Below are 72,089 nucleotides of genomic sequence, written 5' to 3'. Positions count from 1 at the left end.
CTGCACCCTTCCATGCATGCCTAGCTGAAGCACTGGTGTTGAACTTTACAGTGTTCACATTTAACTTTGCCTCCCTAGCAAAAGGTCAAGTCAAAATTGTACTTTCATCACTCATCATGCTTTTGTCAAGCCCACTTGCAGAAAGCTTGATAGAGCAATCCCAATTTGTATGTGTATGTAATAAATCGTCAGCACTTGGCTGTATGTTTTTTTTTTATTTGCTGAAAGTTTTCATTATTAGAGGACGACGTCGTCCCTATCTCAAATGTCAAGGTCACATTCATAGCTGAAAGGTTAAATTAGTTCATCTGACATTTGTCCAATATGCAAGTTGTCATTTATCATGCAATTTTCACGTGACTGTCAGTTGCATTTATAGCTCGACTATTATATATGAAATATATATAGTGGAGCTATCCTACTCAACCCGGCGTAGGCGTTTCCCTTTCGGTGTCATTTCCGTTTCCGTGCAAATGTTAAAGTTTTCGTACTACCCCAATTATTTCCTTTATCCTTTGACATATTGCGTTTATATTTTGCATACTTGTTTACCAACATGACCGCAACCTATAAACAAGAGCAGACCACTGTATCAAGCATTTTGACATAATTATGGCCCCTTTATTTAGATATAGATTAGATATAGATAATTGAACATTTTGCTTAAATTGCCATAACTTCTTTATTTATGATCACATTTTATTATTACTTTGACAAGACAACACTAACCTGAATACAACAATGGATTCCACCCAAACAATACCCCACGCCCCTACCCAGAATCCCTTCCCCCCCCAAACCTCCCCCCCCCCAATTTTTTTTTAAACATCATCTAATAAATTACCACAACCCACATTATACCCCCCTCTCACCCCTCCCAAAACCTCCCCCCCCCAATTTTTTTTTAACATCATCTAATAAATTGCCCTACCCCACATTATACCCCCTCTCACCTCCCCTACCCCCCCCAACCCCCCCCCCAATTTTTTTTTTTTTTTTAACATCATCTTATAAATTACCCCACCCCACATAATACCGCCCTCTCACATCCTCCCCCCCCCCCCCCTACCCCCCTACTCCCCCCCTACCCCCCCCCCACCCCCCCAAAAAAAAATAATTTTTTTTTCCTTTTTTTATTTTTGAAAGATCGTGTAATAAATGACCACACCCCACATTATACCCCCTCTCAACCCCCCCTTCTCCAAAAAAAAAATAAACAAAAATTTCCTTTTTTTTATTTTTGAAAGATTGTCTAATAAATTATTGAATATGAACAATTTCCCCGTGATGGCTTACGTTATACTGTCAAGCACTCGAATAGTCGAGCACACTGTCCTGTTACAGCTCTTGTTTAAAGTGCACTGGAAAATTCAATACTGCATGTTTTATGTGATCAATATGGTGCTTGCTTTAAGGTCAATGTCACATATCTGAAATATATGAAAGTGCTTACATGTATGTTAGGACATCAATCAAAGCGCTGAAGGCACTGAAGTTGTTTGCTGTTGTCGTCCTTGATTAGCTTGTGCAATGCTAATCAGTGTGCACAGGCTAATCTTATTTGACGTGATTAAGCCACGTTTTCCCTGAAAGCAGCCAATATGTACAGATTTAAATGATAAACACTAGACTGGCCAATGTCGTCTTACAAGCTGGTATATACACTCACTGCTAGAGCAGAATCATTTGTCGTCTGCTGCAGACAGGCAGCGGTAATCGTCCCTAGCAGAGTGATTTGCGGTTCTTACCATTGCTAAGGCTTCTAAGCACATACTGATTTGCAAAATATACTCTTTAAAATAACACACCAAGAATTATGATCATTTTTTAGCAACAATGCTTTGTGGAAGATAAAATAATTGTGATACACCCTTTGTTTATGTCCAAAGATATGGATGGATTATCTTTGGTCATGAATTTGTTATTAATACTTGTGTTGTTGATTTTATTATGTTTTTCAATTCAAAGCATATGATTTCTTTGCTCATTGCAGGAAAAACGTTTATGCAGTATGTCCTGAGGGCTCCTCTGTAATTGGACAGCTAGCTGATAATTATGCTAATAATGGCTATTGAAGGTATTATTAGTAGCAACAGTTTGTTTGATTAGTTGTTAAAACATGTTTTATTTAATCTTAATTAGACAAAGTTCGGTTATTAGGTCAAGGTTACAATTTAATGTCAATTTTATGCAAATTGTACTTTAAAATGTCCCATGCATTAGTTTGTCCAGCATGGATGAAATTTCAAATGAGAAGTGATCAGCAAAATGAGACCGAATGTCATTCACATAAACCAGGTCCAAGTTCAAGGTCACTAGTGTGAAACAATATACCAGATGGGTTATCTTTTTGAACTGGCACTCTTGTGTGATGATATTCTGTAATATTTTATCCAGAAATATATTTCTTTTTGTTTAAACTATAAATCTTATCTCTTAATGGATATTGGACATATAGTCACGTACCTTTATTACATTGAAATGCGCCAGATCTGATTTCTTTGTTGGTTGGGCGCTTGACTACAAATAAGAAGATCACTTGTTCACTCCTCATCTTGACAACATATATTATATGGGTCATGAAATATTTTCTTAAGCCATTCTCCGGTCCCGTTTATCTCTGATTTAATTAGGGCAGTAACTGACATAAGTATGGGCACTTAGTATTAGTAATCCAGATATCCCTTGAAGAGTGTGAGTCGGTAAACTGTCTCCTGTATTATTACAATTTTAATACTTTTATACCCTTTCTTTATGTTCTCTGGTTTTGTATTTACTCTTTGCTACAGTACTTTGTAAGTCTTTATAGTGATAATTGTTTTGTTTGGTTTTTATAATTTTCATTTTTTAAAAGGTTGCTTAAATGTTCTTCAAATTACTTTATTTCAGTGTTCCTGGAGTCATGTGCTGTGGTTCAAGAGAATCCATTAGGATGTTGCAAATGATCTGTACACCAAATAAATGAATAACTGAATTCATTACGTTATGTTTTTATTTATGTTGTCCATGTGCATTTTAAATTGTCCTTTGTTAATAATTACAAAAGTGATGTCCCCTTTTTATACGCCCGTTTTAAAAAAACGGGACGTATTATAGTTTCACCTTGGCGGCAGGTGGGCAGGCGGGCGGCGTCCACAGCAGTTTCCGCTCTCTAATTCAAATAGTTTTTATCCGATCTTCACCAAACTTGGTCAGAAGTTGTATCTAGACAATATCTAGGTCAAATACGAATATGGATCATGCCGGGTCAAAAACTAGGTCACAGGGTCACTTAGTACATTTCAAGCATTTAGCATGGTGTCCGCTCTCTAGTTGAAGTAGTTTTCATCCGATCTTCACCAAATTTGGTCAGAAATTGTGTCTAGACAATATCTGCATGTAGGTCAAGTTCAAATATGGGTCATGCCAGGTTTAAAACTAGGTCACGGGGTCACTTAGTGCATTTCAAGCATTTAGCATGGTGTCAGCTCTCTAATTGAAGTAGTTTTTATCCAATCTTCACCAACTTTGGTCAGAAGTTGTGTCTAGATGATATGTAGGTCAAGTTCAAATATGGGTCATGGTAAAGTTATCAAGTTGTCCAAAGCCTTAAAACGGGCGTATCTTGTGACAGTTTGGCACTCTTGTTAATTTTAACATTTATAACAGCGTGCTACATATTAGTGAATGCGTCATGGGGCGGGGGGGGGGGGTATTCTTTGTCGTTAGTGATGATGAAATGAAAAGAGCTAATGCTATGAAGTTAACAAAATATCATACTTACAACCAATTATCCATGTTGTGTATACATGTATACTAAAAAACTAAAAAATAACATATATGTATACGTCCATATCATTGACACCTCTACAGGACTGTAAGTAAACCTCATCTTTGTCTGTTTAAGGAGGGGTCTTAAAAAGAAAGGCTTTCAATTGTTCACGTATTTGCTTGATATTGAGCGAGTTGATAATTAATAATGACATTACTGCTGTTTATTCTGTGTAACTATGGATTTTCATTGACTTACGTCATAGCTTTAGGGTTGTAATTAAGGTGGTAATATAAAGGTCATGATAAACATTAATTAATTTGAATACCTAAAATATCCTATAATATATAAACTGTTGTTACATGTGCTTGTATCAAAATTGACGACTTTCCCCGCCTTGGTGGCCCATGTTGTCGTTCTGAAGCAAGTTGTAGTAATCGTGGTAACGAATGTTAAGACAATCCACATGCACAACTTCATGAAGGCGCAATTTTAAATGTGCGTTGAAAACTTTGGCATACTTAGATGTTCTATATGAAATACCAAAATTCAACTAACTTTCGGAAGACTTTATGTTAAAGAGCTAAGAAATCAAGTTCACAATCCTTTGAAGTACGTTTGAGAATAACGCACACAAGAAATGTATGTGCGTAGTGTAATGCATGGAATAGTCATTGTGTACACACCGGTCTTTCTGACCTGTGTACTAACGCGAAAGGAATTGTGGGTAGCACTTCTTTTACGAATGAAAAGTGAAAGCGAAAGAAGGTCTGGTAATCATGCTTCTGATAATCGCTATCAGGCTTTATAGAGATTCAAAATCACATTTAAACATAATTAAATAACATTTCTTTAAACAAAATTCCGTTTTAAACACACAATAAAAACGATTTTTCTTTCAATATTAACAGTTTCATTCCTACGCAGAACTACTTTGGCGAAAGCATAATTCCCCAAACCATGGGAATGTGATGCGTCTAAGTATAGAGGTGACAATAACGTAGTGACGTCACCATCTTGTATAGAATGATGGAATAGTTTGTAATTGACATAATAACTGTAATATACAAAACTTTTATTCACCATTGGATTCAACTTTCACAAACACACACATGCTTACTTTGCCTTTTGATCGACCATTAGAGATTAGGTTGGCGAAAGGTCGTATTCATTAATAATGTATGAGGCATCTTATTAGATCCGTGTCCAATTCCGTGTGCATTATCTATGATTTATGTAATACGATTTGGTATTGATTTAATTATAAACAAATGCGCTTCTTGATTAACGCACAGCAATCGCATCGAAGATTAGTATAAGTCGCTCACGGAAGTTACACATGTTCTGTTCTGAAATCGACATCTATTTGTTGAAATTCTCGGAAAACCGTGTATGTCTCTTTTAATCAAACACAATCAAATGCTGTAAATGATCATGTGATATACAACTGGAATTGCATTCATTTCATTAGAAGGTCAATGCATGTTGTTTGATTGGCAAGAACAATACTAATATATATTTTATAGGTTGAAGCGGAAATCGGGAATTCTTTGAGTTCGTCATCGCCTCCAAATGTACTAGTAGTTGGAATACGGAAAATAGCTAGACACATAAGACGCCATGTTCTAAAAAAAAAAACTTTGGTATGTTAGCGCCCATACGAATGCATCTCATACACTGCACTTTGGATGAACGTCTCATGACAACGATTAGCTTAGGTTTAGAGGGCTATATAACCTGATACCATTGAGCCCCTGGTTGCCACTAGATAACGGATGCTTTACGAAATAAATAAGTAAGTCACCACATTTATTGCAGTGATTAACACACAGTTTTGGTGACACATTGTTTAAACTTGAAGGCATACATAATTATTTTTATGTTGGTAGGTGTCTAAATTACGCAAAATAAACTTTTCAATTAAAGCGCTATTCACTCCTTTTACATAAGGTCAATTAGTCCATACAGAAACGTACGGATTGTATTCATCTTTATATGAAATATCTTTTTACATTACCTGTACTATGTTATTTCTGTACATTCTGTTGAGTGGCCAAAGTCTGCATAAGCCATGATGCTTATCAGATGCTAGTCATACGCTTATTTACATTTAATGTATCTGTATTATATATATGTATATTTGATTCGTGAACATTGGTCAGCATTTGAAAGATTTTAGCGAATTGATTTCTTGAAACAATAACGATATAATTTATATATTTGTAAGTTATTCCTCCATGTTAACCGTAGCATTATATGTCTCATAATCCTAACCAAGTTTTATTAGTAGAACTGGAACAATAGGAATGGCTTATCTGAATGGTTATTATATTGAAAGCGGTAAGGTATACCTGTTTAATTTTCCAAACACATGTGTTTTACGCTATGCGAGTTTGTATTCAACAACAATAAAGTGATTCAAATTAAAACTGGTTTGTTTCGACAGTTCTGATTATTACTTTTGACTTTATATCTCTACCGTTATGTACTGTTTTGTGCGATACCATTTATGTTTATTATGGTAGGCTAGTATGGATGTTATCTTACTGGTTCATGAAACTACTGAACCAAAAATGAAAGTTATATGTAAGTTATATAAAGAGCTAGAAATAGTTTCAAATTATTATCACTGCAAAACAGCAAACATCGATTGCTCTAGAAAGTATATGCGAATGCTAAGTATTCAAAGATGAAGGTTAATATAAACTACGTTTTACTGTGCAATTTTAGTCTCATTACCTGCATATTATACGCTAGTATGAGGGACACTTATCTCGAACCGTACATATCGACAACAAAGCTATCGTAATTTGGTTTAAAAGCACATAGATTGAAACCCGACAAAGATATAAATGTGTCCGTTTAAGGCGTGTTTATTGCGCCTAAAGTAGGACATTTCTTCATTTTAAACAAAGTAACAGTGTTGCTTATGGCATAAACAGTCGTCATTGTATTCAAACTAGGCCTTGACGTCATTGAAATCGTTACAGCGGATAAATCTGCTTAAAGATGAGCAATTATGGTCAATCCCTGTTCGCAATTATGTCATTGTTGGTTTTGTTTCGGCTGAAACTTCTTGATGTTATGTAATTTAAATATTAGATTCAATTCCTCTATTATGTTTTTTGTCTTTTAAAGCAGATTAGAGTTTGGAAAATGTTGCATTGAATACCTCTCAGATGTCAGTTCAATTGAGCAACCCGAGTTTTATGTATCAAAGGCCTCGGATATGCACAGAGCACAACAACAAATATTCCGCGTCGGTTAACTATCATCTTAGCATTTTATTATTTTCCATCATTTGTATTAACAAATACGAAATATTTTTCTAGCAATAAGGTGGTTTTGAGTTCACCATAAAGTCGATGCGCGCGAGACCATTGGACATTGGATAAGCCTCCATATTATGCACACTTAGGAGGAATATAGCTTACACGCTGTGATTCATTTCAGCAAGAATAGTTATCATAACTAAACCCGTTTTAAAGTTTAATGGCATTGTATGCAACTTAAAAAAAATACAATTTATTATTAATATAATATGACAATCAATCGTAAAGGGAAGGCATACGTGTTTCTTTGTTAATAAAATTGTATGTATCGTTGTTAATACCGTTTTCTGTTCGATGAAAAAAGCTGAAATAACAAACAGTTATTCAACAAAAAGGCAACTATCTTAACAAGAAACGTATTAAAAAAAAACACAAACCAATAACGTTCATATGTGACTTATAACAAAACCAGACCTTTGTATGGGGATATCCCTATCAAAACTACGTGAAAGTAAGTTGAAACGCAGTTTCATATCAGTTACTAACACAGAAACAATCGCTCATGTTTATTGATATTAAGAAAAAAATTCGTTTTGTAGGTAAAAATACTATGCTTCCTCTTTAAGAAGTATTACGAATGGAAGCGGCACTGCCGCAGACGGCATATACCAACAAGAGAGCAGGGTTCTGAATGGCGTCGTTTATCTTTGAATTAACCTGATTCGATTCAGCCTTCCCAGTTTTGCATTTACTTGCAAAATGTTCACAATTGTTGGTCAGAAGATCATAATTTCCCCACTTAGTAGGGTTGGCAACCAAATCCTCCGCGTTTTTAGCAACTGTTTCCGGTGGAAGACAATGTCCAGGTGGGTATTGTATTCGGAAAAGACGCCTCTGACCTTTATTTGTGAACTGCATTATGTCTTCGAGTCTCGGCTTTGCGTCCTGTTTGTTCTCGCCTCCAAAATCGGCGACGCCTTTTTCATAGCCAATGAATATGCCGTGGTGAGAGTATTCAACACCGCTTTTATCGCCAGAAACTGCAATATGGTCACCGCTGCTCAAAACCCTGAATAAAACGCAATATATTTTGTTTAATGACTGTATGATTGACAAATCTACAAGGAAGGCACATGAAAGGAGTTGCACAATTGCTCTTTACTTTATGTTTTGTATTTCTATCACATTATACATGAATGAAAGCTCAGCAATCCAATTGAATTGATTGGAACATTATGTTTTTTCCACAATTTGTATACATTATAGGTATACATTTCAAATGAAATAACTTATTAGCTATCCAATGATGCTGTAGTGAAAGATTAAAATAACAACAACACACAAAAAAGATGTATCTCAATAGATGTTTGGAATATTCTTTTTTAATTTCAAGTTTGTTCTATATGTTTTTCGTCCTGATAAATCAAAAATTAAAAATGGTCTTAAAGTAATGTACGTATTGAATTGGGACATAAACTAATCCGCATAATTATTAATATGACATGTAAGAATGTAAATATCATAAATGGCTTTCTACATTATAATGAAACAGGCTACATAGTGTTAAAAGAATAGAAAGCGAAAGTAAGTGTCAAGATTGTGAAATTTAAAATATGCTGTTTACTGCGTTTATTAAAATATTGATAAGCAAAGCCGGATATATTTTAAATCTACATCTGAAAAACACTCATGCACTGCATGTGTATCAATAAACGTTTTTTGTGTAAATAACCTGTACTCGTTGATTTCCTCTACTTTGGCTGAACAGACCCCAAATCCTGAGTTAGCCATGAACATCCTATGATATTATGTTTTTATAAACAACTATTTGGTACCAATAAAACGTTTGTTTATAGTAATACGGTGAAAATTATAATGCACAGATCAGTTGAGTAGCACGAACTTAAAGACACTAACTCCACTTATTTTTACTACGTGAGATATCTATAGGTATATAAACAATAGGCACTATAAGTCCCAAAGACGCTCACCTTAGATACAAACGAACTGACCTGTTTTGTGCAGCCAAATATATCATTAGAACAAATGGTCTGACCAAGTTTCATGACGATTGAGCTAATAATGTGGCTTTTAGAGTATTAATAAGGTTTTACTATAGCAATATAAGAATGAATTGCCCGCCCCCTGGCGGCCATGTTGTTAAACAGACCGAAACCATTTTTGGAAATCATCCAATATATCATTAAAATAAATGTTCTGACCAAATAAAGATTGAACAATAAATGGGTGCTCTAGAGTGTTAACAAGGTTTTACTATAGCCACATAAGTGTCCCGCCTCCTTGTGGCCATGTTTTTCAACCAACTAGAACCATTTTCGAACTCGTCCTAGATATCATTAGGACAAATCCTCTGACCAAGTTTCATGATGATTGGACACTATGTATTCGGGGTGCCGTATCAACAGGGTTTTCATGGGCTTACACACGGGCTGGACAATATGGAAACAAAACGTTACAAACGTTAGTTTTGCAAATATCTCAAGTTATTGAAATACATTTGCATAAATCTTTAGTGCATAAAAGACAGTTGTTTGTGCAGTTTGTGCCGATATTTTAAGGTAGAAGTTCCGCACTGTTTACTTTCTAGGTTTGGTCGAGAGTCCGGTTGACACTCAAGTGCGCTCCATGATATTTACACCGCGTTGATAACAAAAGTTTAATACCGCTGTATACCCACGGACTCTAGATAGTCATTAATATACGCTCCTTGGTATACCGTAATTACTCAACGTTTTCAGACACTTAAAATATAACAGTTTTATTTTTCGAAAATGTAGATACGTAAAAAAACTAAAACAGTGCATGTTTTCAAAAATTTGGAGACACAAATTCAGGTGTCCAAAATTATAGTTCATTGAAATAAAAGCTTGAAATCAACTTGCAATAATTCTCTTGTGATTACATTTTCATTTTCTGCTTTCAAAATAATAATTACAACTTGACAGCTTTGCTAACTCTTGTCGGAAATGGTATAGAACACAAAAGTAAAAAAAGAAAACAGTCTGCTTCCTAAATAGGACGACACTGTTTCAAATGCTGTTTTGTGAATCCATGATTTTCTACCGGTATACATGGTTATGCACCCAATTATGCAAATTTGATGGTCCATTGCCCTCAGGCATGCATCTGACAGGTTTTATTCCCTTAATCCAGTTGTAAAATATCCATGATCGAAGTGGCACGAGATAAGCAAAAACCGGGCCGAAGTCTGTAGAATAGCGCGGTTAAATATACTGTCCAAACATTAAGAGACATTCATAAAAACGAAAATCCTTATTTCCAAAACTTTTTGAGTCACGAAAAATAACTTATTTTTGCTAAAAAATAGGGTGTCCGATAACTTAGAGGAATTGATATTGTGTACTATAATACGTATAGTTCAGATAAAACAAGTTTTTAAAGCGCCCTCCTATCAATAAGTTCATTTGAATTGTAACAGCAGTCCGACTCTACGACAAATCATTTATTTTTCCGTGATTGCAAATACCTTTATTTCATATTAACTGGTTCTTACAAAACAGTTTTCTTCATGTGTTCTATTAATGCTTTGCTTACTGAAATGTGCACAAACATTGTCGACATTAGCGTTGCGACGATACCAGCACGTTTTCTCCTATTTATTGCAGAACCCCAAGTGGTTCGTATGAACAAATCTGCTCAAAACTAATTTAATTAGTTGGTACTGTGGTTCCACTTCTCAGCCAAGATTTTAGTTTTGTATCCATCAATCTTTTATCCGTTTTAAATGTATGTTAGTAAGATCTTATATGTTCTTTTAAAGTGAGCAGCTCTGGCGACAAAGATATGCAACTGGTTGGAACGATTTTAACAGCTTTGAAAGACGTTCACCGTACGAGATGCGTTCTGGGAAAACAGCTTTATGCATGTGCGCACAGGCTTATGATGGGCGCAGCTTACTGCCTAGACAGGATTTTTGTTAATAAATAACTTACGTTTAACTGCAGAGGTTAATTAATGTTTATTTTACTATTTTTATCAACAATTCGGTATAATTAAAGAGCAAACTGTTACGAAATGTATTGGTCTACATGTAACAATTGTCGGCACTCACTGTAACAGGAACATTTGCAAATCTTCCCCGTTGCAAATCGTAATAAATCAAGGTCTACACCAAACTCATATGAATACGTCGATAAAATATTATGGTCGTGGTCAAATTTAGTGTGTTTGTGGTATCATTTATCCCGTCAAAATGGTCAACGAACTAAGTGTTCTCTTTGTTTATGCGACTATGAAATCAATTTTTCAAAAATAGCATAGTTTAATAAATGTTAAAATGACTGTAATACAAGTGTTATGTTATATGTACAACGTACAAAACACATGAATACAGAAAATTGCCTGTTGAGCATAGGTGTGTAAATACTATTATTATCAAGAATGCAGACACATTATTTGTTGAGCAAAACGCTCGATTATTTGATGTAACGCAAGTGATGCTTAAATAGCGGTACTTGAACAGACATAACTTTGGCCTATCGTCTGATAACAAGGTTTATCTACGGTTTAATCTTGTGACAAAGTTTTAAGACGCACATGATCAATAATCAAACTCAGAGTTTGGATATATATTATCATAAAGATGCTGACCAAGTTTAATCAAAACGTTATCATAAATGTGACTTCTAATGTGGTTAGATGGGTCTTAGATTTTACCAGGTGACTTAGTTCTTGTGATGCACGTGCCCCAGATTTAAACTTGGCCGAGATATCGCAAAGAGAAACATTCTAACCAAGTTTCATTTAGATTGAGCAACACACGAGACCTCTGTTCATGGATTACAAGATTTCAAACGATTTGACCTCGTGATCTGTTTTTGAATACATGTGACAAAGATTCGAACTCGGCCATTATAAGGTCTAGATAAACAGAATTCGGAACAAATTACACCAAGATTTGAAGAAAAATAGTTCCTCTAGTGTGATAATAAGTTATTAGTTGACGACTTTTGACCCACGAAGACGAAAGAAGTACATAAGGTGACCACATTAGCTCATAATGAGAACTTTGAGCTTGAGTGAGCTAAAATAAATGCTAGATATCATGCTCCCGCTAAAGTCAATCGTATCTTGAATGGAAAACAAATGGTTTGTTGTTGCCGTTTTCATCCATGTTTTTCATATTGTCAATCGATATTACACAATTGATCTGGCGTATAAAACGCTGGAACATATTTTGGGTAAACAGTTTAAAACCTGAACAACTGAAATTTGCTTGTCCTCTCTTTTATTTTCTATAAATATGTTGTACAATGTTATTGAAGCATTAATGTCAGTATAAATGTTTAAAATAAAGGAATAGTTCTGCAGTTACAAATCCTATTATCAATCTAATGTTACACATTTCGGAAAAAGACAACTAGTGAGATCAAGCTCTGCACATTCTCTATTTAACAGTGTTAAGATATCATTTAAGGTCCCCAAAAAATTTTTTTTTACCTTCTGGTTTTCAGATGATGCGTGAAATTGTGTTATTATTTAATAATATTTGCTAAATGCTGTCAAAATCCATGTATGTGTATTGTATATTGTGTATTGTATTATGTGGCTTGCAAAACATAGTTAGGACTTGTTTTGCTATGTCTTATATTTATGTTTAACAACTAAAAGTTAGTTTACTACATTTTATATCATGCAAACAGTATGTACATGTAAACAAGATTTGAATAACCTAATCTTCATAATATTTTGAGGAATTCTTTACCAAATATAATTAATTTTAACAAAATTGCAAACGCAGTTGATATATGTTAACAGAAAACTCAAACATTTGTATTGAGTTTAAATGTGTAAGAAAATAATTAATTTATGGTTACCGACACTTGAAACTAGGAAGCAAACAACCTATTTCACTATAAATGTCAGATAAATATCAACATCATAGATAGTCCACACATGTTCATTAATTAAAATGATTAATAAATACTGGTTTGTTGCTGTTTATCCCATGTATTTTAAATTTAATACTACGAGAACACAATAAACCGCATATATATGTACAAACAATTCATTAATTGAATTGAATAACTAGTTAACAATACAAAATAATTTAAAATTCATATAGTAGAGTAAATACGCAAAACACATTTGCATTGAATTGAATAACTAGTTAACAATACAAAATAATTGATAATACATGTAGAAGAGTAAATTCACAAAACACATTTGCATATTTCAGCATATTCTTTGTGAAATGTCCTACATAATAATCAAATAGTTAGGTAGCAATCGTGCATGACCAACCGAAAATACCTTTAGAAACCCCTTAACGGGCAAATCTAGTCAATTTGTTGGAAAAAAGTATGGTGCAATCACAATATCACGCCGATCATCAGTGCTTAAACGTTGATGTACAGTCCAACACAGAATACCATGATCCATATTCTTCCCCCGACGTGTTGTTCATTTTCTTCTTTGACTTTCATAGCCATGATTTCTCTGCACTTGCTGACTTGTGACATGTTAAGGATATAATGATACTGTTAAAAAATGGATTTTACTTGCCAGGATGAGCATTGCCCTGGGGAAAAAAGGGGGGGTTGATGTATGTGCGTAAAGTGTATTCCCAGATTAGCCTGTGCAGTATCAGGGCGATGCTTTCTGCCTAGAAAACGACGAATATAAGTGGAAAATGTCAGCCCTGATTGGCTTGTACAGACTGCACAGGCTACCCTGGGGCCATACTTAACTCATATGCATTACGCCTCCTTTCTCCAAGATCGAGGACATTATTGGTGTAGATCTATCTACAATATACCCAAAATATACTATTCACAACAAAACTTTCACTCAACTCCACATGACATCAAATACAAACATTTTAGAGTTACCGGTTGTTGATAAAACATAACAGGTGTTAAGAAACACATCTTTTAAATTAATAAAAAATATATATTTATATTAGCTTTTGTATTATAATTCTCATCTAAACTGTCCCCAGCCAATTTTAAGTGTGTGAACATGACAATGGTAACAATATATTTATAATGCAGGTAACGTATTACAGGCAGTGGTTGATACAAATTCTTGATATGTCATTTGCATAAAACACTTAGCCTGTAATTTGTTTACTTGTCAAAGATCTATTATCACGAGTTTAAAAGTGAAAACATCAATACATCAATTACTTCCCTTTACAAATTGTTGAAATAAAGTAGAGCAGAGATGTTTTGTATAAGTTTTTATAGTAATTTACTCACTCAAAAATAAGGTTTAAACAAATGCTTTAAAAAAAATATAACTTGCAAGAGACTTGTTGGCACATTGTTGATAGTGCTTGTGGTTATTTTACAAGCTGAATTATGCACAGGTTGGACATTGGGTCTTTAAATGTTAAATTACCCTATGCTAAAGAGGTGACATACTTTCTTCACATGGTGAACATGAGTGGCATGGCATTTCGTAAAAAACACTAGGAATGGTGAAGTCACAGTCTGGATAAGTTATTTTATTATCAATTTTAATATTTGACCTGTTCTTGTGGCATCTTTGAGGTAATTAAATGTTTTTGCAGTTGACAAACGGTCTCATCATCATGACTATTGGAGGTAAGTTAATTGTTTTAATTGCTTTATTATGGATGGGCTAACAGTCTAGAGAAGCTGTTTTATGGCCTAATTTTACATTTGACCTCTAAGTGTGATATTGACCTTTGAGATAAGGCAACAGATGTTACACATGACATGCTGTCTCCGCGTGTTGAACATTTGTGCTTAGTTATTTTTTTAATAATACTGAATTACAAGCAGTTGTTTTGCCATATTTGACATTTGACTTTAAATTGTAACCTTGTCCTTTGACAGTGGCGTAGCCAGACCCAAATTTTAGCCAATGCAGTATATTCGGTCATTCCAGGGGTGTACGGAATTTTTTTTTATACATAGAAACAAAGAACGTCTCTAGTGCATTTTAAAGACCATTTAACCCACATTTTATACCTAAATAATCTGAATCTTGGACGCTACATATGACCGTTTAGTATCAATAAAGTTAACAAAAAAAATTGCTACAAGTTTATTGTTAATTTAAGATTATGTAACCATAAACAGTGTTTAAAGTGACAATGGTGTAAAAGGCTTTACTACAGAAAAATAGTCATATAATTCACTTGAAGTCAGATAGAAAAAAAAATTATACACCCGATTCTAGCTCGGTACGTTCCGATGTCCAATATGATTACAGCATCGAAGTGTACAGTGCGATGCATTGTTTAATATACGGATTTTCCAAATCATTTTGCTGAGCCAATTTGGCATCAATTGAAGTTATTAAATTGAAATAATTACCTGCCTCAACATGAACCATTTTACACAATGAATATATTTTTTGTGAATATCATAGTGCTTAAAATTCATTAAATTGCCTAAATTTCTAATATTGATTTATTTTTATTCTTTGACAAAAAAAATTCTGTTTTTCCTTGTAATCTCAACAATGCTCTGCAAATTTTAGCCCAGTCAACTGCCTTAACTTGCCTGAGCGTGGCTACCACGCTGTTTGAGAGCAAAAGATGTAACATCTGAGAACTCTTTTTTTAAATGTGAACATTTCTGGCTAACTAGTATATAAAAATTGCGAATGACTGACAAGTTTCAGTCCAGACGAGAAATTTTATGGCAAAAAATTTTATATTTGACCTCAGAAAGTGACCTTGACTTTAGAGGTAGGGAGACCGATTTTAAGTTTACACACTCTCTCCAGAAGGTTATTTGGGGTAGGTTATTTTAAAATTTCATGATGAATACCCTGTAATATCATAAAATAAGAGCCCCCAATAAGCCTCTTTTTACACATTTTACCTTCGACCTTCGAAGTATGACGTTGACCTTTGAGGCTTGAATTTTATGTTCGGTGTTATTGATGTCTCTTGCTGGTGAACTTATGTGGTAAGATATTTCAAAATTGCAAAATGAATTATACATTTACAAGCTCGGACGCACACACGCAACTGTGCATGCAAAAAAACTTGACTTTTGAGTTGCTATATTGAGCTTTCAGTATGCAGACTCGCAAACATGAAAAAAGCATAATGTTGTTTAAGTCCATTATATAATAACACTTGTTTAGCGTTGAAATGATTTTTTCCCTCTGACAGACTGATTCAACCATCTTTAGGCTTCTTCATTTAATTCAATTTAGAATGACACGCATACTAACTTGGATGCATATATGTAAAAGCTTTAAAAAGAAACAAACAATAACATTTTTTTGATGGCATGGTATCCTTAACTTTTGCCCTACAAACCATAAGTTGTCTCCATTTCTTCACAGAGGTATTTAGCATATCAAAAATAATGATGTCAAAGTATTCCCTATATATCATTCAGACAATGAAATGGTCTACTATTACCGGCCAGCTAACCATTCAAACAGGGCAGGAAACAATCCAGCAAAAACTTTAAATACATATTAATTTTGTGTGTGGTAGGTGGCTGTCAGAAGGATGACCTGAAATATACTGATACAAAAGGATACATTGATGAACTTAGATCCTGTAACTGAAAGAGAAAAGAAAAGTGATATTATGGGCATTTTTCGCTGATGAATTGAGCTGAAAAGAATTAACAGGTCAAAAGAGTTAGTTAAAATGTGGTTACTGACCAATTATCTGCAACTCATCTGGCTACCAGTTGTTTATAAAAATGCATATTATATTCAATATTTTACGTGACTCACCCAGTCATCTAAGCCGAAATGATCCGTAAAACAAAATAGTGTCTTTGTGTCGTATGAACGAATCTGCACTAAAACTACATTTAGATTCACATCGAATAATTGCTGTCGTCAGCTGTCAAAACCAAAGTACGGTTGATATTCAAATGCATTATGTTTCTCTTGACGGGATATTGTTTTAGTAGGTTGATGCTGTATTAACAAATTTAAGTGTATATTAAGTGAAAACACCAAAAATAACCAACGGCTTCGATATACACCTATAAACAGTTAGATGCCCATAATATCACTTTAACTACATGTATTAGCTAGCTAGATGAATGTGGGCAACATGTCTAGCCCAGTGTTATGCTTCATGAACAAGCTGTTTAATATAATCTTCAATGATACCATGTGACTTGACATTTGAGTGAACATGACATTAAATTGGCACTTCATTTATGTTGTCACTCATGTTTCACTATTTTCCAGTGATAACCTATTGTTTTCACAAGCACAGATTTCACATAGAACCTTTATATTGTATTCATTGGACATTCAACCCATTTCGACTACTTCACTTATGTGCTTTCATTGACTTCAGTATGACACTGTTTACACATATGCAATTTCTCCCTATGAGGAACAACCTATACACACAAAATATAATTACAGCATCTTTACAGACTAAGTGTATCAAAATGGAATTACTTTCATCACATGCAACTAGCTTGGGGCATGTGATCAAAGTGTCGTACCAGATTAGCCAGTATGTGCAAACAGGCTATTCTGGGGAGACACTTTATGAAAATGCATTAAGCCATATTTTCCCAGAGGGAGTCTCAGTTACTTTCATTGAAATCATGTGATAATTTTGTCTAAAATAGAACAGTTTGATATTTTTCTGGCATTCAAAATCGTATATTCTGGCTATTGATATTAAAATCCTCTGTTTCAAAAAAAGTATGGTCAATACCTTTCCTATCATCTGGCTGATGTTTTCATAATGCCTTACTCTGGCCTCCTCTGATGCCATCCTGCAATCACAACCATTTAATGTTAAACCATCAGTAATCTTAAACTGTTATGACAAACGTTTTATATCAATTAACTTGTAGCCTTAATTCAAACAAAGTAAATACATGTAAATATATTTCCAACCACAATACTAATTTTCAACACACAATCATAATGTAACAATGCAATTTTGCTGATAATTTTGTCATTACAAATATGTTTTGCTGAATTCTTTGCTTTTAATTTGAGACAATACGGATATGTGGGCTTATAGATACTTAGACGTAAGATTTTTTCAAAAAAAACAACTTTAATACCCCTGCACTAGAAGATTATTCAACAAGCTCATTGTAACTAGCCTACATTTTTATACATTTACAATATATAACTCACATTCTTAATAATTCAGATTTATAGAAATTGGTTTCATTTTAAGTCCATTAATGCAAATTTACAGAATATTGTACAATATAATCAATATCTATGTTTATAGTTTTTATAGGCATATGCATGTAGCAAGTCAGAGAAATCAATGATTTGGAAAGTGAATAAAAATATCACACCACCAAATACGTTGAAGTCTACCGAAAAGGCATTAATACATTTTACACAACACAAAGGTTTGTTATATAATTTAGAATCAAACAAGTGAAATCACACACGCAACTGGAGTGTGGATCTTAAGTATACCAAACTGAGAATTGTGTTTTTTCAGAAAAAGCAAATAATATAAGTAAATGTGAATACACTAAAGCCAGCAATATTGTGATGTCAAACTGATTTTGATCTTTTTTGTTTTAGGTACTTGAAGTAATATTACACAAAAAGATAAGTTTTTAAAATTAAAACACACCAAACTAGTGTGTTAACAACGCAAATGTTGATGCCGCATGACACAAAATGCACGATGCTCAATGGTCAAAAGGTCATCACAAAAGCTCATCATGAGCATATTGTGCTCAAGTGGGATAAAAACAGCTTAAAATGCTTTGTTGTGATTAAATTATTTATTTTAATTCAATTTCAGAAGGAAAAAAATCCAATAGCATTATGTGACAGTCTTCCTATTAAAAAGAGGGCCTGAAAGGCCCAAAGTTGCTCACCTGAGATACAAAGGAACTGACCTGTTCTGTGCAGCCCAAAATATCATAAGAACAAATGTTCTGACCAAGTTTCATGAAGATTTGACTATAAATGTGACATAAAAGAATGTTAACAAAGTTTGACTATAGCCAAAGATGGACAAATGCCCTGCCCCCTGGCGGCCCTCCTTTTCAACAGACCCGAACCAATTTTTAAACTCTTCCAAGATACCATTGTGACAAATCTTCTGACCATGTTTCGTGACTATAATACAATAAATGTGGCCTCTAGAGTGTTAATATGGTTTTACAGCCTTATAAGGAAAAATGCCCCGCCGCCTGGTGGCCATGTTTTTTCGACCAACCGGAACCATTTTCTAACTCATCAAACATATAATTGGGACAAATGTTCTTACTAAATTTCATGACCATCAGACAATAAATGTGGGCTCTAGAGTGTTAACAAGGTTTTACGAAAGCCAAATAAGAAAAAATGCCACGCCCCCGATGACAATGCGTATCCATATATATATTGAGAGTCTCAAATAACTTTAAAGATACATGTCGAAATGTGAAGTCGCTGCTAGCTTAAGAAGAAACACTGATTGTGAAATTAGCTATCCAGAAATTATTCAGTTTGTGCCATCATTCATTCATTGACAGTTGAAAGTAGATAAACCTTCTTGGCATCCTTTTTGCTCTGTTTTTTTTAAACGTTTTATTTTATATCTATCATTTCCAGAAATAAAAAAAATCATAGGGAGAACTCTGGTTATAATTCAAAACAACAATATGATGTGAGTCAACTTTCTCACTTGGGAATAATATGATTGATAGTTCCCTTTTCAAATGTACACAACCCGTTTACACAGTTTCAAAACATGCGGATGTCTTCATAAAATGACTGGGTCTTCCAAAAGTATGTGATCTATAACATATAAGCATTAATAGATGAAAGTGAAATACTCAAAGTCTATGTAAGCTTAAAAGCATATTACTTATAGTTACCTGTCTTTGAAACCCTTTTCACTGATAAAGCAAGGAAATAATATAGTTTTTATAAGACATTTATTTTACTGACAATTGATATTTGTTAACATAACTAGTACAAACTACAATGTACACAATGTGTTTGGCACTTCACAATCTGAATTAGTAATCTTGGATTTTTTTAAATAAGCATCGTAAATGTACCCCTGGAAAAGATTCAAGGACTGTTAATGAACAGGTTGTAAACTGTTTGTGAACATCATGCACAGTACATGAACTCACAACATTGTATGTCATTTTCAAGAAATGAATTATGGACTCAAGTTTATGAACAGTTCATGCACTCACAACGTTTGGATGTCATGTTCATGAAGCAAATTATGAACTTAAGGTAATGAATCAAATAACAATCAGATTCCTTCTTAAGTAATATTACAATAATTCATGTTTCAAATTAAAAAGACATTTTACTTTTTGCTTTCAGTAAACAGCCCATGTTTCCTTCCTTTCAAAAGTGGACACTTAGTTTAAAACTACGTTTGAATGGGCCACACTCTTGAATAACTCAATGAATGTGCATAGTGTCATCCCAGATTAGCCAGTGCAGTACATGCAGACTAATCTGGGATAACACTTTCTGTCTCAAACTAATTTTTTCTTCCTTTATGCTTAAAATACCATAAAAGCAGAAAGTGACATCCCTGATTAGCCTGTGCGTAGAAAACAGGCTAATCTAGGAATACACTTTACGCAAATGCATGAGGCCGTGGTTTCCCACAGCAAGGCTAAAATTAATTTAGAATCAGTAATTAATCTTGATTATTTTCAAGAGCCAGTACTCGCTTACTTTGAAAAGATCCAGAAATCATGAGTTGGGATCAAATACCAATACAGAAACGACCTAAAACGTTCATAGTAAAGAAAAGAATAAAGAATTTTCTTTATTCTTTATTCTTAAGTAAGAATTGTTGGTGAATACCCGCCCTGGTCACAAGGAAGTCCACTTTGCAACTGGACAGCCCAAGTTTTCAGAGACAAGGCACCATACAACAAGAGATGTCTACACAAAATATATGCCCCTCTCCCCGTCACAAACACACACACAAACTACTTCATGACTTTTGTATGAAGTAAATCCCTTGTAGTTATAATTCAGGCAGCAATTAAAATTATAATATGTTTAATAAAACTACCTAGAATATGTTTGTTGAAAAGAACATGTTAAAATTTAATGCTTAAACGCATTAATTTATGGCAGCACCATTATGTATTACGATGTTCAGATGGTGTTTTATAATAACTGAAAGTCTGCTTAATTTAGGATTGTCATAAGGGGTTTAAATAGTATGCAAACTGACTAATGTTAATATATTACTATGTTATGTACCCTTGTGACCTTGACTTTCACAGACTTAAGAAAAACAATCAGCTTATTCCTCTCCTCCTCCAAAGTTACCTTCATCCCATTATGCATGATTGTAAGTCAAAAGGTTGCAAAGGTATCATGCTGAAACAAAATGACCCACAGACCAAACATCAAACCAAACAATCATCCAACCAACTGACAGACGGATGCAAAGCAATATACCCCCTTCTCTTTGAAGTGGTGCATTAAATACAAATATATGAGCCCGCTCTGGGAAAACCGGGCTTAATGCATGCACGTAAAATGTCAGGGACAACACTTTCCGCATTCATGCAATTTTTCCTTTAAACAGTCTCTCCAAACGAAAATCCAGTCTGGGCGGAAAGTGTCTTCCCTTATTGTGCAGTCCACTCCGGGACGGCACTTTGGGCACATGCATTAAGCCCCATTTTCACAGTGCCTGACTCATACACAATTAACCCCTACCTCCTGCGGTCCTGCTGCAGGTCCTGCTCAAAGTGCAGCTGGGCCAGCCTCTCCTGCTTCTCTCTGATCTCATTCATCTTCTCAAACATGTTTGTGCCTCCTGTATGGGAATTGTAGCAGTTAGTGGTTTTACTTGAAGACTGGCTTTACTTGAAATGGCATACCCTTATGGGAAAGGCAGCAGTCAGTGTGGCTGGTGTCACATGACTAAACAGGAATTTTAGCAGTCATTAAGGGTTTCTTTACATTACTTAATTGGAATAGTAGCAGTCAATAAGGCAGGTTTTACATGAATAAATGGCATTTGGTTATTGTGATTTTGCCACCTTGCACATGGGTAAAGTACAGTGAGTAAAAATGGATGAGAATAAATGATAACATGGTTACCCCGCTTGTGCAACCTTACAATGAATACGGTTGGTTTTAAATGAAATTACATTAGAATATGGTGTCCACCTTGCCATCAAGAAGTTCAGGATACGATCATAAGTCAAGATGCTTTCTCAGAAGCTTTCTAAAGACACTAAGTACTGGTTTCTCCCAGGAAACTGACACAACAGCGTCTACAGTATCTCATGGTTTCTTATGCAATCCAGCTAAAATAAATAGGGAAAAAACCTAAAAAGTCCAAGGAAAGCCATTAGAAAGATAATACAATATACATAATTATAATTCAACAGTCAACAAGTTTTTTAAACAAATCATCTTGGTTATTATAATTATAACTTTACTGACACATGTCAAGGCCGGATTGACTATTTTCTGTGGTTTATGTTCACTGACTGTTCTTAAGATAATAATTCTTCTTCCATTTTATACACTTAACAAAAAAAATAAAAAATTGCCTTAACTGAAGTGCAAAATCCATCCACCAGAATTCAAACTGATTAATTCTGGGGATTCATAAGATATCAACTCAAATGAAAACACCACTTTCTTGCGCCAGAAAAAATGTGAACATTTGAAGCTTTGAGACTGCTAATGCTCCACAGTCAAGAAGGTTAGACCACTGTGACTAACTATTGTCAATGAGGAATATGAATACTTTAATTAACATTATGTAGACAATTACAGACTACATAAACAATTAGGACAATTTTACATATGTAAGGTTTATTTATTTAAAAGCATTTTTTGAAAGTTTGTTGTTAAATAAATAAAATAATGGTCATATGATTAGTTGCTTGGCATAGTTTCTGACCATATATTAAGTTGCATGTGTAATAATATAATAATCATAATTAAGTAGTTAATACTATAATGATCATTTATCTAGGCAATTGAAGACAATCATTTTAAACATCAAATATGTGTTTGTTAATATTTACTTTATGTTACAAACATTTTAGACAGTCACAATACATTATAGAAATTAAAGTAAGCATGTGGTTATAAATATATATTAAAATATAACATAAGATGAATATATAACAATATAACATAAGATGAGCAGAGAAAGGAAGAGATATAATTTCAGGAAACAATTGATCCAACCCATATCTGTCTTTTAAAATGGTGGAAAATCAGTTTGATTATACCATGCATAATTTCAGTAGTGGCCTTACCATCAAAACCTGAAAATAGTGCAATACCAATAAACCAAGTACCTTCATAACTCGTAGTTAAGTATGCTTTGACAATAGAAATCTGAGATAATGAAGTTAAACTAGATAGTATCAAAAATAAATTAAAATGAACATGTACCACTGTAAACACAATTCATGTAGGTAATGTGCGAGCCATCAAAACTTGATGGGAAGTTATAAATGTTAAAACTTTGCAATTAAAAATACTAAGTATGTACATATTTAACAATACAGGGTAACATGTATAGCCAGTTGTTTGTGTACATGTAGGTCTACAGTCCTACAGTCTTCATATACTATTGTTGTGACAAGTGTTTTTGAAATATAATTATCACTGATCTTCTATAGATAAACAACAACATTTTAGCTAATTCAGGTATTAAATGAACCATTCAAAAAGGACTCCTTATTTGAAACATGTAGTTTTAATAAAAAAAACATTCAATATATTTTCTTGTACATTCTAGTACTTTACACTGTGATCAGATCATATGAAATGAGGGCTGCCCATCAACTGGTTTTTGAGGCACACAATAGTGTGTCTGAAAAATCATTCAACAATTTTCTTCAATCTCATCAAAATAAAATCCAAATATTCACTTTTTAATAGTTTATTAGTCATAGATATTACCAAGAACCCATAAGGCCATGGACCCTTAATTGTGGATGTTGGCTAGATTTTTTCTGAAAACTCATAATAATGTCATCTGTACGAAGAAACAAAGGTTTCCGCTTAGACTGGATTGTTTATTAAAAGAGAATTTGTTTAATCGTAAAACTCTATAAAATAAAAGCTGAAAGTGTCGTCCCAGATTAGCCTGTGCAGACTGCACATGCATATCTTGGACAACACTTTACACATGCATTTAACCCAGTTTTCCCAGAGTGTGTATTAAGTAACTCACCGAAGGCTTGGATCTTGCCTGAGTGGAAGTCCTCCAACAGCTGTAGCAGTCCCTGCTCCATCACTCTCACGTCCGCCACGTCTGTCAGGAAGGAATGCTCCTTGCATGGCCGCTGGCTCACAGATGGTGGCGCTCTTGCCTGACCTGCAGTGAATGCTGCTGCCATGAGGCTGACCAACCAGCTTTCATTTATAATTGATTAAAAGCCCTGAGTAGTGGACACTTACCATAACAGGTAGTCCAAATAATTGTACTAGAATGAAACTGTCACAAACTCTGATATCCCTTTGAGTACCAAGGTGAATGGCTGATAAATGGGAAGTTGTTCCCAGAAAAATTTGGTTTAAAGGGATCTTTTCACGCTTTGGTAAATTGACAAAATTGAAAAAAGTTGTTTCAGATTCGCAAATTTTCGTTTTGGTTATGATATTTGTGAGGAAACAGTAATACTGAACATTTACCATGCTATAATATATCCATTATATGCATCTTTTGACGATTTTAAAACCTAACAAGAGTGCCAAACTGTCACAAAATACGCCCGTTCAAAGGTTTTGGACACCATGCTCAATGCTTGAAATGCGTTAAGTGACCTCGAGACCTAGTTATTGACCCGGCATGACCCATATTTGAACTTGACCTAGATATCATTTAGATGTAACATCTGACCAAGTTTGGTGAAGATCGGATGAATACAATTTGAAATAGAGTCCGGACAAAGTGGCCCCTTTGAAAATGCACTTATTGACCCTATGACCTAGTTTTTGACCCGGCATGACACATATTCGAACTTGGCCTAGATATCAACTAGATGCAACTGCTGACCAAGTTTGGTGAAGATCGGATGAATACAATTTGAATTAGAGTCCGGACAACAGGTTTTGGACACCATGCTCAATGCTTGAAATGCGTTAAGTGACCTCGAGACCTAGTTATTGACCCGGCATGACCCATATTTGAACTTGACCTAGATATCATTTAGATGTAACATCTGACCAAGTTTGGTGAAGATCGGATGAATACAATTTGAAATAGAGTCCGGACAAAGTGGCCCCTTTGAAAATGCACTTATTGACCCTATGACCTAGTTTTTGACCCGGCATGACCCATATTCGAACTTGGCCTAGATATCAACTAGATGCAACTGCTGACCAAGTTTGGTGAAGATCGGATGAATACAATTTGAATTAGAGTCCGGACAACAGGTTTTGGACACCATGCTCAATGCTTGAAATGCGTTAAGTGACCTCGAGACCTAGTTATTGACCCGGCATGACCCATATTTGAACTTGACCTAGATATCATTTAGATGTAACATCTGACCAAGTTTGGTGAAGATCGGATGAATACAATTTGAATTAGAGTCCGGACAAAGTGGCCCCTTTGAAAATGCACTTATTGACCCTATGACCTAGTTTTTGACCCGGCATGACCCATATTCGAACTTGGCCTAGATATCAACTAGATGCAACTGCTGACCAAGTTTGGTGAAGATCGGATGAATACAATTTGAATTAGAGTCCGGACAAAGTGATGCCTTCCGCCCGCCGCCCGCCGCCCGCCGCCCGCCCGCCCGCCGCCAAGGGGTTTCACATAATACGTCCCGTATTTTATACGGGCGTATAAAAATTATAAAGCGTTGCAACGCGAAACGATTGAATAAGTTGGAGAGTTCTGTTTTTGTCGTTAAATTTTGTGAAACTACGAAGATTGCTTATATAAGGTATAAAATACGTATAACATGTGTTCTCGGCGGAATAGCTCAGTAGGTTAAAGCGTTTTTACTTCAGGACTCTGGCAGGACTCCAGGGGTCACTGGTTCGAAACCTGCCCCGGGCAATGTTCTTTTCCTTTTTTAAATTTTATTCTTGATTTTTTACTGGAGCTTTTACGATCCAATGTTTACATTTATCAATATAAAGCATTTAATGAATAAGTTAAAAAAATGCCAAATTCTGTGAAAAGGCCCCTTTAAAATGCAAAACACAAAATTCCTTTTATGTTTGAGAACTACCTAATTTTAAAGTAGTGTACCATGTTAAATATCCATAAGCTATGCCACTTTGAATTATCTGGCTCACAATATTTTGAAACTCTGCGATGTACATGGTGTTCGAAAATTATGAGAAAACAAATTAATTACCGGTATGTTTGTTTTTCAATAATTTTTGGAATGAAAGCAACAAATCAATATGCAAATATTTTATTGTGTAATAATCTTCTTTTTCTGCTTTGAAATAAATACAACATCACATCTTTGCTTCCTCTATAAATATATCAATAGAAATAAAACCAAAACAAACAAGAGCTGTCAGAGGACAGCGCGCTCGACTATTCGAGTGCTTGACAGTATAACATAAGCCATCATGGGGAAATTGTTCATATACAATAATTTATTAGACAATTTTTATTTATTTTTTTTGGGGGGTAGGGGGGGGGTGAGAGGGGGGTATAATGTGGGGTGTTGTAAATTTTAGAAAAAAAATTTTGGGGGAGGTGGGGGGGTAGGGGGATGGGGGGTGAGAGGGGGTATAATGTGGGTTGTGGTAATTTATTAGATGATGTTTCAAAAAAAAAAAATCTTTTTTTTTTGGGGGGGGGGTGGGGAGGGGGTAGGGGGGTGGGGGTTGAGAGGGGGATATAATGTGGGGTGAAGTAATTTATTAGATGATGTTTAAAAAAAAATTGGGGGGGGGTGAGGTTTGGGGGGGGGATTCTTGTAGGGGCGTGGGGTATTGTTTGGGTGGAATCCATTGTGGTATTCAGGTAAGTGTTGTTTTGTCAAAGTAATAATAAAATGTGATCATAAATAAAGAAGTAATGGCAATTTAAGCAACATGTTCAATTATCTAAGTGTAAAAGGGGCCATAATTATGTCAAAATGCTTGATACAGTGGTCTGCTCTTGTTTATAGGTTGGGGTCATGTTGGTAAACAAGTATGCAACATATAAAAGCAATGTATCAAAGGATATAGGAAATATTTGGGGTAGTACGCAAACTTTAACATAGATTTATCAATAATATGCATATTCTAAGTATAAAAGGGGCAATAATTATGACAAAATGCATGATAGAGTTGTCTGCTCTTGTTTATAGGTTGGGGTGATGTTGGTAAACAAGTATGCAAAATATAAAAGCAATATGTCAAGGGACAATGAAAATAAATGGGGTAGTACGAAAACTTTCATATTTGCTGCATATTCTAAGTGGAAAAGGGGCCATAATTATGACAAAATGCTTGATAGAGTTGTCTGCTCTTGTTTATAGGTTGGGGTCATGTTGGTAAACAAGTATGCAAAATATGAAAGCAATATGTCAAGAGACAAAGAAAATATTTGGGGTAGTAATAAAACTATAACATTTGCACGCAGACGCTAACGCTAATGCTAACGCCGACGCCGGGGTGAGTAGGATAGCTCCCCTATATATATTTCATATATAATAGTCGAGCTTAAAACAATATGAAATCTTTTCAAATGATGTTGCGTGAAACTGTAGTTTTTTACCAGTACATGTGGTTATTTATCCAAATAAAACAAATGTTATGGTCCGTTGACCTTAGGCATTCATCTGCCTGGTTTTATGACCTTAATAATTAAGTTATAACACATAATGGAATCAGATAAAGACAAAACAGAGCAGAAATGTGGTAAAACAGCACTTGTAAATATATACTGTCAAAAAGTGTTGAGTCATTTAATTTGGACAAAAAGCCGTATATCCGAAATTTAGGGTCATGAAAAATACCTATTTGTTCTAGTAAAGGGGGTGTCCAAAAATGTTTAGTGTTCGCTTGTTTTTGATGAAAAATCACTTTTTAATTTATCAGTATGACAATTTCCTGGCAGAATGGATTTTATACCTTACAGGATAATTTGTGCAAACTGCAGAGCTAAGCTTTTTGGGGTCATTGGGTAATACCCTTCAAAATAAGAACGAATTGGGTAATGGAAAAATAGATTGGGTAACCAAACGTATGATACCAACTCATATAAACAAGAATATCAGTGAAACTGATGGATGCTCCCCGATGATGCGCTTTGTCAATATATGTGTTAATAAACACCTAAAACAATCTATTATTAGCCTCGGTGACCTTGACCTTGACCCCAGTGACCTCAAACCTCATCAAAAGGTAGAGGTCCATGCAAGGTACCTACATGCAAATATGAAAGCGATTGGTAAAGTATTGAAGGCGCTATGAGAAACGGTAGCAAAAGTGTGAAAGAAGGAAGTCTATTATTAGCCTCGGTGACCTTGACCCCAGTGACCTCAAACCTCATCAAAAGGTAGAGGTCCATGCAAGGTACCTACATGCCAAATATGAAAGCGATTGGTAAAGTATTGAAGGCACTATGAGAAACAGTAGCAAAAGTGTGACGGAAGGCAGGAAGGAAGAAAGGAAGTATGGAACTACAAACTGGCAACTATATGCTCCACCGAAAATATTTTCGGGGAGCATAAAAATATTCGGGTATTTACACCAAAACAAACAATTGAATTGGGTAATTGCAATAAAACATTAATTTAGCTTCTCAAAAACTTCTCTTCCTTAATAACTCTAAGTTTTCGGAGACCCTCTTTTTTAGCAAAAATAATTATTATGGCCCAGTACTTTCGTTTCGGAAACACAACAAACGTTAACCCCATCAACAAGTTCATCTAAAATACTACTGCAGATGTCTAGGGAACAAATCATGGGAGTTAAAAATTTCATTAACTTTGCCCTTTGCAATTGTTTCGCCATCAGATTTAGATTTATTTGCCACGACAAAGGAATCTATATATTTTTGTATATTATTTGCGTACCTTTTCGTCTGCCTCGAGATTTTTTTGACTCGCATATTTTATCATAAAAACGCTTGGTAAATGTAAATTAAGACTTGCTTCTAAAAAAATTGCTTATCCACCCTTTTTTATTGTGTATTTATGCAAATATGCAGCTTATCTGTAGCTCTGAAACTGTCTGACTTATTAGACAACAGGAATACTGTTGTATCCATTTTGAGTCAGTGGTAATTTTCATAAAAATGAAAATTTTTATTCATAAAAGATTGTGAGAAAACTTTTTTCTGAAACAAACTACATTATGTGTGATCATTCTATAAATTCAAGTGATTTCATGCCATCTCTGTACCCACAACTCAAAAGAGACCCACGACTCAACACAAACAAGTCAATGACAGAAGTTAATATCTGAAACAAAACCATCTACACAACTATTAAACAAGACTTTGTTTCTCTTTCCAATCTTACCAAGCAGAATGTTTCAAACGTTGAAATAATTTACAGGTTAGTCAACTTAGTGCAAATGCTATTTCTAAGTCTAATTTTGTTAAAACAAATAACAAAAATGGACATACCTTTCGATTTTTCTGGACTCTTATTTGTTTTCTTAGTTTCCATTACAGACAGTTTTAATCATAATATTTTTATTTTCTAAAAAATAATTCCTAAAAACCATAAAACTATTTGTCTAAATTCGCAAAATTACATATTTGCCAAATTAATTTATCTTTCATAACAAATGGGTTTATTTTTCATAACAAATTTATTTGTAAGGGGAATAACTAAGCTCTGCTGTCTGATTCGTTCCACATTCATACATACCTTTATGATTCGCCACTGGAAATACTTCATAACTGATATCCTCTCAATTGTTTTAAAATTATTTAGGCTATATAAAAAATATGTTATGTAGTATAAATGTTATTAATTGATTCTTGAAATACAAATGTGTATAGTATTAATTTAAAGTCTGGTTTTAAAAACTAATTATTTACATCAGACCGGACAGAGAAATAGATCGAGTTTGGAGGGAATGCAAGTCATGATAATGAATACTGTATAGCGTATACAAGAGGCGCAGGATAGTTTTCATTATATTCCTCATTCTTATCTTCATCACATAAATATGAAGTGTAATGATAAGCTTTTTAAATTGGTTTCTTCAAAATGAAGTTTGTTTGGTATATAACGATGAGCTTTATATTCTTAAGTTTAAATAAAAAATATGTTTTGTTGTAATCTGTTTTGTTCCATCATGAAAAACGTATGATCTTACACTTCAACAATGTCTGAACACTACCAGAACACATGAGCTGGTGAAGTGCAAAGACAACAGTGGTATACATGCTGTCGCCAGTGGATCAAAGCGGCCAAGAAGAACCGGGTCTAAGCCAACACGGAAGGGGCGGGATAAGCCTCAAGACGCAAACAGGGGAAAATGTGCAACCTGTGGTTGTAGCTTGGGCATCAATGAATTATTATGTAGCCACATTCGCCTTACATTACATTAAAGACACCGACTAGACTATTAAATCGATAGCAAGTGTAATGCCATTAAATATATATTATGTAAAATGTGTGTCTATGTTTTTATCGCGTAGAGGATATTAATTGGCCAAATATTGTATAGGTTTATATATACCAGACCATATTAAAGATAATTGTGCCTGTTCGAATGTTACATTTAACTTGTTACATGCTAGACTTAGTAAAATTATAAGGGTTAATAATGTTATATTTATTATGGACCCGATCGACCCTAATTGTTCGTGCCGCCCCTTAACTTGTGTTTGGTTTTCCCGGTTGAGTTTTCGTTCAGATTTTCTACACTCGAATAAATTTCCTAAAATCAACGGTTGCATTTAAAACTGAATGCTGCATAACGATAAAGTAGATTTCAAAAATGGTATAAGTTTATTGAAAAGGAAAAATAACTCATATAATGTACAAAAAGCTACAAAAAATGACACATATACTTATCCCATTTTTGTGGAACAAAACTTTTTCGGCTTTATAGCGGAAGCTCACAAAGTGTAGCATTACAGAAATGACGATTGGAACGTTTGGTTTATTAGATGTGACTTGATATGCAAATAGAAATTACCATAAATATAAGATGGTTGAATAAAATTAAATCCATTACAAAATGCAAACAAACAGATAATTTTAGTTTGTAAGTGTATATAGATTCGATTTCAAAAGATTCTACGCGAAAGAGAGCGCGTCCGGATGTTCGTGCCACACCGACTTATTGCGTTAGTTTAAACCTATTTGTTTTGGCTAGATTGCATAGAAAGCCTGAGGCTTATTCGAAACGCTATCGATTCCGTTTCTGGGGATTAGAACAAGTACATGTTGTCTATGGGGAAACCTAAAGAACGCTCCCACAGTGGGTATAGAACCCGTGACCTCCCGATCGCTAGACGGACACCATGTCCACTACATCACTGCGACTTATTGCGTTTATGATGAGTCGCTCAGGAAGTCAGTCCATTAAATCGTATGCCAGTTATTAAATAAGTAAGACATATAATGTTCGAGTCATTCCCTCACTCAGTCGGTCGGTCAATCAATAGTTGTTTAAATGAACATTATCAGCCATGCTGTTTTTCAATGACTTACAGAGTGGGATCATATACAAAATTATAAAACTGATTTAGCTCTGACTTTCTTTATTCAGCAATATAATTAATTATTGATACACCAGTCCTGCACTTGAACAGCGCCCTTGGTCTAAATGGGCTATCGATCTCCTGAATCAACCGGCACATAAAACCGGTCTTAAACTGAGATTAAACGAGTGCATGCTAATCAGATCGATTCCTGAATGTTCCCACCACAGTTCTACATACAACCATGCCACAATACGTTTATAGCGCTAGGCAATTGCGTGCTTATGCACACAGAGGTGAACCTTATTGTACGTGTTCTCCGGTCTTTTTACTTGTTGGCAGACTGAGGTAGTTTTTTTCTGTCAAACATTGATTTCATAATAAACCGGACATAATGCGTTTGCGTAAAGTATCGTCCTCGATTAGCATTGGAAAGCCGCGCAGGCTTATCAGGGAGGGCATCATCATCATTATTATCATCATCATCATCATCATCGTCATCATCATTATCATCATCATCACCATCATTATCATCATCATCATCATCGTCGTCGTCGATTCACGACCACTTTTACATCGTATAAACTGTATATCTGCCTTAAACATGTTATTAGTTTTATTTTTTAATCAATAATTGGAACATAATATTTATAATCCAAAGCGTTTAAAAGAATTACTTATATCCTCCTCTAGATTTCAATAGTGGGTGCAAGTATCAACAGATCATTGTTTTCTTATCATGTAAAGCGGTTAATCGGTTTTCATGCGTTGGCGGCCTGGTAGGATAGTTTCATTAAAATTTCATCGAATGTATACATACATTCGTATATATCTTACATCTTATTAAATCATAAACTACATAAATTCAGTAAGAAATATTAACTTTGCGTTTTTTTCTACAACAAATGCATCGTAAATACTCATAGCTGATCATTTATTATTCATATCAAAGCACACGAGTTCGGGGGGAGGGGGGTCTAGAACCTTCATTTAATTTGGAAATCGATCGATTACACATCCTGCTAATTAAATTCGTAGCAAGTACAATCGAGATATAAAGCGAATATTTACAAAAATTGAACGATAATCACTGTGTTACTGATATGACTGGAAAGTTAGCGGCATTTAAAAATTAAACAAAAGTTAAACGGCAAAATTACACGTCTCGGAATTGACGTCGCAATCTTGACTATTTTGTGAGTACCCCCCCCCCCCCTTTATGTGACTTCAAACTGATAAGTTAGATCTTTAACCAAAAAAGTCCCATAGCTGAAGGTAGTTTTTTTAGATACATGTGCATCTAATTCAAACACAATAACACTAAATGCAATGTTTTCATTCGGTACGTATTTTATTTTATTTGCATTAACTAGCCTTTAGTGCGTTTCAAGATCCCTCGAAGATGGGTATTTTAGAAAACGGACACATATATCAAATAACTTTCTATGCTTTCAATTCTCGAGCTCATTGATTTTTAATATAAAGTTGATTTACGACGCATATACAGATTAGCTTTAAAATACCTTAAGCACTTTATGCTTACTGGCGTAATGACAAATAACGGGTAATAGAATATTTATCGATTTAACATTTCAATTGGAACAAAAGATTAACTAAAATTCGATACGGTTTAACAATAGCATACTTTATTATTGCGATGAGAAATTACAGTTGTACACAGCGTATAAATCTTATAAATTTATGTAACGAATGACAATAAATGAAAATACACACGCATGTAATTCTTATTTAAACATGACAATAAAAGTTTAACAGTTGGTTTTACATACACAGGGTAAAAACTGGTGTTCAAATAAAACACTCAAAAGACATAAGATGTGATATACGCAAGCAAGAATGAAACGCTGAGCGATAAATAAACGATAAAACAGCGAAAAACAAACAAATCAAAACATATACAGCTCTCTCTAACTTAGATAAACAGTGCATGAACGCAATGGTCGATGATTCAAGTTGAGCTAAACATCAATAAGTGCAGTTACAAATGCATCGATAAATACAATAATACTAAAACACGTTTTACATGTATATAACAAGTAAAATAAAGAAAGATCAGACATTAAAAAGAAATCATATGAACATTTATATAACAGTTTTATAATAATTATGAAAAATGTTTAGTACCTAAAAGCTATTCCTAAATATTATAACTAGTTAAACATATTGCTTTGTGGTTATTAAAAATAAAACTTCAGTTTAATACTGTGTATTGAGATTGAAAGGTTTGGATCTAAAACTAACACTTGAACACTTAAACAGCTTATGTTAATTTATTCAGGGCGTACATTTATTAAAACACTTATTTAAACATGAAGCACCTATAAATAGTTCATAATACTGATAACAATACTAGACCAGGAGATTGTAAGAACATCACAATAAATAACGAGATAATGTCGGCTGCTCTGGCCAAACGAACTGAAACGTATTCATGATTCACGAATTACCAGTCCTTTTTCAAATTGTAAGTTGATGGGTATCAGCATTCTATCCTTTTATATATTCTGCACGAAAATAAAGTCAATACCTTGCATGGTTAAAGTTGGAAAGAAGTGCATATAATTAAATCCAACACGTTTCATGAATATCCTTATAAAAGTTAAATTGTCCAAAATAAAACATAAATGTTTACTGCACGAATGATCGCCATTTTACAAGGTTCGTCGGTGGTATTCCGATCTTCTTCTTCTTATTGTCGGTGACTCGGCTGAAGAAGAAACCGCAAGTCGGCTTGCCGACGGTGGCGAACGGCGCTATCGAGTTCGACTTCCGGATCTCCCCACCCGGAGTGATAATGTACTGAGTGGTTTGGCGCTGAGGTCCCGCCGGCATTTCGGCGAGTGGAGCCGGCGGATCGCTGGCACGTTGTTCGAAACGCTGGAAATGGCGGGAATACCTCTCGGGCCCAAGTCTCAGCTTCTGAAGTCGCAGTAGCTCCAGTCGCTCCCAGTTTATTGTTTTAGGGTTCGGGTTAAATCCAAAGCTATGCATAAGCGCTGTGGGTTCACTCTTAGCAGGCGGCTCAGAACGAGCCGATTTTGCCTCCGTAGACATTTTATAGCACTCACGAAAATCGGCTGCTCAACGAAAAGTTTCGTATTATACCAGGTTGCTAATCAACCGTCCCACCGATCTCTGCCGATTTAAATGCCCGTAGATAGATCTAGATATTTAAGTCCGTTAAAAGATCGGGTTACTATGAAATCAATACCCCATTCACCGTGTATATCGCTAGACGATTTATTAACTGCGGTTGCGCTATTGTCAAGGACACAGCGTCGCCCGGTTGAAGCGTATGTACAGTGAATTAACGTCGCGACATTTGTAAATTTTTACATACGCTCTAACAGGGCGTTATGAATTGTGACGTTGCAGCGCATCGACGTGCGCGGGAAATTTCAAAGGATTATTATGAAATAAACGTTTGAGATTTCAAAGTTTTTGTTATATAATGTAGTATTGCTTAATCATTTTTACAAAATAAATATGACCAGGTAATACTAGTATCAGGTCATATAGTCTTTAAGTTAAGTTTATATTCTGTATATTTGCTCGATTGTTTCGAAAGTCCTCTGAGAATTGATTTTCACTGGAGTCATATTCCTTCGTGAAACCAGTCCCTTGTGTCTGGGGTGAAGATTTTGCGAACTCTCACAGATTGAGATCGCACCCGAAACCTCCCTGATCGCTTGGCGCATTCCGTATCCACTACGCCACACCAACACATTTTTTGCCATTGGCGAATTCGCCCTACGGAGAATAAAGAACCGATTTTTTTTCGTTTTTTCGTTTTGCTTCATCAACAAAAAAAACGTTAACCGAGCTAAAAGAATAGATATTTCTCGGACTGGTCATGTTTTGTCATTATGTAGCGGACGCCCGTGCAAGAAAACTATCCTGTGGATATAAAACCTGGCATAATATTATTATTGTTTAACTCTAGTTAATCAGAAGCATTTTTTTGCAAACAGAAAATGTCTTATACTTAAATCTAACAAATCTGATATTTCTACAATCGAAGAAAGCAATCACTAAAACCCGAGACAACAACACAAAGAGAAGTCCCGATGTGCAACAAATATGTTTCTCATTTCAATTGAATAATCTCGACTTCAACATAGTCATGAACTGATTGCTTTACAACGTATATGCGCTTATAGAACAATGTGTGTACGATATACAAATGATTATAATCATAATATAGATCTTAAATTACTGTTGTAGCAGATTTTTTCGTCCAAGTTAAACGGAAAGATATTTGTTTACCGTTTAGTTTAAATATTAACATTTTCATTGTGCATATATATTTCACTACGACTTATGAATATTAAGTATCGCATGCATAGAAACAATATATTTGACCTACGCAGATTTTTCACGAGTGTAGACCAAAATAGAGTTAGACATTAACAATGATGACAAATAGATCTTACGAACTCATAGTATTGTGACGCCACTTTACGCTTATCATTTAACGCTAATTTAAACGTTAGCGTTAGCTGCGTAAACGCGTGCTCGTTGTTAATGTTTTATTGCTGTAGACATTGTTTCAACAGGTGTAATGATTGATGCGTTGTGACAAGTCATGTACCTTACTCATATGATCATAATGCCCACGTGCTTGTTTGTTCTGCTTTTTCTCACGACAATTGTCACAGCACGTGAATCTGTTAATGCATAATTGTTGGAAACCGGTGTCGAATAAAGGTAAGTTTTAAAATTATATTTTTAATTGATTATTTATATGCATGGATTTATTACTTGTTACGTTATACATTGTACATGAACGCTCGAGCTAGCACCAGTGTTTATCTAATTAGTAAAACACAAATACCATTATAATAAATGCACTTAATAGGATAATATTTAACAAAATTTCAGGATAAATGATGAACTATGTGTTTTATTTCCGCCCCCCCCCCCTCCCCCCCCCCCCTCACCCCACTGTGTCAGACGATTGTTTTGTTGGTAGTACATAATTGATGATTCCAATCAAAGTTGATAGCGTTTATTGTTACGGGCGTTATATAAACATCAACAATTAAAAAACAACTTTGATAATTAATATGATTTAAATCAAGATTAATTGTAAACAACACATTGGCGTCGATGCAATTTCGTTTCATTGAATGATTGATTTGCGCCTGATACACACAAGGCCAAAAAGCGAATCAGGATTTGTTTGTATAATTAGGTGTATTCATGTGTACCGCGCTCATTTAAAACGGGTCTTAATTCATGTGCGTAAAGTTTCGTCCGGGATTAACCTGTGCAGTCCGCGCAGGCTATTCAGGGACGAAACTTTCCGCCTAAACTAGATTTTCGCTAAGATAGGACTTCGTTTAAACGAAAAGTACCATATAAGCGGAAGGTGTCTTCCCTGTTTAGCCTGTTAGACTGAACAGACTTATCTGGGATAACACTTGCAGCACACGCGTTAAGCTGCGTTCTTATAGTACGCTGCTTATTTACCTCAAATGTATTTTACTCAAAAATCGGTAAACAGGCTAAATAAAAAACATAAACAAATGTTATAACACGAAAAAAGGCGCTAATATGAATACAAATTGTCATTGAACCATATGCTATCATGAGAGCAAAACTTATATTAAGTTCATCGCACGAACAGAATGTTAACATAAAACGTTTACCATTATTTTAGTTCCCGCTAATCAATGGCTATGACATTAGATGCATTTAAAATTCAAATTGTTGGAATGCAATGTGGTGTGTTGATTTACAATCATTTCCAATTGAGGTGCGCGCAATTATGATTTATAATTTCGAATAAGTTATCATCATTTGTGATAGGTATCTACAATGTTCACAAAAGCCCTGACGTTGTTAGCGGTGTGTAGCCTATTAAGCCCCATGGAATGTTCTTGGCTGGGTGACATTGGTAGGAAGATAAAGAGCGGCCTCGAAAAGGTGGGAACTGAAATCAAGAACGCCGGACAGAAGGTTATTAACTACGTGGAATCCAAAGTCTGCGAGGTACAAGCAATCATTACAGAGTTAGCTTCTCTTAGTTTCCAATCTCTTCTTATATAAAAATCTACGCATAAGTACCAATCTCTATTAAACATTACGCAACCGTTAGGTACCACTATCTATTTCATAATTATCTTCCCAAAAGAATCTTCCTAAAATATAGAATTCACGTACAATACGTTCCAATGACTGTACCATCAATATTAACACTTATATCCCCTGTATTATTATTTACATGTAGCAGCACGTATATACAGTCCACTCTCGTTATCTCGAAGTCGGCGGGAACAAGAAAAAATATCGAGATAACGAGAGTTCGAGATATCCGATAAGGCGTTTTCAAAGAAAAAATGAAACGAAAATTTACCTTGTTTTTGAACACCTAAATACCTGCTAAGTGGTCTAACTAAAGCCGTCACCATGTGGCATAATACTCTCTACCTGATATATGCGCGTTTTTACGAGGTACGATTAATTTTGCTATTTAAATGCTTAAAATGACGTTTTTAAGTATTACAGAGTTGCATGAACACATGCGGTTATAATTTTTCTAAACTGTCGAGTAAACATCCGGTAATGTTGCTATTTAAAGTTATGATGCAATTGACGTCCAATCAAGACGAGGGTTTTCCATCTGAACATGCGTAAATCACGTTCCGGAATACTGAACTGTACATGCACATTTTGTAGTTCGAAATGCTAAGTTCAATCGATTATTAGTACAGGATCAAATAAAAATTAAAAGCCATTTTGAGTCTTGTCTTTATTATCTTTATTACTCAACATCCCCAGATCTACATACAGGCTGTGTATAATTTGCAGTTAACTGATGTTTAAGTGACAGTTAAAGTGACAGGCCTTACTCAAGTGTTAAGGGCTAACGACACTACACACGTGCGATCATTGATGCAATTAACGGATCAATTTCCTACCGCACAGTATCGTGAGCAGCCGGGCGAAGCGGGGCGGTGAAGAATCAAAGAAATTTGTTCTCACCTTTTGCCGACACTGGAACGGTTATTCGCACTTCGAGACAAACCACAGTAAATACCTGTAAAAGCGGGACTCGGGACAAAATTTTATATCGAGATATCGAATTATTCGAAATAACGAAAATCGAGATATGCGATGTTTATTTATATAGATAAAGAAGAATAAAAGTTGGGACAATGAACTTACTTCGACATATCGAGAATATCGAGATATCCGATGTCGAGATAACGAGAGTGGACTGTACGACCTCTGTTTTGTCATATTTACATGCAGTTTGGGACAATATAACTAACCTTAAGTTCCAATTTGTGGTACTGAATTATATGCCGTTTGAAGTCACCAAATCACAACAGCAGAATAACATCTCTTGTTTTCCAATCTCCTCAATATCCACTACATAATCAATCTCCTACAGATTTCATTTTCTATGACAATAAATACCATACCTTTTAATTTATTTTCAGTGCTGTCAATTCTTTATAAAATATATGTAATCAAAAACACAAATTTAACGATCTTCAATTAATAATTTTCATTTTATGTACGAAATATTTAGAGAATTTCTTTCTTTTACCTTATTATCATAATCCCTTATATTTGTCTTCTCTATGGTTACCATCTACTTAATAAAATAATTTACAAATATCCACATATCTTAGTTGTTAAACTATATGCCTATAGCCATGATGGACATCTTTTGAAAATTATGAGCCAAAGGTACAAATCTTTACTGACTAAATATGAGCGCGTTTTTTTTTTAAATAAAGGTTTCGTATTTTGAGTGTTTGATTTCTTTATTAAGCCCCGTTCTTAAAAAACGGCGTTAAACGCATGTGCGTTACGTGTCGTTCCAGACTAGCCTGAGTCAGGATCATCACGCTTTTCGCTTTTATGGATTTTTTCCGTTTAAATGAAGTCTCTTCTGAACGAGAATCCAGTTAAGGCGGAAAGTGTTCTCCCTGATTAGCATGACTTGTTCGGACTGAGGTCAGGCTAATGTGGGACGAAACTTTACGCACATGAACGATGCTCATTTTCCCAGAATTAGGTGCGATTTCTTTTTATCATATTCACCATAGGGCGTGTACGGTATTGTCTGTAACTAGGCTTTATTCATTGTTATCATATTCTCCCTAGGGCGTGTACGGTATTGTCTGTAACTAGGCTCAATTCATAGTTATCATATTCACCATAGGATGTGTACGGTATTGTCTGTAACTAGGCTCAATTCATAGTTATCATATTCACCATAGGGCGTGTACGGTATTGTCTGTAACTAGGCTCAATTCATAGTAATCATATTCACCCTAGGGCGTGTACGGTATTGTCTGTGACTGGGCTCAATTCATAGCTATCATTTTCTCCTTAGGGCGTGCACGGTATTTCTGTAACTAGACTCAATTCATAGTTATCGTATTCTCCCTAGGGCGTGTACGGTTTGTCTGTAACTAGGCTCAATTCATAATTATCATATTCTCCCTAGGGCGTGTACGGTATTGTCTGTAACTAGGCTTAATTCATAGTTATCATATTCACCCTATGGCGTGTACGGTATTGTCTGTAACTAGGCTCAATTCATAGTTATCATTTTCTCCCTAGGGCGTGTACGGTATTGTCTGTAACTAGGTTCAATTAATTGTAATCATATTCATCCTAGGGCGTGAACGATATTGTCTGTAACTAGGCTCAATTAATAGTTATCATATTCACCGTAGGGCGTGTACGCTATTTCTGTAACTAGGCTCAATTCATAGTTATCCTTTTCTCTCTAGGGTGTGTACGGTTTGTCTGTAACTAGGCTCAATCTATAGTTATCATTTTCTTCCTAGGGCGTGTACGGTATTGTCTGTAACTAGGCTTAATTCATTGTTATCATTTTCTCCCTAGGGCGTGTACGGTATTGTCTGTAACTAGGCTCAATTCATAGTTATCATTTACTCCCTAGGGCGTGTACGGTATTGTCTGTAACTAGGCTTAATTCATTGTTATGATATTCACAGAACTAGGCGCGATTTCTTTTTATCATATTCACCATAGTGCGTGTACGGTATTGTCTGAAACTAGGCTTAATTCATTGTTATCATATTCACCATAGGGCGTGTTTGGTATTATCTGTAACTAGGTTCAATTCATAGTTATGATATTCACCTTAGGGCGTGTACAGTACTGTCTGTAACTAGGCTCATTTCATAGTTATCATATTCACCCTAGGGCGTGTATGATATTCTCTGTAACAAGGCTCAATTCATAGTTATCATTTTCACCATAGGGCGTGTACGGTATTTTCTGTAACCAGGCGCAATTCATAGTAATCATATTCACCCTAGGGCGTGTACGGTATGTCAGTAACTAGGCTCAATTCATAGTTGTCATTTTCTCCTTTGGGCGTGTATGGTATTTCTGTAACTAGGCTCAATTCATAGTTATTATATTCACCCTAGGGCGTGTACGGTATTGTCTGTAACTAGGCTCAATTCATAGATATAATTTTCTCCCTAGGGCGTGTACAGTATTGTCTGTAACTAGGCTCAATTCATTGTTATCATTTTCTTCATAGGGCGTGTACGGTATTTCCTGTAACTAGGCTCAATTCATATTTATCATTTTCTCCCTAGGGCGTGTACGGTATTGTCTGTAACTAGGCTTTATTCATTGTAATCATATTCATCCTAGGGCGTGAACGGTATTGTCTGTAACTAGGCTCAATTCATAGTTATCATATTCAAACTAGGGCGTGTACGGTATTATCTGTAACTAGGCTCAATTCATAATTATCAAATTCACCCTAGGGCGTGTATGGTATTGTCTGTAACAAGGCTTAATTCATAGTGTTCATATTCACCATAAGACGTGTACGGTATTGTCTGTAACTAGGCTCAATTCATAGTTATCATATTCACCCTAGGGCATGTACGGTATTGTCTGTGACTACGCTCAATTCATAGTTATTATTTTCTCCTTAAGGCGTGTACGGTATTGTCTGTAATTAGGCTCAATTCATAGTTATCATATTCACCCTAGGGCGTGAGCGTATTGTCTGTAACTAGGCTCAATTCAGAGTTATCATTTTCTCCCTAGTGCGTTTACGGTATTGGCTGTAACAAGGCTCAATTCATAGTTATCATATTCACCCTAGGGCGTGTACGGTATTTCTGTAACTAGGCCCAATTCATAGTTATCATTTTCTCCCTAGGGCGTGTACGGTGTTTCTGTAACTAGGTTCAATTAATTGTTATCATTTTCTCCCTAGGGCGTGTACGGTATTGTCTGTATTTAGGCTCAATTCATAGTAATCATTTTCTCCCTAGGGCGTGTACGGTATTGTCTGTTACTAGGCTTAATTCATTGTTAGCATATTCACCCTAGGGCGTGTACGGTATATTCTGTAACTAGGTTCAATTCATAGTTATCATATATACCATAGGGCGTGTACGGTATTGTCTGTAACTAGGCTCAATTCATAGTTATCATATTCGCCCTAGGGCATGTACGGTATTGTGTGCAACTAGGCTCAATTCATAGTTATCATTTTCTCCTTAGGGTTTGTAGGTATTTCTGTAACTAAGCTCAATTCATAGTTATCATATTCACTCTAGGGCGTGAGCAGTATTGTCTGTTACTAGGCCCAATTCATAGTTATCGTTTTCTCCCTAAGGCGTGTACGGTATTGTCTGTTACTAGGCTCAATTAATTGTTATCATATCCTCCCTAGGGCGTGTACGGTATTGTCTGTAACTAGGCTCAATTCATAGTTATCATTTTCTCCCGAGGGCTTGTACGGTATTGTCTGTTACTAGGCTTAATTCATTGTTAGCATATTCACCCTAGGGCGTGTACTGTATTGTCTGTAACTAGGTTCAATTCATAGTTATCATATTCACCCTAGGGCGTGTACGGTATTGTCTGTAACTAGGCTCAATTCATAGTTATCATATTCGCCCTAGGGTGTGTACGGTATGTCAGTAACTAGGCTCAATTCATAGTTATCATTTTCTCGTTAGGGTGTGTAGGTATTTCTGTAACTAGGCTCAATTCATAGTTATCATATTCACCGTAGGGCGTGAGCGGTATTTGTCTGTAACTAGGCTCAATTCATAGTTATCATTTTCTCCCTAGGGCGTGTACGGTATTGTCTGTAACTAGGCTCAATTAATTGTTACCATATCCTCCCTAGGGCGTGTACGGTATTGTCTGTAACTAGGCTCAATTCATAGTTATCATATTCACCCTAGGGCGTGTACGGTATTGTCTGTTACTAGGCTCAATTCATAGTTATCATATCTCCCTAGGGCTTGTACGGTTTGTCTGTAACTAGGCTCAATTAAATGTAATTGTATTTTCCCTAGGGCGTGTACGGTATTGTCAGTAACTAGGCTCAATTCATAGTAATCATTTTCTTCATAGGGCGTTACGGTATTGTATGTAACTAGGCTCAATTCATATTTATCATTTTCTCCCTAGGGCGTCTACGGTATTTTCTGTAATTAGGCTCAATTCATAGTTATCATTTTCTCCCTAGGGCGTGTACGGTATTGTTTGTAACTAGGCTCAATGTATTGTTATCATATTCTCCCTAGGGAGTGTACGGTACTGTCTTTAACTAGGCTCAATGTATTGTTATCATATTCTCCCTTGGGAGTGTACGGTATTTTCTGTAACTAGACTCAATTCATTGTTATCATATTCTCCCTAGGGCGTGTACGGTATTGTCTGTAACTAGGCTCAATTCATAGTTATCATATTCTCCCTAGGGCGTGTACGGTATCGTCTGCCCGAAAGCCATCAAGCTGCTCGGCAAGTTCCTCGACACCGGCTCCAAGGACTTCAATGACGCAATCATCGCTGCTGGTGTAGTCGCCGGTACCAACGCCTGCCATGTGAAGAAGTCAAAGTGCAAACGCAGCGTATGTGGATCATCAATTTAGTGTTGCATTTTCGAAGAATTATCTGTTTGATTTAACATTCTCTTATAATAGTATAAGACGTATAGGACGCATTACATTAAACTCCATGCTATTTAACCCGTCGAGGAAGTCTTTAAATAACTAATATATTTTGTACACGTTTGGTACGCGCATATCAATATTCTAATTGTGACATTGCCTATACTTTTATAAAATGCCAATTTTTATTTCTAGTGAAGAAACTATATTATAAGGTTTGTAGTGTAATTGATGTAATCATGTTTTGTTTTCTTAACTTTTCGTTTTAGATTAAATTCAATTTATAGTATAGTATTAAAAGTATATAACGCAAACTCGATGTTCATTGTCGAAAAAAACATTATTTCGTTCGAATATATACGTTTACAAACTTCTGTTTAAGCTACTTACACAAAAGGGATCAACGTGATTGTTTACTTGTAGATAAACAGGTCTCACTGAAAATATTCCTTAGATATGACAAAATGAACTTTATATTATCGGCGGTCTGTGAAAATGGGGCTTGATGCACGTGCGTAAGACGTCCACACAGGCTTATTATGGACGACACTTTTCAACTTAACTGTTGTTTTTTTCTATGAAGAAGCGAAATATGCGAAAATAATAAATGAAGGTGTCGTCCCTGAATAGTCTGTGCGAACTGCACATGCTTATGTTATAGGACACTTAACGTACATGAAATAAACACAGTTTTCCCAAATCGAGGCTCGTATGTTTTCTTATTTATTCAGGTTGACGTGGAAACTGTGACGCTAGCATTTTCTGATGACGTCAACGACTACGACATCAACGGCGACAAGCTGGTAGTGTTCGAGGAGTTCATGTACGCCGTCATGCGTAGTGTGAACCTTGCAGACCCACAGGAACTTAGGGAGCCGTTTGACTTCGCTGACGCCAATAGTGGGTTTAAAAATTTATCGTTTTTAGTTGGTTAAGGGCCCGCTTCAGACAGTTTTTAAAGAAACTGTTACTTATTGAGTTTTGCGAGTGTTCGTGTTGTGTTTTTCATATTACGAATTTCTTTCGTTTTACAAGTATTTGCCATAAGCGGCGTCAGTATGACCATGTAAAGCCGCTTTCTACCAATCTTAAGCATATACATGCTAAAATGGCATCAGTTCCTATGAATGGCGTTTATGTATTGCAAAGTATTTAAATTGTATAGATTAATTACGTACATATTCATAAGTACTTGAATTGTATAGAATAAACCCAGTCTGACTGAACCTGTACACTTGGGACGATCTCAATCGTTCGATTGAGTACAAAGATTTGTTTCCATTTTTTGTCGGTAGGAATTTCGCTAGAAACCATGTCTATTATTATGTTATGTATAAAAACGTTTTGTACACGGTGACTTTAAGGCTTTTTTTAAATCTACGTTAATAAATATTTGAGTTCATTTTGAAACGAAATTCTTGACGCTCTTGACACGTTGGTCGCAATTTTAGAAGATCAAAGTTAATATTCATTTTAAAAGCATAGCTTATACTAGTGCACATGTGTTAAAAATATATCATACATCGTCTCTGTTCAGTTACTGTTTTTAGGAAGTACTATATAATGATAATATGAGACTGGCACTGGGAAAATGGTTTTAATGCATTTGCGTAAAGCATCTTCCCAGATTAACCTGTGAAGTCCGTCTGGATTTATTCTATGAAGGGACTTCTTTAAAACGAGAAATAAAATGAAAGCGGAAAGTTTCGCCCCTGTTTAGCCTGAGTGGGCTGCACATCGAGGCTCGATATGTATGTGTATAATCTAATTTTAGGGGATGGCGTCCTGGATACGGACGAATTTAACGGGGCACCGTTTTTATTCGCACGTGAGTAACGTGTTTGCATCATTTTAAATGACCCAATTATGAAACACGGTCCCCACTAAACTCTTACGTATCCCTAGTTAGTGGTTATCCATTAATGGTATTCCTGTATCTAAGCTATGTTGTATATAAAAAAATAGTGTACAATCGTGAAACATACATTTTGTCGTTCTTGGCACTAGCCATGCAAACATGACAACCCAATCGACAATGACAAAGCCAAAACGGACTGTGCTGATATTTAAATGATAACTGCATTTTACTAAAACATATTCATTAATTTAATCAATTATTATAAAATCAAAATGAGCATTTGACATAAAATGCAAAAAGTCAGATACAAAAAACAGACATAAACTCCTAGTGGGTATTGAACTAATAACTTACCAAAGACTTAGGAGCAATTCGAAAAAAATGACCTTTAACATCACCTGAACCCACTGCGATATCGTTAGTAGTAAATGCCTTCTCCATCTTATGGATATTTACTCTACCCACAATAATGACGTCAAGATGTCAAAATGAATCAGCTGTTTTCTTATTATGTGGGTTTTTTAAATTTGTTTTCTCAAAATCAGATTTGTTTCGAAGTTGCCACTTTGGGGCCCTTGTAAACGACATTAAAATGTAAATTTGTTCTTCTTATAATTGTTTTTTTTTTACAATTTTCGTTTCAGACGCTACCAGGCACGAGTTTGTTGGAAGAGCAACGTAAACTTTGTGACAATGTAAAGCTCGTAGCACTGTGAACAACAATTGAAAACGGGCAAATCATTCAATCCGCGTTGCTTGGTCACAAGTTTGTGCAAGCAGCTGTTACATGTACTTTAGCATACAAGTTATTTTTCGAACAGTGGCAAATTGCTAAGTTTACTGCAAAAATGCGTTATTAAACGCATGCATGTAATACATTAAAATTTGCAATACCATTCTTGTGTACATTTGAATGCGGAGCTATTTTATTATTTGACACAAATAAAGAGATTTGTTGATACATATAAACTGTGTGCATATAAATAAATGTCGCACTATATCCTGTTTATGCCATTAACGATCTTAAGAAATCATAACAATTAAATGTTTCTTGTTCTGATAAAATTGGGCTCAATGCGTGTGCGTAAAGTGTCGTCCCAGATTAGCCCATGTCGTCCGCAAAGGCTAATCAGGGACGACACTTTCCGCTTTTATGGTATTTTTAGTTTCAAGGAAGTCCCTCCTTACCGCAAATAAAGTTTCGGTGGAAAGTGCGTCCCTGATTAGCCTGTGTGGACTGCAGAGGCTAATCTGGGACGACACTTTACGCACAAGTATTAAGCCCAGTGTTCTCAGAACGCGACTCTAAAGATTAACTAGCATACATGAGCCCCATCATGCAAAAATGGGTATTATGCCTGCGATTTCAAGCAGTCTGGTCAGGAGCTATAGAGGCACACAATGTCTAGTGGTCTGTCTAGTCAGGAGCTTTAGAGGCACGCAATACTTAGTGGTTTCATTAGCGGACAGGGTAGCTCTTGTCCATCCTGGATTAATGCTGCATAAGACTCATATTTGCATGACATGGCTCATTTACAAAAAAAACGTTGCATACGCCTTGGCTAGAACTTGCCATTGTCGTCAAAGGGACATTTCCACTTATTGGTAAATTGATTTTTTTTGCAGATTGATACTGTCGTTAAAGGGACCTTTTTACGTTTTAGTATATGGGAAATTTTTTGCAAATTTTCGTTTTAGTTATGATATTTGTGAGGAAACGGTAATACTGAACATCTAACGTGCTTTAAAATATCTATTATTTGCATCTTTTGCAGATGTAAACCCTGAAAATGTTAAAGCGTTGCAACGCGAAACGATTGAATTATTTGGAGAGTTCTGTTGTCGCTATATTGTGTGATACTACGAGGAATACATATATAAAAATAAAATGCATCACCAATGGTATGAGCACGCATGGCCGAGTGATCTAAGCAGTCGACGTTTACCCCAGGGCTCCAGGGGTCAGTGGTTCGAGCACAGTTGAGGGTTACTTTTTTTCTTTCTTTAATTGTATTCTTGTATTTTTACTAGAGCTTTTATGAAATGTTTACATTCATAAAAATAAAGCATTTAATGACACACGTCAATACATGCCAAAGTCGGGAAAAGGGCCCTTTAACATAAACATGCCAGCGCCATTACCACTCAACAAGAAGCTTAACCTCGTAAACAACTTCAGAAACTATCAGTGTGCATTCATATGGCAGCTAACATCAACTACATTTTTTTATATAAAAACTCACTAAACTAAGAAAAATCGCAAAATTAAATCGTTATTCAAAGTACATGTGTGTTTATCAGTAATGTTCGCTATTACTCCATTTCTTTCTCATAAGCATTAAAGATAGCCTTTTAAGACAACTCAGTTGAGATTTTATAGATGGGCTCTCCAGCAAGAAGCCTTCATATTCTTAAGATTTCTATTCGCAATGGGCTTTATGTTAAGAGTGGTTATGGAGTTTTGTAACTTTCATTGGCCCACCGAAACTGGCTTAAAGATAATTGAAAATGAAAACAAAAACAAGAAAATTAAATAAGGCGGTTGTTTGTTCATAATGACAATTTTCTGTCATAGAATCCATTTAAATCATTAACCTTACATTATTGAATCACACGATTGATCGATCAATTGGATTTAACACAAATTCGAAAATAAATGTGAAAACTGAATATGATCGACACCGGAATGTTTCCTTAATATATTAGACAATAAAAAGATGTTCAGTTGGAATGACAATTTTAATGGGTCTGAAAATGCTATATATATATATATATATCTATATATATATATATATATATATAGAGAGAGAGAGAGAGAGAGAGAGAGAGAGAGAGAGAATAGAAGAGAGAGAGAGAGAGAGGAGAGAGAGGAGAGAGAGAGAGAGAGAGAGAGCGAGCGAAGAGAAGAGAGAGCGCTCGTTCGCTCGCGCGCCTTCTCCTCTCTCTGCTGCTCGTTACTCTCGCTCTTCTCTCTCTCTCGTCTCCTCTCGCTCCTCTCTCTCTCTCTCCTCTCTCTCCTCTCGCTCTCTCTCTCTCCCTGCTTCCTCGCTCTCTCTCTCGCTCTCTCTCTCTCTCTCTCGCTCTCTCTCTCTCTCTCTCTCCCGCTCCTCTCCTCCTCTACAGACATACAGACAGAACAACAGCAGACAGCAACATACAGATACGACGACAACAACAGACAGACCAGACAGACAGACATAACAGACAACAGACACATAGCCAGACAGACAGAACAGACAGACAGACAGACGACAGAAGAGAGCGAGAGAGACGAGAGAGAGACAGAGAGAGAGAGAGAGAGAGAGAGAGAGAGAGAGAGAGAGAGAGAGAGAGAGACAGAGAGAGAGAGAGAGAGACAGAGAAAAGAGAGAGAGAGAGAGAGAGACACTATTGTAAACATATGACAAGTGGGAGCCTAATGGGTACTTTTTCCAGAAACACAATTGTTATATTATTTCCAGATTGTAAATTGTATATTAAAACTTATTGCAAGCTTTCAAAACTTTTATCAGCTAGTAAACTTTTTATACTTGTTCGGATACATCTACCTCTTGACTCGGTTTTTAGATAGGTCATGTGGTATGTAAGAAAGAACTCGACGCGAATCAGCGGTCCCTGTTTTAAGGCCATCTTTTTATCGGCTTTTCTCCAGTTGATGATGATTTCCGCCATCTGTCAAAGTCTCATGTAGTCTCCAACCTTAAAGCAAAACACTGAATGTGTAGTATACAGCAATGTTTTCCCTACCACATGCACACAGACATATTCAAAAAAAGTCATGGCAAGTGCCCATAGTGAGAATTGTGTCTTCAAATAAATGACGTTCCAATTTTAGAGGGTATAGCATTGAACTCCAAAATTATTTAGTATATTGTAACCTTAAAGCCAAATCTAAACAGAACATATAACCATTCTATAAAAAAAGGCTTAAAATATGTAAATATATAAGTAACCAACTCAATTAAGAAGTCAATAACCTGAAAAAAACATAGTGTACGATATAAATTCAAAATATGTAATACTAAATAAATCCCAGACTTAATACTCATTATTTTCAAAATATTTTTACTACAACAAATGTGTTTATACAAAAACAAAATTCACGAAATAATTTAAAGATGATATTTCTGCCTGATACGATGATCTTTTTCCCTACATATTCCAATGGCTTAATTCACTAAAATGCAAAAGTCAACGAATCTAATGGTCATCGCTCCTGAAGATTTGTTAGTTGGGGCACGGAGTAAAGTGCGAGATACTAAAAATGAATAAGCATGATAGGGTTGAGCGGAAGTATAACAACTAGACTACAGATCCGCTCATAAAAGTAAAGTTATTTTTTCCGGTACCTCCCCTTTATGCTCGGCGCTTAAAGTTGAATGTAAGGCAATCGGTGTCTCTCGATTGAATTGGATGCTGGGTAGGCAACTGGCTATGTAGACACAATCTCCGTGTTGAACGGGAACCATTAAGCTTGCACTCCTAAGGCGAAACTAAATTGAGCCATGCTCTTGAAAAACGGGGCGTAATGCACGTGCGTGAAGTTGTGTGCCAGGTCAGCCTGTGCAATTCGCACACACTAATTAGGGACGACACTTTACGCCTAGCCTGGATGTTCGTTAAGCAGAGACTTCATTCAAATGAAAAAATCAATACAAGCGAAAAGTGTCGTCCCTGGTTGGCCTGTGTTAATTATTCGACTGTACTAGAAATTACCACGTTAAAGTTTATTATACAACTATATGAGAGACATGGCGTTTTAGTATGTATGCGAAAAGTGGATTTTCTGAAAGAATATAAGGGTCCACGGAGATAGGAAAAAGAAAAATCTAAATAATTGTGTAAGTGATGAATAAAACACCGACTTACTAAAGCACTGCAATTCATACACAACATTTTATACACGATAGACTATTTAAGTTTCACAGCAAAATAAATACACCTTAAACTCATTGATTTTTTATTAAGCACAGTTTCATCATTTTCTAAAATTATATATGTAGTTTAACGATCGTATTATTTCAGGGATATTCCCTAAAATTGTGCTGCTTGTGCGTGTGTTTTTACAAGACCGCAAACTTGTACAAATAATGCATTGTAATGATTATTATTAATATGTTTGCACTTAAACCACAGAACGAAGTAAGCTAACGTAAATCGTTTTAACGTCAATGAGGTGGAGTTTGTACGCAGCGTTGTGTGACGTAGTAAATATTTATGTCTAAATACATTGTTATACGTGTAATTGTACCAGGTACTCCTTATTGTAAATAAATATTTTGTTCAGTTGCATTTTCCTATAAATTTGAAAATATGTGACGTATGTATTTGATCAGCCAATACCAATGTTTTTCAAAAGGTTTCCAAATCCTCAAAACGCGTTTAAGTCCTATTTAAGGGCTTATGTACCAATTTTCAAGTAATAGAAACCAGAGCAGTACGAGCATAATTTATTTTTACAAGATAGTATTACTGGTTGAAAGAACAGTTAATTTAGGTAAGAATAATGCATGTACGTTATATAGTGCGTTGTACTATATTTGATGCCATTGTTGAACCTTCATATACGTTGTTCGATTGAATAGTTGTAAACTCGGGATATTATTTTCTTATAACCCTCAGTCACCATGCTGAACTTAAGAACGTGTCTGGTTGTACTACTGTCAGTGCTCCTGATGAACCATGCCGATGGCTTTATTTTCAAAAAGTTGGCGAAGAAGATCAACGATGTTGTCAATAAAGTGGTAGACAAAGTCAAAGAGGTTCCGAAAAATATAGTGAAGGAAGTAAAGAAAATGCCATGTAAGGTGAGTCACGATTTATCCTCAGTATCGAATCATCATCATCAGCAGCAGCAGCAGCAGCAGCAGCAACAGCAACAACATCATTATCAGCATCAGAATCATTATCATCATCAATTGTCGTAGAACTAGTAAAAGTATTCTTATGATTTTATAATTACTGCCTTTTCCATGCGTTGTTCGGCATAGCGTGTCCGGTAGTAGTTCATGCGGTTGGCACGTTGGTAGAAGTCAAGACAGGTGGGGCGGCCGTCCCTGTAGTGGAACCCTTGAAGAAGGTCGGCACAGGGGCCTGCTTACTCCGTGCTAGAAAGTGCAAACGCAGCGTACGTAACACTTGTGTCATGTTTGTAATGTTTTCTTACAGCTTAAGCTACTTAAGCTACAATTGCAAATGTTTCTCTTCATGCAAATAATTCTGAGGAATCAACATGTCCAAAATTATTTATTTTGGTAAAAGACGGCAAACTAAATGGATATACTTTTACTAAAATGACGAGTATGTGTTGTTGTTATTCGTTACAATTCTTTAAAAACAAATCAACTATATTGGATTTGTTTTTTGCGTGTAAAGGATCATGTAAAGTCACTTTATACGGTTAACAAACCATTATACACAGTACAATTTACAATAAAATCATGTCAAAAGACCAGTTTATATCAAAATCCTTCCATGCTGCCCTGTTTAGCTATAACAGACACATTTTATGTACGGGAACGTATGTCAACGCTACAGGTTAACCCACTGGAGATCATGGTACCGTTCTCCGACGAGTTCTCTGACTACGACACCAACGGTGACAAGCTGATCGCCTACGAGGAGTTTGTGTTTGTTGTTATCAAGACGGTCACATTAGCGGATCCCAGCCAGCTGAGAGAACCATTTACCATGGCCGATGCTAATGGTGAGCTGTTTTTACACACACAAATGTTATAGCAACTCTCGGGGAAAACGGGGCTTAATGCATGTGTGTAAATTGTTGTCCCGGATTTGATTTCGAAGTTCATGAGAACACTTTCCGCTTTAATGGAATTCTTTGTTTCAAGGAAGTCTTTTCTTACCAAAGGTCCAGTCAATGCGGGAAATATCGACCCTTATTAGCCGGTGCGGACTGCACGGGCTAGTCTGGGAAGACACTTTTCTCACATGCATTAAAGGGGCCTTTTCACAGATTTTGGCATATTTTTAAGTTTGTCATTAAATGCTTTATATTGATAAATGTAAACATTGGATATCAAATGCTCCAGTAAAAAATCAAGAATAAAACTCAAAAAGAACAAAAAAGGTAACCGCCAGCAGGGCTCGAACCACTGACCCCTGGGCTACTGGAGTAAAAAGTCTGCGACTTAGACAACTAGGCTATCCTTCCGAATACACTGCCTCAAGTATTTTATACTTAATATAAGCAATCCTTGTAGTTTCACAAAATATAACGGCAACAACAGAACTCTCCAAATTATAAATTCGTTTCGCATTGCAACGCTTTATAATTTTCGAAGTTTTAAATAATCGAAAGATGCATATAATGGCTATTTTAGTACATGGTAAATGTTCAGTTTTACTGTTTCCTCACAAATATCATAACTAAAACGAAAATGTGCGAATCTGAAACAACTTTTTTCAATTTTGTCAATTAACCCAAACATGAAAAGGCCCCTTTAAACTCCGATTACCCTGACTGCGGCTCACAAGTTTTTGTTAAATTTATCATTGTTTATAAACTTAGACGGTAACATTTGATGCGTGAAGCGATAGTAGACAACTGTTAATAATAGTGTACAAACATTTACGTAATTCATAGTTCATACAAGTTTTTGTACAAATCGACGGCCTTCAACTTGTATTATGCTTCTATGTACGGAATAATTGTAGTGGTGATATAATGTGTAAAGGATCTGACACAAGTTGTTTTTGTATATACTATAAATATATTATTGACCTTGTTCTGGAAACTCCTCTAGAATGTATTGTATCCACAGGGGACGGTGTGTTGGACATGGACGAGTTCCAGGCGGCTCCATTCCTTTTTGCTCGTATGTAAACTTTTTTAAGTGTCTTTTTTATTCGAAACGTGACATAGTATTTTTCTCTTTTTTTCTTTTGCTAAGAACAGGAAAACTAATAATTAATATCCTTCATATAAAGGCACGAATACTAGTCACTGTAAATATCGGGCTTGTTCATACATGTGGTTATGGTTATTGTGCCAAGAGAACGCCGGTCGATTTCTTCATATAGGCATCTACATTTTCTTTCCAAGTTTATGTTTAAGAGCAAACTTCATTTTGATTAATGATATGTTTTATTTATATTAAAAATCACAATTAAAATATAACCATGCACAGAGAGTACATCAGAAATAGTGAAACAGTATGTTATACAACCAGATACAACCAGATACAACCAGACGCGTGAAATATATGAGCCTTGCTCTCAGAAAACCGGGATTTATGCATGTACGTAAAGTGTCCGTGCAGGTGAATCATGGACGGTACTTTCCGCTTGTATGGAATGTTTCGTTAAGGGAAGTATCTTCTAAGAAGAAACCAGTTATGGCAGAAAGTGTCGTCAATGAAAAGCCTTACGAAGTGCACAGGCTAATCTGGGACGACACTAAAAGCACATGCATTTAGCCCGGCTTTCCCAGAGCGAGGATCATATTTTGTTACACACTTTGAACAAACCAAACTAAAAACATAACTAAACAACTAAACATGTATCTACACTATTTATTGATAACTTACTAAGCCTGCATTTCTTTTGTTCAGTGCGTACCACCGTATATTCGCGCAAACACCGTTATTGGCAATCCGACTTATGCTTTCAAACGAAATTTTCAGATTTAATCCACCATCAACATAAGAAAGAACACATTATTACCCGGGAAACGGTCATTGGTGGAGACGAAACGGTCATCGGTGAAGAAGAAACGACCGCGGCTGAAACATATGAAACTACCATCGTCCCAAAGGAAGACACAACGACTATCATTGCACTAAACAATACTGAGAATGTCAGTGTCAATGGTGACATGTCAGCAAATCAAACTGACTATGCATTGAATTATTATTAATGCAAACTGATGAATAACTTTCATTAACCAAGTTTTGCATTTGTGTATTAGGGTATTTGCAAATTAATTTATTTTTTAGTATATTTGTATATAAGTATATAGTCTCCACACTGTCATTGTAATGTCTGCATGTGAAAAAGTTATTAGTATTATAGTTTTGTCATGTTCGTGTTTTTGCATTATTTTTCTTAAAATAAATCATTTTTTTTTATGTTTATGATGTCTGTTTTTAATACATCAATTATACATATGCACATGTTTAATAAAAAAGCACCAATCACTTTCAGGAATGCTCGCCAAAGTGGTCGCATGCAATCGATCTCCGTTTAAATCAAATCATTTATCCGTGATATAACATTTAATTTCATTTAACACACATAGTAAATGTATCATGCAAATATATCAGCCTCGCCATGGGAAAACAGGGTTTAAAGCAAGTGAGTAAAGTTCCATCCAAGATTAGCATGTGCAGTCCGCACATGCTTAAAAGTGGCGACACTTTCCGTCTAAACTGGATTTTCGATACGAAAAGATTTTCTTAAAACGCAAAATACCATAAAAGCGGAATGAATCGTCCCTGATATGGTGTTCGGACTGCACAAACTAATGCTCGATTGGTCATTGTCGGCTCGGGTACTACTTAAATGTACCCCGGATACTTTTACGTGTACTTAAATGTACCATGGGTACGGAAAAAATACTTAAACGTACCTGGCAAATTTAGACTGTATCCGAGTTTTATTTCCTCCCAAAATCCGATGTCGTAAAACGCGCTCGGTAACCCAGCTTCAACATTCTTTTATGACCATGAGTTTCGATAATATAGAGGCCATTTAAAAACTATTGACATATATATGAAAATATTTTATTTTAAAAATACACAACGACCGCTAGACCGTTTGGCGTTAGAAGTATATTTTCCGTTCCCGGGGTACATTTAAGTATACTTAAATGTACCCGGGGTACATTTAAGTAGTACTCGAGCCGACAATGACCAATCGAGCCATACGAATATGGGACGAAATTTTACCAGTGTTGGGAACGCATAGTGAAAATGATATTCGACTATTCGCTCTTCATAACTCGAATATATTCGAATATTCGATTATTGAACATTCGATTGAAATGCCCGGACTTACGAACGTCCGAAGTAAAGTACTGTTCCTATTTGGCACAATACCATTATAACCTTAAATGCAGCTTTGATAAAGAGGATATACTGATCATTTTTTGAAAATGATAATTGATTATTTTATTCTTCATTTTTAGTTCAATTTTAAAAAGATATAAGATATCAATTGAGTGCGTAAAATAACTTCGAACATGAGAGGGTGACATTGTGATTAGATTTAACTTACCTTAACTCTTAATTGTAGATGTATATAGAGCATATAACGAGTTTGAAATAAACGCTCTCAAATCTGAATATATTGATACTTATTTAATACAAAATTAATTGGTTGACATTTGAGTAGTTTAAATCTGATTAGATAATCATGGATTTAAAACATGGATATTGGAATTAAAATGAGTCGCGTTCTGAGAAAACTGGGCATAATGCATGTGCGTAAAGTGTCGTCTCAGATTAGCCTGTGCAGTCCGCACAGGCTAATCAGAGACGACATTTTCCGCCTAAATGGGATTTTTGCTAAATAGAGACTTCATTTTAAACGAAAAATGTCATATAAGCAGAAAGTGTCGTCTCTTTTTAGCCAGTGCGGACTGCACAGGCTAATCTGGGACGACACTTTACGCACATGAATTATGCCCAGTTTTCTCAGAACACGACTCAAATGATTGGTCACATGCATTACGCCCATTTTTCCTAGAGCGCGGCTCATATCAAATACACAACGTGGCCAAGTATTCTGGCCCTGGTGTTGTTTCCGTTGAATTTGTCAGTATCTCTGAACATGCCATTTTCTGTTTTTCAATCGCTTTTGGTTAATTTAAAATGGTTTCATGTATTTCTATACAGATATTCAAGTTATCCAATTTTACGGTTCATTATTATCTACGCGATATTTAGAAATAATATTATAGATTAAGTATATTAACATAGCCTGACAGAATTCATCATGGCGATTCTCATGCTAAGAATACGCGTCTAACAAAATTTTATACTAGAATTAAAGAACACATAGAAAATTATAATAAAAAAATCAGTAGAACGGTAAAATGATAGAAAAATACTCCTTATTGTTAATGATTGTAACATTTTGATATTATTTTATTTTGAAAACCTTCAAACAGAGGTATCGATGAACAATTAAAGACAATAAAATACATTAATACATTAGCCGCGCTTTGGGAAAACGGGGCTTAAAGCATGTATGTAAAGTTTCGTCCCAGATAAGCATGTGCACTTCGCCAATGCTAATCTGGAACGATCCTTTCCGCATATACTGGATTTTCGTTTACACGATAATTTCCATAAAAGGATACTCTTGGGTTTCACTTTACGCACTTGCATCAAGCCTGGTTTTCAAAGAGCGCGGATCACAATAATGGCGAGAAACTGAAATTGTCGCATGCCTCAAATGAATCGATTTCGAAAACCTTGTTCTTACTTATCAATTAAATGACTCGCTTCTTAAACGTGTAAACGACAAAATCCAGACGTAAAAAAACTTTGTCCACATATTTTTTTAATATTAAAGGACGTTTTATTTTCGTCATAATTGTGATTTGAAAATGAAATGATTTGCATATTTCTTTGTTTGTAACGTAATTTCCAGGCAAATCAATTAATAAAGCGTCTTCGTCTATCATATCTTATTTTTCCACATTAAAACATAAAACTAGCTGAAATATATATTTTTAATAATATTGACAATGGTTCGCATTTTTTTCCATAAATTGTGCTTTGATTAATTAGTAAGATGCGCAAGCACAATATAATTGATCGATATAGACACTATGTTTTATATAGTACTCCAGCCGGCACATCTATTTACCAACGAAGCTAAACGTGTTATGACATTGAGAATTATGTTTTGTTTTCTGTTTGTTGTTAAGAAAACGTGTGATTGACAAGTCGTTTTACTCTTTTCATGCTAATATTTACCAAGTAACCCGAATAAATGTATATTGTTTCGATGAATAAATATATAAAATGCCCCCCCCACCCCCCCAAAAAAATGAGTTCCATACGTGCCGAAGACAACCCTCAATGTGTATTAACCCATTATTCCTAGTGGACTCTCCCATCCTTTTAAATTGGATCAATTTATTTCCAAAATTAGGAATGTTTAGTGTATTTATTTCTATATTTAGAATATTTCTTACAGAAATTCATTTAAGCAAACAGCGCAGACCCTGATGAGACGCCGCATTATGCGGCGTCTTATCTGGGTCTACGCTGTTTGCCAAGGCCTTTTTTCTAGACGCTAGGCATAGATGGGTTATTATACAACTGTGCAAGAAGCGTATTTTCTGAACAAATGACCGAAAGAATCTTCGCAGATTATTGTCACGTAAACATTCAATAATGTGAGCCACTGAACAATCTCACTTAATTGAATTTAACGTTTCACAATAGTAGGCGTAAAAATGCAATGAAAACCGACTATTCTTTATTGAGCATTTTATCATCCTTTTCTAAGTATGGCTGTCGTATTATTTTAGGGTAATTCCCAAAATGTGTGCTGCCTGTTTATTTTTTAAAGACCGCATAAATAGTCATGCATCATAATTATCACAGGTATGGTAATTTGAAACCACTGAACGACGTAACTAGGCGTAAATCGTTCAAACGTTAGTCACGCGGTTTATATCCGTAAGCCGAACGATTTTTGCCGCTGTAAACATTTTTGTCGGCGTCATTAAACTTTTTAATCTTAAGCTATTATTATTTTAGGGTAATTCCCCAAATGTTTGCTGCTTGTTTATTTAAAGACCGCATAAATAATCGATCATCATGGATATTATAAGTCTGTTAATTTAAAACCATGAAACGATTGTAATTGGACGTAAATCGTTTAAACGCTATTGTCACGTGGTTTATATCCGTCATCCGAGCGCTTTTTGCCGCTATAAACATTTCTGTCGGCGTCATAAAACTTATTAATCTTCAGCTGTACCAGTTACTTCTTATTGAAAATATCTTATTTGTTTTAATTGCATAATCGTATCTGTTTGAACATGTTTTGTTTTTTTATAAAAACATGTAAATAAATATGTGCAATTATAATCTGCATTTGTATTAGCTGGTGTTTCGAAATTCCGATAATCAACCAATCAAAGTAGATTTCAAAACCTCAAAACATGGGATAGTTATATATTTAAGAGCTAGTTTACAATTGTTCACATCAGAGATATAATAGCTGTGCACACTGAGTATATATTAAAAGTGGTTAGATACCAATCATTTTTATTTTTAAAATACATTTATTCAGGACAAAACACCTTGCAGGTAGGTATTATTGCATTAAGAATTAGTATTGCTCGATGAATTTATATTTATTTTTTTCATGCAAATAATTAGTGCACTACTCATGAATATATTTTTGTTTATAAAGATATACATATGTTTCATTTTGATAATTCTCACGCTATTATTTACCGAAGAAAATCTGCTTACTTCTTTTTCGAGAAGGATATTTTTACATCAGCTTTTAATTACATTTTACAATACGAATTGCATTGCTATTATAATTAAATTGGAAAATATCTATAAAAAAAAATATTTTAAAAAAGTTATCTGAACCGTACACTGTTAAATACATAAGAAAAGTGTGTACATACATGTAAATGTTTTATATCATATAGATGGGTGGTTACAGCCATGCGCATGTTGCAATGTGTGAATGGTGTGTTGAACTGAAAACTGACCGTGTTGGAATGTGTGAATGGTGTGATGGACTTAAAACTGAACGTGTTGGAATGTGTGAATGGTGCGATGCACTTAAAACTGACCGTGTTGGGATGGGTGAATGGTGTGTTTGACTCAAAACTTTACGGAGTGTTGAGACAAAACAGTTTAAAGAACAGTTTTAATGTACAACACTAAAGTATATTAATAAACAAGTGAATATTGCGAAGTTTAACCTGATACTGTTAAATAATTGGTCATTGAAAATGGGATATGACTTAATAAAATACACAATAATTGGTTGATAAAACGCGCATTTAAATTATTTAAGAATGGTTTTGTAAAAACGAGACATTATTTTATAAAATATATAGTAAGTGCTCGCAATAATGGATTTTGTTAAATTCTTAAGTGATGAAATCGGAACAAGATCAATTAAGTTATTTGATAGTGAAAACATGCAGTTAAACTATAAAGTGGGTGGTGAAAACGCGACCAGAATGTGGGCCTGATTTTATTTTATAATTTGTCGATGAAAAGGGGAAAGATTTAATAAATAATTTGGTATTGAAAACGCGCAATTAATGTATTAAAATCATTAGGTAATTGGCAGGTAAAAACGGCCTTACATGTACTAACATATGAGTTGTTAAAATATTCCTTATTTTTGTAAAATATTAGTTGCTGAAAACGAGTCATATGTATTGAATTATTGGATGGTATAATCGAGAGGCGTGTTTTAAAATAAATATATTCTGCTAATACCGAAACTGAATAAATTAAATAAGTGATGAACGTGTACCTTGTTTTCTATTATAAACTCCAGTCATAATGCTGATAACAAGGACCTTTCTGGTTGTACTGCTGGCCGTTCTGCTGGTTAGCCCCGCCGACAGCTGGCGTATCAGAGTCAGAGGAAGGAAGTTGCAAGAGGCAGTAAAAAAGGTTGGCTGCAAGGTGAGGGCCGTTGTTGAAATGGTGGTGGTGGTGGTAGTAGTAGTAGTAGTAGTAGTAGTAGTAGTAGTAGTAGTAGTAGTAGTAGTAGTAGTAGTAGTAGTAGTAGTAGTAGTAGTAGTAGTAGTAGTAGTAGTAGTAGTAGTAGTAGTAGTAGTAGTAGTAGTAGTAGTAGTAGTAGTAGTAGTAGTAGTAGTAGTAGTAGTAGTAGTAGTAGTAGAAGTAGTAGTAGTAGTAGTAGTAGAAGTTGTAGTAGTAGTAGTAGAAGTAGTAGCAGTAGTTGCAGTAGTAGTAGTAGTAGTCATAAAATAATATTACTAATATTGTAATTATAATAATAACAATTATTATAATTTATTATTATCATTATTATTAGTATTATTGCTCTTTCAGTTGTTGTACGGTGTAGCCTGTCCCATAGCTATACAGGCAGTGGGTTCGGTGATTGAAGCTAACACCGGGGGGATTGCAGCGCCCGTTGTGGAGCCCTTGAAAGAAGCCGGAGCCGATAAGTGCGCTGTCAAAGCAGACGATTGCAAACGAAGTGTAAGTATAACAACATATGAACCTCGCTCTGGGAAAAATCGGGCTTAATGCATTTGCGTAAATGTCGCACCAGATTAGCCTGGGACGACACTTTCCGCCTTGGTTAGAGGTTCGTTTTTAAGAAGGCTTCATTTGAACTTTAAAATAAATAACATGGCGATAATTAAGTATGATTAAGAGATGTGTTTTATCCTTTAAAATTATTAAATCTATAATTCGTTTTCAGTAAAAATAATTACAAATAAAAGCCTTTTAACTGCAAATTTAGACGAAGAAAATTTAATTTATTTACGTAATTAGTACGCGTTAAAAAGTGTATACATGCTTCGTGATTGATTAAGTGGGGTATGCCACTCTTGGAACAGTGCACATTCTACTTCGGATATTGATGGGTAAAGGAGAAACAAACATTGATGTTGCTTAATATACAATTGACTCCTCTTTCATGTAGTCAAACACAACTCAATTCTCGTTCAGATGAAAACTTACCAAAACAGATTGGCAGTCAACATTGGTCATTCAATTTTCATAACATGTTGAAGTTGTATAGCAGACGAATGAGTTCGAGCTTACCTACTACAGTACTGTTGAGTAATGTGATTGCATCATTCATGCATTATTGAGTAGGCATATTGGTAAATTTCGCTTCTTAGTTTAGCTCAATATGGGTAGGCATTGGCACTTATCATTTAAGGCGAATGGTGTCAAATATATACTACAATAAATTATCCGCATCTAGCTTTATTCGAAAAAAACATCGTTGTATATTGCCCAGAATTATTATGACAGAAACTAATTTGTCTTTCTACTTTGACTCATTTATGCCTAGCGTCTAGAAAAAAGGCCTTGGCAAACAGCGTAGACCCAGATGAGACGCCGCATGATGCGGCGTCTCATCTGGGTCTTCGCCGTTTGCTTAAATGAATTTCTGTAAGAAATATTCTAAATATAGAAATAAATATACTCGACATCCCTTATTTTGGAAATAAATTGATCCAATTTAGAAGGATGGGCGAGTCCATTAGGCATAAATGGGTTTATTTCAAATTTTTAGGTAAGCACATCAACAATAATGGTACCTTTCTCCGACGAGTTCTCTGACTACGACACGAATGACGACAAGCAGATCTCGTACGAGGAGTTCGTGTTCGTTGTCATCAAGACGGTCACATTGGCGGACCCCAGCCAGCTCCGGGAACCATTCTTCATTGCCGACGACAATGGTAGCAATTTTTAAGCAATAATATTTTTCAAAATAATGTTATAAATGACAGCAATGGTTAGATTAAAAAACATATTATAGATTTTCTCTTGTTGTCGCAAAGACGGTCACATTAGCGGAATATTTTTAGTTCAGTTAAATTACTATGATATTGGTGGGCTGTAAGTTATCAAAATTAGTTAAATTGATTGGTAAGTATTCACGGTATCACTGATCAAATAAAGTTAACTCACAGAAACGTTTGAAATGGCATAAGCTAATAGTGAGCCGGTAGACAACTCATATATTGTATATCAAATAAATAGATAGTTGTTTACTTTATAAGCTTTCAAATTATCGTCATCCTTTCACTCGTGTTATGACCTTACGTTCGGGATGGTAAAGTTAAACGTTAAGCTGGTGTCATACAGACATGGGACCTGATATTGATCGACCTTTCATACCAGGGGTTAGGGCAGGGTTCATGCGCACAGAGCGTCAGAGCAATAGTTAACTTTCCACACGTGTTTTATTCACAGGAGACGGCGTGTTGGATATTGACGAATTCCAGGGAGCTCCCTTCCTGTTTGCGCGTAAGTATTTGTAAATATGTTTGTAATTTTAGGCGCATAACATTGCATGCATCGTTAAATTTGTGTTTTGTTAACAGCAGGTATATTAAAGACTTTTATCTATGTAAAGGAAAGAGAAGACAGTAAATATATCAATACAAATGTTGGGATGGATTGTACAAGAGTAAAATATAGTATTGTCATGCAAGCAAACTACAAAATGGGCATACACATCCTGCGATGTAATGAAACACCGCAAAAATATCCTTTAAAGTAAATAAAACAAAGCAAACTGCTTTTCTGAGAGGTACAAATATAGTCTACGATAAATTGTCAGCTCACTTATTCTTGTGGTGTTGTAAGCAGTCCCAAATATAGCGTCAAATACCAAAGTCCTATGAAATGGTACATGGATAAAAAGGAAGTAAAGGATGAAAAATAACTGCTTTCTTGTTAAATGTTGTTTTTTGTTCAATGTACAAATCGAAGTTATATGGTGTTTTGGCGGAGAGAAAACGTGTAATTAGGTGATGCCGTAGACAACAAAAGGGTGAAATATATGGCCCGCGTTTAAAGTTTCGGCATCCCACAAGAAAGATTTTTCGTTACATAAATTAATTACACCAAGCCAAACTCATTCTTAAACACTGAACCTATACCTACCATACTTATGGATGAAATCTTGCTTTTTAACAATGTTAAACTTTGTTCGTGCAAACACTGTTATTGGCAATACGACTTATACCATCATACACAATTTCAGACATAATGCACCATCAACATCAGAAAGAACACATAATAACCAGGGAAACGGTTATTGGTGGGGATGAAATGACCGATGCAGTTGGAGTTAACATCGTCCCAGCAGAAGCCACAACGGCAACAAACAGTACGACGGTCAATACGCAGAATGTTATTGTTGATGATGGCATGCTTGCAAACCAGACCAACGTTGCAATGAATTAGTCGTCTTACAAAATGATTTGATACATTAAGTTGACAATACAAATGATTCACATTTTGACATTTATTTCTTATTATTGAGTTGTATGTATTATCCTGTTTGCGTTGGCACGTTGTCACCATTCTGTAATTAAAAGTAATTTCTCTCCTGATAATGTGCTTTGATTTTGTATTTGAATTTCTATATTTAATTGTATTTTTCTTTGTTGCTTCGATTTGTATACATTGCACCGAAGTAGCTCATGTATTTATGTAAGGTTGTCTCAAAATTATGAAAGACTTAGACAACGACATTTTCCATATGCGTCTTGTTATGGAATATGAAAATGTCCGAAATGCAATTTATTCTCGAAAATATTATGTTATGTTATCACATTGAAACTTGACAACCAGGGTCAATATATTATTTTGTATTTAAAGATATTTCAACCAATCGTTGTCATACGTTAAATAAACAAGTTGACTTATTTCTTGTCATTATATTATACTACTTCACTTCAGTAATAATTTAAATCTCCTTATATTCAAGGCAGAAAGTAACAAACTTAAACATCACCAAATCTATAAGCATGCCCATTTAATAAAAAAACATATGTTAAATACATATAAATAACCCGCGCAATTATGAACACTATAAACAAGGTTACATCTGAAACGGCATAGAACTTATGAGCATTTTTCGAAACCTAAACGCAAAAGTGTGACGGACAGACAGACGAGCGGACGGACGGACAGACGGACGGACGGACAGACGGACGGACGGACAGTGCGACTGCTGTATGCCAACCTACCGGGTGAAATTTGTCATAAAATGCTTTTTATCGATAAATGTAAACATTGGATCTAAAAACTCCAGTAAAAATCAAGAATAAAATTAAAAACAAAAGAGAAAAAGGGTAACCCTCAGCAGGACTCAAACCACTGACCTCTGGAGTCCTGGAGTAAAATGTCTGCGCATTTGACCACTCGGCCATCCTTGCTTTTACATTGTTAGAGGTATTTTATTCTTGATATAAGCGATCCGCGTAGTTTAACTAAATATAACGACAACAACAGAACTCTCCAAATTATTCAATCGTTTCGCGTTGCAACGCTTTATAATTTTCAGGTTTTAAAATCGTCAAAAGATGCATATAAAGGCTATTTTAGAGCATGACCAAGGTTCAGTATTACTGTTTTCTCACAAATATCATAACTAAAACGAAACTTTGCGAATATGAAACAACTTTTTCAATTTTGTCAATTTACCAAAAACGTGAAAAGCCCCCTTTAAATGCTATCATGCTTTATGTGAGAAGGAATACACTTAGGTTATGGTTTGTTGTTAACTACGGAAGTTGATAATGAATTGGCTATATCATGAGTGCGATGCATAACTTATTTGAGGTTAATTTATTCGACAACAAACTATGATCTTAAAGTCTTACAGGTACGTCGATTCTAACGCTTTGTGTACAGACTATTTACCCTTGTATGTCACTTGTACGTTACATTTCTTGTGAAGCTCCGTCCATCACCATCAGCCATTGCTTTTCCATCGATTTATTGTAGTCGGTTTCAGACACACGTCCATCCCATACAAAAACTAACATTAAAATTGATACTATGCGCATCTAACAGTATATGCTATGTTTATAGGTGTATATCGCAACCGTTGTTTATTTTTGGTGTTTTCACTTCATACGAGTATACACTTATATTTGTTAATGCAGCATATATATACTAAAACAATATCCCGGAAAGAGAAAAATGCATTTGAATATCAACCGTACTTTCGTTTTGACAACTGACGACAAAATGATTCGATGTACGATGTGAATCTAAATTTAGTTTTAGTGCATATTCGTTCATACGACATACGAACACTAACTCCGATCCTAATAAAAAGATAGTTCCGTTCGTCTTAAAGGACTTTGACAGTCATGTAAAATATCGAATATAATGTATATTTTTTATAAACAACTGGTAGCAAGATGAGTTGCAGATAATTGGTCAATTACCACATTTTAACTAACTCTTTTGATCTGTTAAATCTTTTCAGCTCAATTCAACAGTGAAAAATGCGCATAATACCACTTTAAAAGATTGAACATCAAACATAGGCAGATGGATACATACATATAATAGAAATACTTTATTCGTTGGGAGCTTTTACACAAAAAAAACAACAGCTACAGACTTTGTTTGAAGTGAAATGTTTATGATTTTTTTCAAAGCATTGCTCAAAATAACGGATATCACGTACTTGCATTATATCAAGTGTGTAGCTTTAACCCATTTATGCCTAGCGTCTAGAAAAAAGGCCTTGGCAAACAGCGTAGACCCAGATGAGACGCCGCATGATGCGGCGTCTCATCTGGGTCTGCGCTGTTTGCTTAAAGGAATTTCTGTAAAGAATATTCTAAATATAGAAATAAATATACTAGCCATCCCTAATTTTGGAAATAAATCGATCCAATTTAGACGGATGGGAGAGTCCGCTAGGCATAAATGGGTTAAGATCTGTTGGAGAGCTGCTCAGTGACATGAAGTACAGCGCACCACGTATTTAAATGTTTGTGCATATTGTGAGTTTTTGTATTTATGAAGTTTATATTGATTGTGCTATAAAAAAGTAAGGTCTGAGTAGTTGCTTTGTTTATATAATATTTCGACACGGGACGTTCAATGATAGAACGTGTGATTTACACACTGGTAATAAAGGTATCGGCGCAACTGTTTGTCTTTGCGCGAGACAGATTGGGTTAGCTTCGCTCTTAATACTTGTAAAAACGGTGGCTTATTTCCCTTTTGTTTATACGTAAGTTTGCGAGTGTCGTTTTAGAATTTGATTTAAATCTTTTCCATCAAAAAGTATTCACAACCGAATTAAATAAATATAATTGTATAATAATAATATAATAAATATTATTCTTTAGTTCTAACAAATTAAATACAGCTTTATAAGTTTATCATCGATATATTAACATATATTAGATCATGTTGTAAAGATATACATACATTTACAATCAGAATCACTGAATGCCAACTCTTTAAACCTTCCCAAATTACTAGAATAAAATGTATGTAAAAACTATTCAAACGTACATGAAAGAGGTGAATACGTGGCATTCATAAAATGCAGAGCATATTGATTAACATGGAACGTTTATCCATTAATTTCCGTTGTAGATTTAGCAATTCTATTTTAGCTTCACATTGTTGCAACACATCGGGACAATGTATAAAATGTGATATTAATATCAGTCGTTTTGAGACTTAACCAAATTTACATGAAAGCCAAGTTGCTTATTTGTCAACAGTCCGTTGCAAATTTGACCTTGGTATGTCACCTCCCTCCACTGCGCATACAGTTTTTGTACGGATGCTATCAGGCTGTTCTTGTCTTTTTCCGGAAGTGTGGACAGGTCTACACAGGATCCGGGATTCTGATTTAAGAATCCCACCGTAGCGCAGCCCCGCACTGTCACCGTCGACTCAAGTGTTGCATCTGAATTGGACAAAAGTCTGAGTATTTTATAAGAATAATAAAATACTCTCGCACAGAAATAAAAACAAATCTATTACACAATGACTTAAACAAATTAGAAGTTCAATAAGTCTCTAAACAAGTACTGGGCCAACACAATCGCATACGGATTCGCAACCTTTAGGAAGGATGCACATCAAGTATGATTATATTCGAATTTGTATATGTATATGAGACAAAACTTGACATTTTAATAAGCAAAACAATAATTACTCCAAGTGAAAACGATGCCTACGTCCATCCTTTTTTTGCATATCATTTTGCATTATATTCGGATAAGAAATGTCTGAGATCTCAGTCGAAAAAGAATATTTACCTTCATATATAAAATCATTAGACCGGAACGAAATTACAAAAAAAAAGCTTCATCAAATTAATGACTCACTAATCAGTGTCTGAAATATTGCGTGGACACGGTAAGGGCGACAGACAGAGAGACGGTAAAATGAAACGGTGGTCAAACGGAAGGACGGACATTGAGTAGGGAAGAAACGACTAATGAAAAAAATCTTTTCAGACCCACGCCAAACTCAATTCCATCAAATTAAAAATTTGGAGGAACGAACAAAGCGTACTGACAAAATATATGGGCGAATTATTTTTATAAAATAAATGCACGATGGCGTGTAGAAAAGTTATTGTAGTTATATTTGGATGTCGTTATATGAATGAAACAAATCAATAGAAAAGAAGAACACATTCAAATATATGTCATGCCGTATAAGGTATTATTACTTTAAATTGTAACATCTGAGTCAATGAAAACATATCTTCAAATATCTCCCAATAACGTGGATAACTTTGTTTAAATAGAAACAAGAGTATTCTCTGAATACAGCACGTATGTGTATTTCTAAGTTTATGAGGTCCTTCCGCGCCTTAAACTGTATTATGTGTGGACGCCGAATGTGTCTCAGCACACACATTGTGAAAGAAATCATGTCTTACTCGGAAATACGTTCTTCAGGCCTTTTGCAACTGCATTTATAAGAATGCGTTGACACGTGTTATCTGGTTTAGGACACACGTCCGGTTTGACCATGTTGTCTGCGCATGCCTGGTCAGCAATTGTCATGCCGGACCTGAGCCGCTCCATTATTATTCTGAACATCGACGGCGTGTTGGATATTTTGTAGGAAACGTGCATGCACGATGGGCATGATATTCCTGAAACATGGAGGGTTAATATGACCAATTAAACTAGACCTTGCCAAAGAAACGACGAATAAACCCCTACGATGAATGTCGCTGTACCTAGAAGTAATAATAATTTCATTTAGTTTTTTGTTGACAAAGTGCATTGCATAAGCATTCTTTAGCAAGGATTATGAATGTTCAATTAAAAGATGTTATTTAATAAAATCATTATGAGCACGAAAACATATCGACTTTCTTACCCGCTGATTGTCCATATACGTGAATGGAGAACGATGCCATCAAAAGACACATCACAGGTACCGGGTTAAAAGAAACCATTATTGTTAAACTACAAGTGTTTAATATTACGAGCGTCAATAAACAATAAGATTAACCGTTATCTTGTCGTTAACGCGGTCGACGTTGTATTTACACCTACGTTGTATCTCTGCATGTGTATATGAGGATGTATTTCGCAACAATACATTGCTTGTGGTTTTTACTCTTCGTTTTGTTTTTCGCTGAAAATCATGACGAATATCTTAATTTAGATATGAACACGTTTCGCAGTTGTTGTGAAAGAATTTCATATTAGTAAAATGAGGGGATTTATGTTTGATTTCAATATCGTTCGCAGCCGCAGTATTTCGAAATGTTTTAGAATACTGTAGTTTTTATCTTTACTTTGACGATTGTGTGCAGTACCTTAAGATTATTGTATAAACATATGAAACAGTTTAATTGTTAAGACACTTGACTATAGAACAATATTCGTTAGAATGACACGTTAAGATTGCAATGCGCATACTGAACGTATACATTTATATATATTACTGTGCAAGAAGCCGGCATGGTTTGTTCCCTCCGTCCTTTACTGCTAACTACCGGACCCAACTAGCTTCAATAAAAATTCGCCATGAGCGACGCTATAAAGGGTGTTTGATTTTTATGCAATGGCAGGTGCAAAAATAGTTGCATGAATGTCAACATATATTTGGCTTCAAATCGGTGGGTAATTTCCTGTGGTCTTGTTGTTTTTTTCGCCAAGACGGCCACATGGTTGGAGCACGGTGAACTCAAGGAAATTCATACGAAATTGGTAAGCTGTACCTGTAAAACACTGCTTTACTGTTTATGAACGGTCTCTCTGACCGAATAAAGGGCATTGAAAGAAATGTTTGACATGGCAGAGACTAACAGGGGGCGTTTTAAATACTAGTATAGATTTACAATTATATAAAGAAGTAAATACTATACAAGTTATTGAGTTTGCGACGTTCTTTCACTTATATTCTTCTTCTTCTTCTGCGTGTGTAATGGTAATATCTTACTTTGAGCCGCTTTAAAACATTCATAGGAAGTGGCGCGGCACATACATAGGGACTAACACGGATTGCAATAATTCGTGATACAGCGACTATCTCCGGAGTCCGTAAGATGGATATCGTGCCTTTCAAGAGCCATCTTGGCTTGAGACAGCAAACGCGATATCCGTCCCTTGTTTAGTATCACCTGCAACGTGGATTGGTCAATAGTGTTTTTTTCCCCTTATGATTGAAGGATGATAAGAACTAAACCGCTTGTACATGTGTTTTTTTTAATCTGATGCGTTAAGAAAATGTATAACATTTCATGAAAACTTCATTTCTTATACAGTATAAATAATCATTCAGTAAAATTATATTGTCAAATTAAAAAAAATCTTTCCCAGTGACTTAACAATCCTCTTTGTTTGAGTATTGGTTACCATAAAATGTATGCACACATTTAGAACTATATAATTATCTATCATTTTAACTTTTACTTTAATAAGTTTGGCGTAATAAATAGTATTTTGTCACAATAATTGTCTATATATAAACATTATCAAACAATAGTTTAAAAAGTCGAAACAATTATTTTCTATTCATAATTTTACGAAAAAATAATCAAATACATAAAATGGTCCAGATGTCGGTGCTAGTTAAAAATTATCAAACGTGTTTGCATATTTCAATACTTTTTCAATCAAAGTTTTAAATCCAAAACTCTAGGCGGCAAATACATCTTTTCATATGCTAAATGAGTCTTATAATACGGTTTATCATTATATAAGTGATAGTCAGCAAATACAATATCATTAACAATGAGAAGACTATTAATTGATGCATTAATTATAAACATATACCATGAAGAGTCAAGAAGTTTTATATTTACCATGATTCATATACATAACACCTACGAACGATGACATGATACTATCTCATCTCATTTATAAGAAAGGTAAATACATAATCAAAACATCTAATGATGAGCATTGATTTTATCTCTACAAAACAGTAACTTGTATTCGAAACAACCTGTTTTTGTTTTATTTTGATTTAAACAGTTTATATTTTAGATTCTTAAGCTTAATGTTTTTAGCTGTACGGTAATCAGAATGATAAAATTTAAGGTAAAAGTTAGAACAAGCATACGTAGTAGCCTATCAGTATTTGATTGGGTAATAAATGCAAATATTATTAACATTCGCGTACACTCACAAATACGGTTTTCATAATGCATTTGAAAAGAATTGAACATGTCAATTTTGCACCATTTTGCACACGTGTCGCAGGTAAAGTTTCCTGTACTATCGTTGTGTACAACAGTCACGTGCTTTTTTACCTGTTGGCGGGTCGCAAACAGTTTCCCGCACTGTGAACATGCCTCGCGGGCCGCCTCTCCGTGAATATGATTTCTGTAAAAAAAAATATATAATGATTGATGTGACATGTTAGAAATTGTTAGATTTTCAACAACTCGGGCTTATATAGCTTGTGCTCTAGCTGAATACATTTGTGACAACGTATGCTTTGAATACCACTCACTGCACTTAAATAATTTTCGATTTTAAATTATGAATACAAAGCATTATAGACATTTAACAACGAAAAACCATCATCGATATTCATCAGACAATATATTCACAAGAGGTACACGTATTAATAGTAACAGAGTTGATAGCAACTTGTCTTATGTATAACAACTTGTGTTATGTATAAAAAGGTACAGACACATCGAGATCTATTCAATACAAGTAAAATCGAGATATATTTCACGAGATGGTCTGCAATATCTGTGCATTTTCAGCTTGTCCTTGTCAAATAACATTTTTTCCACAACACCGGTATGGGGCTTGTCCACTGTGCTGTCTGATATGACGGCTGTAGCCACACCTTGATTTGAACAGTCGGCCACACTCAGTGCAGAGACGCGCCATGCTTGAAGTGCTTGAAGTCGATGCCATATTCTCCTGAAAATTTCGGTTTGATCATTATTATTTTATGTGTTTACATCTTAACATTACATGAACTATTTCTAGCAAAACCTAGCAACATAAATCAACAACTAAGGGTGACATTACAATTTTGCCTAAAGCCTAAATACCCATCACTTTACACACGCACGCACGCGCGCGCGCACACACACACAAGCATATTAAGCTGCAAACTATGTGAATACTGGGACGTAAATGACCTTAAAACATAAGTATCAAATGAGGATTTGCTGTTTCCTAAAAACGGGACCCTTTTGTGATCATATCAAATCTGGGACCCATTTAGATCATGCACGATTCTGGGTAATAAAACTGTATAAGACAGGTTTAAGACATCTACCTCATACCAGACCGCTTTTATAAACATAAACAGCATACTCGTATACGGATTAAAAATATAAATATGCATCTATGTGTATGCAGGACAGTAGTTCAATAAGTGAAACCCAGCAAAGATCACACATTACATGGCGAAGGGCTCCCGCTAAGGAATTGTGCACAGGGTAAAGTCGAGATATAAAACGAATATTACTACGAAATAAACGCTAATCACTTTGTTGCTGGATTGGCTGGAAAGTAAGCTGCATTTAATAATTAAATTAAAGTAATAAAGGGTATAAAACGGCGAAAAATACCTGTTTTGGAACGGACGCCGCCATCTTGATTTCCTTTAGATCATCACGTGATTACCCCCTCTGATAAAAGTATACGGTCCCCTCGTTGATTATCTGCAATGAATTTGGCCTACCGAGCCACGTCTTCTGACAGCAAGCGCTCTATGAAGTGACATAATATGGCATAAGCTTTACGCATACCGTTATGAGTGAAGGCATCGACACTTTCTCT

The 72,089-nt window shown here is 35.3% G+C and overlaps 6 protein-coding genes across 8 annotated transcripts; 3 read left to right on the top strand and 3 right to left on the bottom strand.

The window, feature by feature from the left end:
- Positions 1 to 12,274: 12,274 nt before the first annotated feature.
- Positions 12,275 to 29,715, bottom strand: LOC127851419 (coiled-coil domain-containing protein 28B-like). Of its 2 annotated transcripts, XM_052385201.1 has the most exons (7): positions 29,513 to 29,715; positions 24,149 to 24,292; positions 21,658 to 21,757; positions 19,824 to 19,844; positions 17,693 to 17,753; positions 16,540 to 16,562; positions 12,275 to 13,516 (listed from the first exon to the last, which is right to left on the bottom strand). In XM_052385201.1, the coding sequence occupies exons 1-7, from the start codon at positions 29,553 to 29,555 to the stop codon at positions 13,468 to 13,470; spliced, it is 441 nt and encodes a 146-aa protein (XP_052241161.1). In that variant the 5' UTR covers positions 29,556 to 29,715; the 3' UTR covers positions 12,275 to 13,467. The 2 variants fall into 2 exon arrangements, with proteins under 2 accessions (XP_052241161.1, XP_052241162.1); XM_052385202.1 differs by lacking the exon at positions 19,824 to 19,844.
- Positions 29,716 to 33,826: 4,111 nt separating this feature from the next.
- LOC127851420 (uncharacterized) lies at positions 33,827 to 34,857 on the bottom strand. Its single transcript, XM_052385204.1, has one exon. The coding sequence runs from the start codon at positions 34,622 to 34,624 to the stop codon at positions 34,199 to 34,201; it is 426 nt and encodes a 141-aa protein (XP_052241164.1). The 5' UTR covers positions 34,625 to 34,857; the 3' UTR covers positions 33,827 to 34,198.
- Positions 34,858 to 36,129: 1,272 nt separating this feature from the next.
- Positions 36,130 to 46,311, top strand: LOC127851413 (uncharacterized). Its single transcript, XM_052385193.1, has 6 exons — positions 36,130 to 36,277; positions 37,382 to 37,564; positions 43,306 to 43,458; positions 44,229 to 44,397; positions 45,272 to 45,325; positions 46,000 to 46,311. The coding sequence occupies exons 2-6, from the start codon at positions 37,391 to 37,393 to the stop codon at positions 46,035 to 46,037; spliced, it is 588 nt and encodes a 195-aa protein (XP_052241153.1). The 5' UTR covers positions 36,130 to 36,277; positions 37,382 to 37,390; the 3' UTR covers positions 46,038 to 46,311.
- Positions 46,312 to 51,009: 4,698 nt separating this feature from the next.
- Positions 51,010 to 54,441, top strand: LOC127851415 (uncharacterized). Of its 2 annotated transcripts, XM_052385197.1 has the most exons (4): positions 51,010 to 51,482; positions 51,893 to 52,061; positions 53,137 to 53,190; positions 53,998 to 54,441. In XM_052385197.1, the coding sequence occupies exons 2-4, from the start codon at positions 51,911 to 51,913 to the stop codon at positions 54,228 to 54,230; spliced, it is 438 nt and encodes a 145-aa protein (XP_052241157.1). In that variant the 5' UTR covers positions 51,010 to 51,482; positions 51,893 to 51,910; the 3' UTR covers positions 54,231 to 54,441. The 2 variants fall into 2 exon arrangements, with proteins under 2 accessions (XP_052241157.1, XP_052241156.1); XM_052385196.1 differs by lacking the exon at positions 51,010 to 51,482 and having other exon boundaries at positions 51,806 to 52,061.
- Positions 54,442 to 58,554: 4,113 nt separating this feature from the next.
- Positions 58,555 to 63,746, top strand: LOC127851407 (uncharacterized). Its single transcript, XM_052385178.1, has 6 exons — positions 58,555 to 58,644; positions 59,870 to 60,000; positions 60,391 to 60,543; positions 61,598 to 61,766; positions 62,284 to 62,337; positions 63,080 to 63,746. The coding sequence occupies exons 2-6, from the start codon at positions 59,875 to 59,877 to the stop codon at positions 63,280 to 63,282; spliced, it is 705 nt and encodes a 234-aa protein (XP_052241138.1). The 5' UTR covers positions 58,555 to 58,644; positions 59,870 to 59,874; the 3' UTR covers positions 63,283 to 63,746.
- Positions 63,747 to 66,272: 2,526 nt separating this feature from the next.
- On the bottom strand, positions 66,273 to 68,369 carry LOC127851414 (uncharacterized). Its single transcript, XM_052385194.1, has 3 exons — positions 68,206 to 68,369; positions 67,757 to 67,975; positions 66,273 to 66,769 (listed from the first exon to the last, which is right to left on the bottom strand). The coding sequence occupies exons 1-3, from the start codon at positions 68,282 to 68,284 to the stop codon at positions 66,522 to 66,524; spliced, it is 546 nt and encodes a 181-aa protein (XP_052241154.1). The 5' UTR covers positions 68,285 to 68,369; the 3' UTR covers positions 66,273 to 66,521.
- Between the last annotated feature and the right edge of the window lie 3,720 nt (positions 68,370 to 72,089).

Source organism: Dreissena polymorpha, chromosome 11 (genome assembly GCF_020536995.1).
Source record: "Dreissena polymorpha isolate Duluth1 chromosome 11, UMN_Dpol_1.0, whole genome shotgun sequence".
NCBI lineage: Eukaryota > Metazoa > Mollusca > Bivalvia > Myida > Dreissenidae > Dreissena > Dreissena polymorpha.
This window is presented reverse-complemented; position numbering and strand designations above follow the sequence as displayed.

Bases quoted from the DNA above. Each gene is read 5' to 3' on its own strand.
- LOC127851419 (XM_052385201.1), bottom strand. From the start codon at position 29,555: ATGGAAACTAAGAAAACAAATAAGAGTCCAGAAAAATCGAAAG. The intron at 24,293-29,512 runs GTATGTCCATTT...CATTCACTGCAG, and splicing joins GAGTCCAGAAAAATCGAAAG to GTCAGGCAAGAGCGCCACCA. The intron at 19,845-21,657 runs GTAGGGGTTAAT...TTGCTTTATCAG, and splicing joins CTGCAGCAGGACCGCAGGAG to TGAAAAGGGTTTCAAAGACA.
- LOC127851420 (XM_052385204.1), bottom strand. From the start codon at position 34,624: ATGTCTACGGAGGCAAAATCGGCTCGTTCTGAGCCGCCTGCTAAGAGT.
- LOC127851413 (XM_052385193.1), top strand. From the start codon at position 37,391: ATGTTCACAAAAGCCCTGACGTTGTTAGCGGTGTGTAGCCTATTAAGC. The intron at 37,565-43,305 runs GTACAAGCAATC...TATTCTCCCTAG, and splicing joins TGGAATCCAAAGTCTGCGAG to GGCGTGTACGGTATCGTCTG. The intron at 44,398-45,271 runs GTGGGTTTAAAA...ATCTAATTTTAG, and splicing joins TGACTTCGCTGACGCCAATA to GGGATGGCGTCCTGGATACG.
- LOC127851415 (XM_052385196.1), top strand. From the start codon at position 51,830: ATGCTGCCCTGTTTAGCTATAACAGACACATTTTATGTACGGGAACGT. The intron at 52,062-53,136 runs GTGAGCTGTTTT...TTGTATCCACAG, and splicing joins TACCATGGCCGATGCTAATG to GGGACGGTGTGTTGGACATG. The intron at 53,191-53,997 runs GTATGTAAACTT...CGAAATTTTCAG, and splicing joins GGCTCCATTCCTTTTTGCTC to ATTTAATCCACCATCAACAT.
- LOC127851407 (XM_052385178.1), top strand. From the start codon at position 59,875: ATGCTGATAACAAGGACCTTTCTGGTTGTACTGCTGGCCGTTCTGCTG. The intron at 61,767-62,283 runs GTAGCAATTTTT...TTTTATTCACAG, and splicing joins CTTCATTGCCGACGACAATG to GAGACGGCGTGTTGGATATT. The intron at 62,338-63,079 runs GTAAGTATTTGT...ACACAATTTCAG, and splicing joins AGCTCCCTTCCTGTTTGCGC to ACATAATGCACCATCAACAT.
- LOC127851414 (XM_052385194.1), bottom strand. From the start codon at position 68,284: ATGGTTTCTTTTAACCCGGTACCTGTGATGTGTCTTTTGATGGCATCG. The intron at 67,976-68,205 runs GTAAGAAAGTCG...TCCATGTTTCAG, and splicing joins CGTATATGGACAATCAGCGG to GAATATCATGCCCATCGTGC. The intron at 66,770-67,756 runs GTAAGACATGAT...TGTCCAATTCAG, and splicing joins CCTGAAGAACGTATTTCCGA to ATGCAACACTTGAGTCGACG.